We start from the raw sequence: 72,089 nt of genomic DNA on the forward strand, positions 1-72,089 counted from the left end.
AGATTATATGAGGAGTTGTTGTAATTAAGGGGCGGCAATCGTAAGATATTTACTCAAGTATTATAACTGTTAAACCGTGTTCCTAGTCGAAGGGTTACGCCACCAATGAGGATATCGGCATTTCCCATTAAGATATTAGCACTTAGTGTTTTTGTACTGCGTCTCATCAGTAAATGGCATGCATAACTGGGTGCTCGTAAGTTGACGAGTTCACTGAACTTCCTCATCCTAGAAATCTCCAAGTGGTTCTCAATAATTGAGTAAAGATCTCTATGATATTGTTGTACATCATTAGTCCTTAAGACCTAGACATCACCTTGACTTCACTAGAGGACCAACTGTATCGTGACATGTCCCTCAGTTCCACCGAGGACCGCCCCAAGGGCCAGTGTTCGTGCGGTCTGAAATCTAGTGGGAGGTATGTGCATTGTAGTCAGGGATTCGATCACTAGAATAGTCTTGGATGTCCTGTGTCTTATCATAGATTGTAATCTTTAAGTCTTTGGCTAGAGCTGACTAAGTGATGATTAGGGAATTCGATTCTCTAAGTCATCCACGTACCGATTACAACACTTTGAATGATCGCACAGTTATTGAACTACAAAGGAGGTCTCCACGAACCAATGCATCTAGTTCAATCAGAACATATGAATCGAAGGGATCATACTGTACGTTAACTATATCACATAGTTCTTGTAGGCACTTCATTTGTATCTAGGGAATCATGACGCGTAGTTGCTAGACGCCAATCTTGATTCGTTGGGTGATTAAGTTGAAACGAGCTTCATCTTAATTATAACTCTAGGGACGAGTTTAAACCACAAAAAGTTGTGGACCAACGGCTAGCTTACACCTGAACATCCTGTTGGGAATCGGACACGTGTATGCAGCGGAAAACACAAAAAATTATGCGATTTAAACGAATTTAAAACACATAAACACATCCCGATAATTGAAATCAATTAATTACGTACCTTTGTGCTTCCAGCGAAATTAAAAACAACATACATGCTTAATTACTTAATCGAAATTAAATCAATTAGCATGCTCGCATTTAAATCAAATAACATGCTCGTAGTAAATAAACAATTTCATGTAGTCACATAAAATCATACAATTATCTTACTTAAACGAACATGCATATAACAATTTAAACGTAACCGAATCTAATGACGATGGATTCGTAAGTTTACCTCTTGAAGCATGAGGTAGGTGCACTAAGCAAAGCTAGATTGCCACGGAAACCAATCCGTGCAAATCCGGGGCAACAACAGCGAAACGGCAGCAGTGGCTAGCCGAGCTACGGCGGCGCGTGTGGCTCACGCGCTGTCTTCGGGCGGCGCGTGGGATTGCGTGCGGCGTCGGCTCGTGTGATGCTCCTTGATTCTTCGATCTTCGATCTTCCTCATCTCGGATTTCACCTCGTATGCTTTGATCTACTAAATACCTGGCACTAGACACGTAATAGTTAGAAAAACGAAAGAATAGAAAGAAGGAAAGAATTACCAAAGGGATCGGCCAAGGGGTGGCCGATTCCAGCGAGTTTGCGGCGGCGACGGCGGTGGTGGCCGCGGAAGAAGATGGCCGAGAGAGAGAGGGAGAGGCTAGGGTTAAGTTCCTGTATTCTCTTTTGTTTAAGACCTATAAATCAAGTATTTATAGTGTCTTACATAAAACCCTAACGGGCTTAAGTTGGACCAGGCCCAACAACTTAAGTTCGTTAGTTCTTTTACTTGCTCGTCTCTCTCAATTCGATGATCGGAAAACCGTAAGAATTACATTTTCGGAATCATTATAATGTCCTCGTCATTACTAGTGCCAACTCTCGATTTCCAACTTTCCAAAAGTGGAAACCCTAATTCAGTGCACTTTCTAAATTTGGAAACTTCCCGATTTAGAAAGTCCACTAAGATGTTCGCCTATTATTTTCCTTTTCTTATTCTCATTCATAATTCCAAATTACGAATGTTGGACCCAATCATATTGACTTCCAATCATGCAAAGATAAACCATTTTTACCTTTGACCGTTTATTCAAAGATCTCATGTGCACGAGCAGTGTGACCCTCGATGGTTCTGGTGTAAGCTAGCCATGGGCCCACAACCCTTTGTGGTCAAAACTCGTCCCTTAGAGTTACGATTAAGATGAAGCTCGTTTCACCTTAATCACCCAACGAATCAAGATTGGCGTCTAGCAACTACGCGTCATGATTCCCTAGATACAAATGAAGTGCCTGCAAGAACCTTCAGATATAGTTAGCGTACACTACGATCCCTTTGATGCATATGTCCCGATTGAACTAGAGGCATTGGTTCATCCAGACCTCTTTATTTGCTCAATGACGGTGCGATCGTTCTAAGTGTTGTAACCGTTACGTGCATGACTTAGAGAATCGAATTCTCTAATCATCACTTAGTCAGCTCTGGCCAGAGACTTAGAGAGATTACAAACTATAAGAACACACAGGACATCCAAGACTATTCTAGCGATCGAATCCCCGACTACAATGCACAGACCTCCCACTAGATTTTGGACTGCACGAACACTGGCCCTTGGGGCGGTCCTCAGTGGAAGTGAGGGACACGTCACGATACAGCTGGTCCTCTAGTGAACTCACGGTGATGTCTAGGTCATAAGGACTGATGGTGTACAACTATACCATAGATATCTCTACTCAATTATTGGGAACCACTTAGAGATTTCTAGGGTGAGGGAGTTCAGTGAACTCGTCAACTAACGAGCACCCACTTATGCGTGCCGATATCACAATACCGTTTACTGATGAGATGCAGTACACATAGAGTAAGTGCTAGTCTCTTAATGGGAAAGGCCGATATCCTCATTGGTGGCGTAACCCTTCGACTAGGAACACGTTTAACAGTTATAATACTTAAGTAAATATCTCACGATCCTAACGATCAATTACTAGTACTTGTAATAACTGTAAGGACTATATCTATGTTTGTGACAAAGGGAAAAAGATATAGAATGCCAAGGTGTTTTATCATTAATACGAAAAAAGGTTCGTTTAGTACCATAATAAATACCAAAGACCACAGCCACATGTTGGCTTGTTGGTCACGTACTCTACACATCAAGGGTCACACTGCTCGTGCACTCAAGTTCTTTGAATAAACGATCAAAGATAAAGATATTTAATCTTTGCATAATTGGAAGTCAATATGATTGTGTCCAGCATTCGTAATTTTAAATTATGAATGAGAATGAGAAAAGGAAAGAACTAGGCAAACATCTTAGTGAACTTTCTAAATTGGGAAGTTTCAAATTTAGAAGGCCCACTGAATTAGGATTTCCACTTTTAGAAATTGAAAATCGAGAATTGGCATTCGTAATGACGAGGACGTTTCAATGATTCCAAAAATATAATTGTTATAATTTTCGAATCATTGAGTTGTGAGAAACGAGCGAAGAAAGACTAACGAACTTAAATTGTTGGTTCCGGTCAAACTTAAGCCCGTTAGAGCTTTTATACAAGACACTATAAATATCCCGTTAGGGCTTCTATATAAGACACTATAAATTTAAGATTATAGGTTTTGCACAGACACAAAAATACACAACCCTAACCCTAGCCGCTCAACTGACGTCCGCTGCCCATCTCCGCCGCGCCGTCGTCGCCGCCGTTGCCGGAATTCAGCGCCCACGCGCCGTCTAACCCTTCGGTGGTATTTTCTTTTAATTATTCTTCCGTATTATTCTTAATTTTGCGTATCTAGTGCCACGTATAAGTTGAACTCGGTATACAAGGTGAAATCCGAGAGGAGGAAGACAAATGAGTCAATCTGCCGAAACACCGCCGTGGCACGCGCCCTCACGCGCCGCCCGAAGACAGCGCGTGAATCTCACGCGTCGTCGCTGATCCGCGCGTCCGCCGCTGTCGCTCGCCGCTTCTCCCGACTGCAAGGATTGGTTTGCGTGGCAGTTTGCGTCAATCCGAAAGTTCGTCTCACGCTTCGAGAGATAATCTTTCGGATCCGTTATAATTAGATTTTAATTTAATTAGATTAAATTAAACGTTCATATTCGCAGTATGGATTTATTTGAATGATTTCGTGAAATTGCTTATGATGAATTCGTGATTTACTGCGAGCATGTTACGTGATTTAATTGTCGAACTAACTATATGCATGTTGTATCTTAATTTTTGCTGGAAGCATTAAGGTACGCAATTAATTGCTATTATCGAGTACGTGTTTATATGATTAAACTTGTTTTTCATATAAATTTTTTATCTTCCGCTGCATACACGTGTCTGATTCCCAACACTGTCAACAATAGTATAACTACATTAATGTACTGTTAGTGACAGTATAATTAGTGTTAATGACAGTCCAATTACGATCAACGTTTAGCGGCGGACGTAAAAAAATGGATAAATACTTTATGAGAAAAAAAATCACTAAAAAAAGTCAACCTAAAATAATAAAGATGATTGGTCTGGACTTATGCACAAAAACTATATATATCAATTTAACTTTTAATTGACTTTTTTTTTTTGAATTTTTGTTTTTTCTGAAAAACATTTCCGGTCGGTCAACCGCCAGTCTTCGACGTTGACTTTTTTTTCAATTTTTTTTTATATTTTATTTTAAAAATTTTGTTTTTTCTTAAAAACAATTATTTTAATTAATATTACTATCTTGGCTGCTAAATTACTGTCTAAGACAGTAATATTACTGTCAGTAATATTATGAATATTATTTTTCCGAACAGTAATATTACTAATATTACTGTCACAAACAATAATATTATTGCAAACGACAGTAATATTACGGTCAGAGAGAGTAATATTACAGTCGAAGACAGCAAAAATGCAGGCCAAGACAATAAAATTAATTAATACAGTAATATTACTGTCTCATGCAGTTAAATTACTGTTGGAGACAGTAATTTAGCAGTCAAGACAGTAATATTAATTAAAATAATTTTTTGTAAGAAAAAACAAAATTTCAAAAAAAAAAGTCAATTAAAAGTTAAATTACTGTCTCCGACAGTTAAATAACTGCTGGAGACAGTAATTTAGTAACGAAGACAGTAACATTAATAAAATATTTTTTTAAGAAAAAAAAAAGGTCAATTAACAGTTAAATTACTGTCTCCGACAACCGCTGGAGACAATAACTTAGCAGCCAAGACAATAATATTAATTAAAATATTATTTTAAGAAAAAAAAAAGTCAATTAACACCAGTGTTCTAAAAATAGGCAATGCGGCCGATTAATCGGTTTTTTGCTGGTGAGGCGGTTTTAGGCGGACTGAGGCGGTCCGAGGTGGTTAAACCTTTAATGCGAGTCAAATTCGGTGGCAAACATCGGCAAAAAACCGGTCAAAATCGATTTTCTTTTAATTCAAAATAAAAGTTGGAATTCTAATAAATGAGTTTATGCTTTATTTTGTTTATATTAAATGTTATTGTTAAAAGAATCAAAAAAATGTTATTGTTAAAGAAGTAATAATGTATGGCAGGAATGTTCAAGAATACATTTAAATTAAAAAAAATACATTTTTATTTATATTTTATAAGGATATTTATGTATTATGATAATCATATTATTTTTAAACTTTTATTATGTTAGTAGGATATATACATGATGGAGATATAACTATGTTTAAATATCTTTATATATATTTTGAGTATTTATAATATCTAGAAATATATTATATTAAATTTTAAAAACCGATTTATTTCCAATTTATCACCGCAGCACCGATTAATCGTGAGTGCGTAACCACCTCCGACCCAATTACCCTTTTTTATATCCTTGATCAAACTCAAGAGGAATTGTATTGGTTAAATCCTCCTAAAAATATTGATTACCAATTATTGTATGAAACACAAAAAGAAAGAAAGAAAAAAAAAAAAAAAAAAAAAAAAAAAAAAAAAACTATACATGGAATACAATTCCAAAATTTTCACAATACCTAGGAATAGCAACAACCATTTTGGCAAAATTTTCACAATAAAATTGAACACCTTACGCTCAACTTCTTGAAATATTTTAAGTATGATGCATACCACCATTTACTCTTAGAATCTATCTCTATCACCTTAGCAAGCAAAGCAACATTACCTTCCTGAAATATTTTACATTTAATATTATATATTTTATGAAATAAGCTAACAAAATTTAATGTATTTACACTCGTGCAATCCACTAAATCATTGATTGTCATTTGCTCTGTATGATATAAATCATTAGGAATTTTCACCGATCGCTAGACTGATATTTAACTGATAGATTGCGAACATGTGTCATCTTGCATCATCATTATGTATTAGTTTTATATAAAAAAAAATAATATTAAGTGTTTATAATTGAAAAAAGCAAAGAAAAATAATAAATAAATCTAACGAGTAGGATAATGAATTTAAAAAATATGGAATGATGTCCTGTCCCAAATTGTATTATTTAATCCACAAAAATTTCAAATTAATGCAAAAAATGTCCTATGTTTTTTCTATCTTATAATTATGTCAAAAAAAAAAATCATAATTTGTTTTTCGGGAACATTGCCCTCCAAAATTTAAGTACACCCCGTAATAATATCCTAGACTCCCATTCTTGAAATAATCATTGTTGCCATCATTTTTTTTATGTTGTTTTTTATTTAATGTTTTTAACGTGTATTCGGTCCTCCGAAAGAATGAAATCCTTGTTTCGCCACTGACTGAGCAAGCTATTTGGGACAAACTCAATTTGCAAAGTGTTAGTAGAGAAAATCAAACTCAAATATTTAGACGTCGTGCTCTCCTTACTTCTTGAGGGCATTTAAAATTCTTTTCTTGTTACATTTAAGTCAAATTAAAGAATATGTCAACCCACTCATAAAGTGTATAGCAATATATGTGGTAATTTCCATACCCCGTAAGAATTTGTGAAAATAAAACCAATATAAGCTAAGGTTCTATATCAATTTATTTTTCTAGTGTCCATTTTAAAGTCACATCAACATACACTAGTGTAAAAAATAAAGACCAATAGAATAAGCCAACACTCCAACAAATCATGACCACCGAATTTGATCGTGTCAATACGATCAAATATCTATTTAATTCTACAAAAGAAAATAATATAAAATGAGTTATTTGATAAAACTTCTTATTCAATTTTAATTTCAATAAAGTGATAAAGTTAATTCGCATATTACGCATAATCCCTTTAAATGTGACCAATATTGTCCTAGCGTACTTCTTTCTCTAAGTACGCTCACATTGCCTTATTGACTTTGATTGCACTATACATATATTATAAAGTGAATCGTGTAGGACATTTAATACAATTAAACCTCTATAAATTAATACAATCGGGATCAGGAATAAATTGATTTAGCGAATTATTAAATTACGTACTGAGTTAATAATTTAACACATTTTCACCAAGTCGGGACTAGGAGAAACTACTATTTAATCGAGGTTATTAATTATTAATTTATCGAGGTTCTACTGTATGTGGTTCCGACACAAAAATTCGGAATGGGTTCATGCATCCCACGCAATTCTTCTTTCCACACTAGCTTTCTTCTTAGGTACAACCTAACGTACTTCGGTCACGAACATCGCCAAATTGATGGTGGTGATGTAAGTTTTGTTGCCAGCGTTTGAAGTCGATTCATTTGAACTGCTTCGTTTTTTCTCCATGAGCGTCCAGGGGTGGATACGGTGTTGGAAAGAACGACAACTGAACAATAGGTGGCGGAATGGGTGGGGGGTAGAACTCCATTCGGTGGCGGAACAGGTGGAGGTAGCACTCTATTCAGCGGTGGAACATTGTTCGATGGTGGAATGACATTTGGCCGAAGAACAAAGTCCGGTGGCAGAATTTTGCCTGGTTTGGAAGCAGTGGTGGGTGGTAGCGGAACTCCGTTGATGTTATCTTCGGACATCTGCCAATTTCCGAAACAAAATTTTCGTCTTAAGAATGTTGTTCAAAATCTGTTGGAAATGAATTTGTCGAGGCAAGTTGTCTTTGTCCTTAAGATGAAATTTATCCGCTACGGTGTTTACGGTTTTAATGGAAAATGTCTCCCAAGATACAAATGCAAAACATGGAATATCTAAATTCCATGTACGACGAACAATACTTTGTGTAGGAACTTTTCGAGAGAATCTGAGAAAAGGTAGGCTAGAAATGTCGAATAAGAGACAAAGGTTTCTGATTGAAGTGAAGAATTATGGGAAAACAAGGGTCTATTAATTTATAAAAATTGAAAAGTAGTATTTCTTGGAGAAAAATGTGCAAAACCCACCGTTCGCCCAACTTTTAATCTGCAGTGATTTTGTAGTATGTGTTATTATATGTAGATCAATGGTTTAAAACTACATTATGTACTCCGCCAGGCGTAGGTTCTACAAAACCGTAGCATCTGACAGTTTGAGTTTTTAATTGTGGTGTTTGAGTTATCTTGAATGTATTCTATCAATATAATCGAACATACCCTGTGTAACTCCTACTATTTAATCAATTGATCGATGGGTTAATTATAACAATCGAACTAGTCTTAGTCTTAGCCTGCATGGGTGTAGTTCAACTGGTTCCGGAGGTGGTAAGTTGGTGCAAGGTCCTAGGATCGAATCCTGGTAGCCGCAGTGTGAGAATTTCAACTCCAATAGGGTTGGTTCCTTGTGGGCACCAGGTCCAGGTCCGCTACCTTAACGGGCCGTTGAGTTACCATCATTTACATTCCTCTATCAATCCTTGTCGGACCAAGGGATGGGGGCCCTGGGGGCGAGGGATTTCGCCTTTATTGGTGCAATGAAAGTTTTCATTTACAACGGTTCAAAAATCCTTAAAATAATACCGACATTCAAAACTAGTAAAGGACAGTAAATAAATATAGTTGGAAATATTTAAGAAATGCAATTTGCAATCTTTTATTACAATTATGTTCATAGTCTACCGATTATGGAAAAAGGGTAATATATATAACATTTAAGTATCGATCATTAGTTTTTGTGTAGATATTATTTTAATGACAATTTCTCAGTATGCACATATTAAATCCAGTAGCTATTAACCTTATGGTGCTATTTTAAAAACAAAAATCAAGAAAAGAAATACCCGGATCCTTTTCATGATGACGTGATCCACCCACATCTTCACTATAAATTACCATACTTCATCTTCTTTCTCTTCTCACATTACCAAAAAGAATAAATACAAAAAAAAATTAATTGAGCGCTAGAATATTATTAATATACATAATGGCGAACGCAGTTCCAGTAGTTCACAAAGCTTGCGCCGCATGCCAACACCAGAGCAGAAGATGCGATGCAAACTGCGAACTCGCCAAATATTTCCCGGCGGAAAAAGCCGAAGATTTTGAAGACGTGTACCACCTTTACGGCATGCAAAACACGTTGAAAATACTTAAATCTGTTGAAGAAGAAGAAAGAGATAAAACGATTGAGAGCCTTATTATGGAGGCGAAGATGCGATTGGAATATCCCGTGCACGGCCACTTTTCGGTCGTGAGAAAGCTTAGTATTGAGATTGACAAGGCAGAGAAAGAGCTAGAGTTTGTCCGCAGACAAATCCAGCTCTTTAGAGGATCGGATAACCGGGCCGGCCCGTCAACCCATTGTGATGGGCAGCCCGGTCAACCGTGAATGCCTTCGAAAATAAAATTTATATTAGATTTAGGTTGCTCGAACGAGTATTTATAGTGCATAGGACGATGATGTATTAATACATTTTTGTAATGCAAAATCTTCGGTCAGGATATTTACATTAATCGACTTATGTCACGTGTATAATTTAATTGAAGGGTTTTTTTCCTTTTTCATTGAATCCGATATGTTAATTGTTAATTGATTTTTCGTGGTTGACACGTGTTGTTTTATCTGTGACATATTCAATAATTTTCAATGAAATTCTTTTACAATTAGGTGTGTAGACACATGCATATGTAAATTATTGAAGAATAGCTCATAATCAAGCCCCCTGAATTTGTTTACGTTATTTTTTATTTAAAGTTTTTAGTGCAAATTCGACCTCATTAAATGATGAAATCCTGGTTTCGCCACTGACTGAGCAAGCTATTAGTTTGCGACAAATTATATTTACAAAGTGTTAGTAGAGAAAATCGAACTCAAATATTTAGACGCCGTGTTCTCCTTACTTCTTGAGGGCATTTGAAATTCTCTTCTTGTTACATTTAAGACAAATTAAAGAATATGGCAACGCACTCATAAAGACTATAGCAATATATGTGATAATATCCATTTCCCGTAACTATTTGTGAAAATAAAACCAATAAGCTAAGGCCCCTGTCAATTTCTTTTTTCTAGTGACCATTTTAAGTCCACATCTTTGAGGCATCTATCATTTGAAAGTCATATAAGCATAGACTAGAGTAAAAAAAAGACCAATAGAATAAGCCAACATTTAAACAAATCATGACTACCAAATTTGAACGTGTCAACACGACCAAATATCTATTTAATTTCAAATAGGAAAATAATATGAAAGGGGATATTTGATAAAATCTCTATTTGAATTTTCATTCAATAAAGTGGTAAATCCAAAGGTAAATCTCATATTAGGTATAACCCTTTTAAATGCAGAATATCAAAATCGTCATATTGTACTTTTTTCCAAGGACTCATACATTTTTTTAGCGGTCTTTATTGCACTATACATATTGTAAAGTGAATTATTGATACATGTGAAACCTATGTATGAATAACCGTAAGAATACAGTATCGCGTTTTGTAGAATAGTTAATTTCAGATATCGATCCATAGGGAATTAACTTCCTATATTTACCAGATATCGTAATTATAATATCCTAAATTTTATCTAGATGATAGAAAAATGATGGGAGAAATGAAGCTTAAAAGAAACAAAAAATAAAAACAACGATCCACCAGGAAAAACGATGACAAGTGATGGTTTCTAGGGTAAAATCCACCAATGCACTATCGATAAAGTTCTACAAATCCGAATCTAATGGCAATTTTATATTCGTTAACCCAAACACTAAAATACCCTAACCGCCATCTCCAGTGTAGTTAGCTGAATCTACCCACAGTTCCAAAATCTCCGTTGAGAACCCGATATTAAGAGAGCATTTATATATATTTTTAAATATCTTTTGATATATGTTTTGAGTATTTATAAATAATGTTTAGAAATATATTATATAAAATTTTAAGAACAGATTTATTTCTGATTAATCACCGCCGCACCGATTAATCGTGAGTCGATGCGTGACCGTGTAACACCCTCCATGAATTTTAGTTAAAGAAGAAATATTTTAGTGGACTTTAAAAATTTCGGATCAATTTGAACTTTGAGAAACCCAATTTAAAATTTTAAAGTATTTCCCTTTACTTAAAATACAACCCACAAATCAAAGTTACAATTTTCATAAAGAGTGCTACCTAAACGTCATCGGGGTTTGAAAAGAAAACTTGTAAGACTGCGGAAGGAAAATAAACTTGATTTAAATACCCCCGTTTAATAGACTGGATTCCTAAATCAGAGTAAAATAAAAATCTCCATTTTTACATAAGACCTTTTTATAGACGAAAGTGAAAACATGGATCTTTTACGAAATTCGGGTAGGACGTGCAAGGCCTCAAGGTTCGTGATTCCTCGAACTCCGCTCCGCTGCGCACTCTGATTACTTCGAGAACGTGAAAAGGGGAAATTCGCATAAAGCGTGAGCCCAACCACTGGCTCAGTAAGAACATTGGCCTGACGATACTCACGCCTCTCTCAACGTGTCACTCACGTCCTATAGGAGCCCTAAAGTCCTCGTCTCTATGTTCTTTCGTGTAGGGATAATCCTAAAGCTTCAACTATGTCCTCTATATTCAATTTATTCGTTTGGACCAAGACAGTCAATCACAAACGTGAAAGCACATAACATCACATACGAATACACTACTTCTATTCTTCGAAATTAAGAACCACGAAGCATGAATATTATCATAAAACATAGTTGAACATATATCTCTACATATAACATATAATACTGTTTACCTCAATCTTGGTATATTGGACACACAGTCCTCTTTTCATATTATACGGATATAAAATCCTCATGTTACTCGCGGACATAAAGTCTCTTTAGTATCAATTTAACACTTCACGCATATAAATGCAATGCAACAGGATCCTTATCGGAATCCCAACGTGACAATCTAAACATGAGATAATATACGACAACACACGAGTCACAAAAGCACATTATTACACATAAGTCATAAAAGCACACTATACCCACATAATTCACTTTATTATGCAAAATAACTAAAATGCACGTGAATGCAATGCTTGTTAAAAAATCATTTTTCATTTTGTCGGATCCGTGAAAGATTAATTTATATATTCGGATAATAAACCGTTTCGAGCCCGTCTATGGATCCAATATCACTCATATCACTCGTATCACTCCTCTCAACCCTAGTTCGATACCGGCCCACCGTATCCGATTTGTTTATTACCCAAACATTCCATTAATCTTCCAATTTTCAAAACACGTGTTATGCATGGACATGAACACTTAGACCAAAATGCTATTACCGTTTAATCACCACAAATAACACACAAATATGTCACAATAAAATAAAACAATGATTTACTAACCACATACTATCACATAGACTAATTAAATCACACATATGGCACAAATATATACACGGCTGTACACACACACACACACACACGGCAATGATATCCAATCAAGCGTAGCACAATAAATACGAATCACGTAAAGATTATTGTTCATCCACACACACACACATATAGCTGTACACACCCCCACATATATTTATAATAGTATATTTTATATTTACATAAACCATGGATCGGAGTTTTTACTCGACGACCACGTAGGTTGCTATAGAGATAGTATACATATATAAGCCATGGATCGGGAATTATTCCTACGACCACGCAGGCTAGGATATATAAATATATATATTCGTATATTTAACATATATATAAAGAATGACATATAATATATACTATATAGCATTAACGAATGTAATTAACCAATAAGTCCCCAATTAATCTCAATCGCTTCCAATACTTACACACATACGACACACACATAATGATTCTCAAACCAACATACCAAATCAATCGAAACACACATAATGACTTAAATGAATAATTCATGACCATAACTATAGTTAAATTCAACTTATTATATTTTATTATCTTAATATAATTTAAATTCTTCTATTAACTAAGGATCAAGAATTTAAAACCATACTTCTAAACATATTTTCTAGTTCACAATAGTTTATTTTAGAAAATCGGACAGTTTCGGTATTTGAACTTTGAAAATTCATATCTCTTAGAACCTATACCCAAAACACCTGAAAATTTCACACGATGTTTATCTATAAGTATATTCTACCTTGTTAAAACGGTTTAGTAAGAGACTTAACCGTTTAAGAGAAATAATTAATTTAGTGCAGTCACACAGTCAAATTTCTAGAACAGAGCAATCATCTTTAAAATTACCAAATAATTCATATCTTAAACCAAATACTGTGAAATTTTGCAGAGAAGACGTTTAACAAGTCTATAATGATATCCAAGTAAATCACGCAAGTCAAATTAGTATAAAGTCATGTTAAACACATAATTCATAAAGGACTCAGAAACTGTGCAGTTTCAGAAAATGGTTCATAGCTTACTCAATATAAATCCGATTTATGCATAATTTATATCAATATGAAGCTAACCGAAAGATCTAGACTACCATGAAATTTCATAATTTTATCTTAGGCATTACCCGATGAGACATGCAATACAAACAGAGGCTACGAACTGAAATTCAATTAGTGCTCATCAAGAACTTTATCTTCTAAAGCCCAAAATTAAAACCACAAACATATAATTCATTAAGACACATATAATTCATATTAATTAGGTTATTATTTCAGTAAAGACCAAGAGGTCCTTACCCATGAAAATCAAAGGCTAAGAAGGAGAAGAAACCAAAGATCCATGGAGTTTTAGCTTGGAAGTCTTTGGGCTTGACATGGGTGGTATTGGATTGCTTTGGAGATGAGTTTTGAGAGATTATATGGTTGTTTCTTTGAGTGTATTTGAGGAATCTCGAATTTAGGGAGAGAGAGGCATTTTGAGAGGATTTTAGAAGAGGAAAAGAGAGACTTTTATGAAGAATCTTGAAGGTTTGGAAGTGGAAGATGAATTCTTCCTTTTGGGGCTGTATTTGGACGAGAAAGAGAGGAGAGGAGTGATTTTTAGGCTGATGTATTTATGCTGAAAATAGTGAAGAGGAATGGTCAATTTATATGGGAGTAGAGGGACTTACTTGTAATATAGAAGACAAGAAGGTGTAGATTGCAATTAAGGGAATTAGGACACTTGGAAGCACACCACAAATCCAACACCCACAACACATACACACGGCTATTTTACAACACTCAAGCACATGCACACACAAAATCTATAGATATATATGTATCTATATATAATATTAAAATAATAGAAAGAAGAATTTGGGAGGAAATTACCATGTATTTACCGGGAGAGAGAGAGAGGGAGTTATGGGCATGTATGCCACATACATGTACATTAAATAAACATGCACATAGAACATACATACATGTATACACATAATTAAATCCTCACATATATACAAGCACATATAATATATGATAGTATACATATTCATATAATATGTCATATAAACACACCATACACATACACATGGCACATTCATATAATTCACACATATGCATAAGAAATTACACGGCTCATGCACGCACTTAAGCACATATAAATATTTAATTACAGAATAAAAGAGAAATTGAGTGGAACTATTAACCAAATTATAAAATCTATTATAAGTCATATAAACACTTAGATAAATGGGATTAACTAATTACTAATCATAAATCCATTAATTAAACTATGAAAATTCATGAATTAACTAATTCAATTAAGTTGCATAGTAAATTCTAATTCACAAAATTTGTAGGAGCAGACTTACAGAATCACAAGAATCACTTAATCATGGAATCGAAGTTACTAAATCATTTAATCAAACAAGTACACCTAATTCATAATTATCATAATTTATAAAATTCACTTAAACACTTAGAATGATTGAAATTACTAATTAATCCTTGAATGCATATTCATCATTTATTCAACATAATCTCATATAATGCATATAAGCAACTAAGGTGCATAGCATTTACTAATTAATTCATGAAAGGTAATGTATGTATAGAAATGTTCATATTGATAATTTATTCAATAAATTCCTATAATATGCTTACGAAAATGTGGGGTGTTACAATCTTCCCCCCTTAAAAAAAATTTGTCCTCAAAATTTGGAAAATCCTTTATCATGAAATCGAATTACTAATAATTTCATTACTCTCCATAATTGGATAAATAACAATTAGATCGAAGGTTGACAAGTAACTTGGAAAAAATATTTTCTTAAACTTTCGTTACCGAAAAACTCATTTTGTTTTTTTTTTTTTTTTTTTTTTTTGTGAACACAAAATATTTCTTGGAAATCCTTTAAACATTTTTCTTCCCCAACACTTTTATGAAAACAGAATTTTCTCTTGAAATTTTTCTAAATGAGTCTCATCGAGACCTCCAATTTCTGAAAAACGAAATTTGATTTTGAGATAATCTTTTCCCTTTTGTGGAAACGAAGGTTTTGCATGCATTTTCGAAAATATGCAAATGAGTACGCCTCGTATGTATTTCATGAATGCACCACCGATAATGCACAAAAGTTTCACACAAGATACATATCATCAAATAGCATCACATGCAATCACTTAGCCACTGATAATCACAAACCAATTCTAGATTAATGACATAAAATATCAAAAATATAGAGGTAGGTGTACCAAAATAAGCATACACAACATCACGTATTAAAATCACATAAACTATCTTCTCTTTATCGTCACATATGCACAATTAGGGAATTGTAAATCTTAATAGGATCCACACAAGATACTAACAATGAATCTAGTGGTAAGCCTACATAAAATTCTAAGTTCTCTAATTCGAACTTAGTCTAAATTAAATATAAATCATACCTCATGACTTAGGCAGGGAACTGGAGAAGAAATCACGAGTGCCTTGAACCATAAATAGGAATCCAGTGTATTAAACAGTGCTCTGATACCACCTTGTAACACCCTCCATGAATTTTAGTTAAAGAAGAAATATTTTAGTGGACTTTAAAAATTTCGGATCAATTTGAACTTTGAGAAACCCAATTTAAAATTTTAAAGTATTTCCCTTTACTTAAAATACAACCCACAAATTTTATGAGGAATCACGAACCTTGAGGCCTTGCACGTCCTACCCGAATTTCGTAAAAGATCCATGTTTTCACTTTCGTCTATAAAAAGGTCTTATGTAAAAATGGAGATTTTTATTTTACTCTGATTTAGGAATCCAGTCTATTAAACGGGGGTATTTAAATCAAGTTTATTTTCCTTCCGCTGTCTTACAAGTTTTCTTTTCAAACCCCGATGACGTTTAGGTAGCACTCTTTATGAAAATTGTAACTTTGATTTGTGGGTTGTATTTTAAGTAAAGGGAAATACTTTAAATTTTAAATTGGGTTTCTCAAAGTTCAAATTGATCCGAAATTTTTAAAGTCCACTAAAATATTTCTTCTTTAACTAAAATTCATGGAGGGTGTTACGAGGTGACCGCCTCCGACCCGATTACCGCTTTTTACAACCTTGATTAACAGTTAAATTACTATCTCCTACAGTTAACTAACTGCTAGAGACTGTGATTTAGTAGCCAAGACAGTAATATTAATTAAAAAAAAAATTTAACCAAAAAAGAAAAAAAAAGTCAACACCGAGGACCCGGCGGTTGACCTACCGGAAAAAAATTCATAAAAAAAGAAGTTTTAAAAAATAAAATAATATAAAAAGTCAACGCCGAATACCGGTTGTCTCCGGTGGTTTGGGGTCGAAATTGAAATTATGGTCAAAATTGCTTAATTGGTGAAATTGGACTAAATTGGAGTGTAAATCATGAAATATGAGTTGAATTCGGTTCGATGGATTGAGAGTAATTTTGGTATATATAAAAGAGTTTTCCTTATTTGCAAATAAGTTTGAATGAGCTGGAAATATTTGTAAGACAAGAAATTTGGATGTCCCTTTTTGAATTAAGTGCCTTTGTCATGGGCCTATTTGCCATTTGCCCAAAAGTGATTCTTTCGATTTTTCTTTTTCTTCTTTATTTCTTTCTGTAACATCTTTTTTTCGTTTAAACAGCAATATTATTGTGATTGACAATAATATTAACTATATTTCTGTTAAACACAGTAAAATTAACTATACTACAGTTTAACACAGTAATATTGCTATATTTATCTCTAGCACAGTGATATTAACACAACAAAACTCATTATTATTGTGTAATAGAGTAATATTACTATGTTGGCCGTTCAACAACTGTAAACATAATTAAAAGCCAAAAGAATTAATATTACTGTGACTGACACTAATATTACTATAACAACAGTAATATTACCGTCAACCACTGAAAAAATTTATGGTCCCGAATTCGTTTAATACAGAGGTGTTATCTTAAGTGTTATGACACTTGAACAAACATGCAGCGGAAATATAAAGATAAAAGAACAATACTCAGAGTTAAAAATGTTCACAAGTAAAGACTTGTGAACTTGCCCTTTACAGGACGGAAAAAATATATTAAAATCAGTATTCCAAGAATACAAACAGAAGAAGTGCGAAAACTTCTTCCTTATGAATGAATCATTCTCATGATCATTCTTACAATCAAATCTAGATACTAAAAGAAAAGTATTAAAAATTCTAGATTTCAAATAATGTACTCATAAAGAGTACGTACAAACAGATCCTAGAAACACACTAAAGTTCTCGAGATTAAAACTTCAGCACTCTTTTTTGTTTCTTCGAAATCAGTGCAATTCTTGAGTCTTGAGTTTGGTATTTATAGACTTGCCAAGCTTCCACTCCTCAGCCCATGATCTGCAAGAAAACCAACCACAAGAGCACTCAAGAAAGTGGGTTAGTGGGTTAGTTTGGAAGTTAAAATAAATTCCACAATTTAATCCACTAAGCACTACTTAACCCACTAACTAAAATTTAGTTTAGATAATAAGAAGGTTAAAAACACAATGTGGAAATAGTCCACGTGTTTCAAACTCCCCCTTTTTAACTTTCTGATCAAAACTAAATTTTAGCTAAAGCTCCCCCTGAGATATTGCTTGAACTCCCCCTGAATTTGATAATACCAAAAATAATATAGAAAAAACAATTGAAAACAAATTCAGCAAGATAGTCCAACAAAACTTAAAAAAAAATAACCAAAGTGCAGTCCTAACCAAAAGTTCAGGGGAAAATAAAAAACAGAACAAAATCAAAATATTGTTCATGAAAACAATTAAAGTAGAATATCCAAAGTCTCCTCAGTATCAGCTGCTGCTCCTCCATCACTAGCACTGGATCTACTGCTTTCCTCTGCTCCTTGAGCTTCGCCCTCATTCTTTGCTCCCTCTTCATTGACTCCTTGCTCCCTGCCTCTTGTATCCAAAGGGTGAGAAGTCCCTGCTTCACCTTCATGACCTTTTTCTCCCCCTTTTTGATCAGAAAGAACCTTTTGGAGCATGTCCACCATGGACTGGTGATACGTAATCTGAGCTAGAGAGTGAGTAAGCTGTTGTAACAGAAGAGCTCTAGGAACAGACACAAGAATGCTAGGAGTGTTGTCAACATTAGGAGCAACACCTTCAGTACTTAGATTATTTTGACCTGATTCAGTTGAGAGAAAATTATCTCCATTCCAGGGAAGATCTTGAACATGAGGAGCCTTCAGAAAATTTTGAGAAACAGTGATCATGCCTAGAGGAGTGTGAAGATATTCTGAGTCATCTTGGCCCAAGTTTTGAGAGAGTAAAATGGAATAGATGAGAGAAGGATAAGGAAGATGAGTGGAAGGGGAAATTTTCTGGGCAAGATGACCAATAGTATTAAAGAAAAGTTTGCCAAAATCAACTGGTAATCCCATCCCCAATTTGTACATGAGTACTGCATGGGGTTTAGTTACTACAGAGACATTTTTGGATGGAATCCAATTCATCACTGTGAGTCTAAACAAGACAGAATAAAAAGCAGTGAGTTGAGAAACCTTGAATTTTCTGGGGTGTGCAGGCCAACTTCTTAAACGGTTTCCAGAAATAACTTTACAAACCTCATTAAAATCACCATAATTATCCTCATCAATCACAGTAGGAGTTTGTAAATGAGAGTTGATAATTTTGGGAGAAAAGGAGAAGATGGAATTTCTCACAAAAACTTTGCCAAAGTTTGGAGAGTTCTTCTTTTAAAAAGAGGTTTGCAAATTGGCATAAAATTCCTTCACAACAGTGGGATCATAGGAGCAGGCAATCTCAACTAGGCTAAGAATTTTTCTTTGATGAAGAAAAGCAGTGATCCTATGCCTATCAAACTCTTCCTTGGAAATTTTCTTTTCCTCAATGAATTGACAATTCATGACTTGAGGACTCAAAATGGAATCAGATTCAAAATAAAAATTAGGACTGAAGGCATTGTTTACCTCAAAAGGGGTTGACAAATTCTTCCCATCCAAGTCTGGTTCTTCTTCTTCTGAATCTTCAAGCTCATCTGGAATGTATGCTGGTTCAGGTGATGCAACAGGTGGGGCAACATCTTCTTCCTGCTGAGAAGAATCTTCAGATGAGTCACTGTCTGACTCTGAGGAGGGCCAATTCTTGCGAAAGGAAGCCAAAGGAATCTCCCAGCTGTCATCACTGTTCTCTGGTTCTTCAACCTGAGGAGGGGAAGCATCCACATGAACTACTGCTTCTGCCTGAGTTTCCAGAGGGTCTGCATGTTGTGCAGATGGTGTTTCTTCAGTAGTGGTAAAATCCTGAGCATCAACAGTGGGAATGTCAACATGCTCTGCAGAGGACATCCCAGAAAAATCAGGCATTTCTTCATCCTGATAAGGAGCAGCATCCTCAGCAGCACTTCTCTGAGGCACAGTTTCTGAGACTGTGGGTGCAGCAGCATCTTCAGGAACATGGGCAGCAACACCTTCAGAAACAGGATGTTGAGAGGCTGCTGCTGCCATGCTAGGCTGAGATGTCTCCCCCTGAGTTGATGCTGAGGGAGGTGAGTTGTTGGATGATGACTCAGAGGAGCTGGAGGATAGAGCTTGGGCCTCTGGTACTGCAAAGCTAGGATCTTCTTCTTCATCATCAGTTTCTTCATCCACCAAATGAAGGCCTCTTGGTGGATTTGGCCTAACTGGAGTACGGCCACCTCTGCCTCCTCTTCTTCCACCTCTGCCTCCTCTTCTGGGAGAGTTTGCTCCACACCGGCGTTGTGACCCAGCAGTATTCAGATCTGGGAAGGGGTTCATGCGCTTGGACCGGCGAGTTGGAAATCTTCCGGCAGTGGAACAGGGACCCACGAACTCGAAATTGTCTAGGTCGATCGGATTCAGCTCATCTCCGGGCTCAATGTAGCTGATTAGAACAGCATCAAGGTTGACAGGATGAACGATGATTGCCAGATTTGGGTCTGCTGGTTCAGGTGCTGCAACATTGTTGTGGGCATCACCAACGGCGGCTGGAAGAGGATTTCTAGGAGAAGATGCCATGATACAGTAGATAAAAAGAGATTGCTTCTTTGTGCTTTTGATTTTTGAGTGTGAATTTTGAAAGGAAGAAGCACGAAATTTATAAGCCCTAATTTTTTGCAGAAAAATTGAAGTGGAGAAGGTGAAGAAGTGGTGTGCGTTTTTCTTGGAGAGAGTGTGATTAAGGAGAATAAAAGTTTATTTGGCAGTTTAAAACAAAACGTGACACATGGCATAATAAGGAGTGGACTTAGTGGAAAATCAAGGACTAACCCATGTACCCATGACCCATATAAATAGGGATAATTCAAAAAAAAAAAACCGCAGCACTCATGAAATATTCATACAAATAAAAAACATATTTATTGTTGATTAATAGTGAGAGAAAAATTGGCTAATCAGGCATAGATTTTATTTTATATATATATATATATATATATATATATATATATATATATATATATTTTTTATTTTTTTTTTTTTTTTTTTAAACTCTTACTTTCAAGTCAAACAATTCACATGGAACATGATCAAGTGTTCAGTTTGAAGGTTCCTCAGTTACTAAGATATGACTATCAAAATAGAGGAGTTTGACTTATGTGAGTGTAATTATTTCCTAAATGTTTACATGAAGCATGATCACGTTTCAAGGTGAAAGACTTCCAGTTACTTATTTAGAAAATAATCCATCATAGTGAAGTCATTATTTAAAGAAGCTAAGCTTCAGTAAATTATGTTGCAGCTTAAGATGTTTAATGAGATGTTGCAACATATTTCAGGACATGTTTATTGAGTACACATCCCGAGAGATTTTCTGAGTTTAGAAAACCTCTCATAATCTAATGCCTTTGTAAAGATGTCAGCCAGCTGATCTTCTGTAGGAATGTACTTTAAGCACACTATATTTTTCTCAACTATATCACGAATAAAATGATGTTTAATATCTATGTGTTTAGTTCGTGAGTGTTGAACAGGATTTTTTGAAATGTCAATAGCACTTGAATTATCACAATATATGGTCAGGGTATCACTGGTCAACCCATAATCTCCCAACATTTGTTTCATCCAAATTAGTTGACCACAACATCCTCCAGCAGCTACATATTTTGATTCAGCTGTTGAGAGAGATACACAATTTTGCTTTCTACTAAACCAAGAAACCAGATTATTCCCCAAAAAGAAACATGCACCTGAGGTGCTTTTTCTGTCACAAATATCCCCAGCCCAATCAGAATCACTAAAACCTATCAAATTTGTATTAGTGTCTTTGAAAAACTGAATCCCTAAGTCTACTGTACCTGCAACATACCTAATAATCCTCTTCACAGCTTTAAGATGAGTGACTTTGGGATTAGCTTGATACTTGGCACACACACAAACACTAAACATAATGTCAGGCCTGCTTGCTGTTAGATACAGAAGGCTTCCAATCATGCCTCTGTAGAGAGTGCTGTCAACATCTTCTGCAACATCATCCTTGGACAGTTTTTGGCTGGAACCCATTGGAATTTTCATGTGCTTGGCTGACTCCAACTCAAACATTTTGACCAGATTGAGAGCATATTTCTTTTGATTTACAAAAATTCCTTCACCTATCTGTTTGATTTGGAGTCCTATGAAGTAATTCAACTCCCCTACCATGCTCATTTCAAAAGTGTGAGACATAGAATCTACAAAAGACTGTAAAAGGTTAGCACAAGTAGAGCCAAAAACAATATCATCAACATATATCTGAACAATAATGATATGATTATTAGTTCTTCTAACAAATAGGGTTCTGTCTGCCTCTCCTCTGTTCAACTGTATTTCAAGTAAGAAGTCAGTGAGTCTTTGATACCAAGCTCTATGAGCTTGTTTAAGACCATACAGTGCCTTCTTAAGCTTGAATACATGATTAGGCTTGGCAGAATCTTCAAAACCCTTGGGCTGTTCTACATATGCTTCCTCATTTAAAACCCCATTCAGAAATGCACTTTTGATATCCATCTGATACAGTTTGATTTTAAGAAAGCAGGCTATATCAAGAAGTAACCTAATAGATTCAATTCTAGCTACTGGAGCAAAAGTTTCATCAAAGTCTATACCCTCAATTTGAGTATAACCTTGTGCTACTAACCTAGCCTTATTTCTAACCACTGTACCTTTTTCATCAGTTTTGTTTTTGAAAATCCACTTGGTACCTATTACATTTACATGGCTTGGTCTGGGAACTAAGTACCAAACATCATTTCTGATGAACTGATTTAACTCTTCACGCATTGCATTGATCCAGAATTCATCCTTCAGAGCTTCTGCAATATTCCTTGGTTCCACTGAAGACACAAAACAAGTAGTTCCAGTTAGTGCACATTCAGAAGATAAATTTGCAAATCTTACCATATCTCTGTAATTCACTCTCTCTTTTCTTCTGGTTCTTATTCCATCAAAGATATCTCCCACTACTTGAGTAGATGGGTGATTTTTCTGGATTCTACTTGATGGTTCCTTTCTGCAGACATCAAAGGTTGGATGCAATTTAGTCTCTATATTCTCTGTGGGATGTACTAAGTCAGATGTGGTGACACTTGTCTCAACACCTTCTTCTCTTGAAACTGGACTGTCTGTATCTGGGCCATCTGTGGCAGAAGTGTCTTCTTCGGTTGTTTCTCTTTCAACAATTAAGTCATCAACTTCATCTTCAGCTGTTTTACTGCGGAGATCAGCAAAGTCATCAAATACCACATTTACAGATTCAATAATGGTTCGAGTTCTTAGATTATATACTCTATAAGCATGATTGTTATTAGAGTATCCCATAAACAAACTCAAATCACTTTTTGAATCAAATTTAGCTAGATGATCTCTATCATTTAGAACATAGCAGACACATCCAAACACATGCATGTATTCTAGATTAGGCTTCTTACCATAAAGAATTTCATATGAAGTCATCATAGATCCTAATCTTAGATACACAAGATTTGAGATGTGACATGCTGTGTTGGCAGCCTCAGCCCAAAACCTTTTAGACAGATTTTTTGCACTCATCATCACCCTAGCCATTTCCTGGATGGTTCTGTTTTTTCTTTCAGCAATGCCATTTTGCTGAGGAGTTTTTGGAGCAGAAAATTCATGCTTTATACCCTTTTTATTACAAAAAGCAAGAAATAGAGCATTCTCAAATTCTCTTCCATGATCAGATCTTATTCTACGAACAGAAACTTGAAATTGAGTTCTAACAAACCTGTATAGATTTTTGAAAACTTCAAAAGTGTCTGATTTTTCTCTTAAAAAATACACCCAAGTATACCTTGAAAAATCATCAACACATACAAAGACATATTTTTTACCACCTAGACTTTCTACCTCTATAGGACCCATAAGATCCATATGTACAAGTTCAAAACAAATAGTGGTACCAACGTGTTGCAACACTTTGTGTGGTACTTTGGTTTGCTTTCCCTTCTGGCACATTCCACATATAGGAATATCCTTGATCTTGAGATCTGGTACTCCTCTTATGGCATTGTACTTGTTGAGCAGCTTCAGATTTTTTAAGTTTGTGTGTCCTAGTTTCTGGTGCCACAGCTCTACTTCACTTAATCTTGAGCTCTTGCATGAGATGGTGTCACCTGTTTGATAGCAATTATCCATTGATCTGGAACCTGTCAGTACACAATGGTTTTGATTATCAAATACAGAACAACAGTATTTATCAAATTCTACACGTAGATCATCATCACACAATTGACTGATACTGATGAGGTTTGACCCCAATCCTTCAACATGTAGGACATTTGAAAGTTTTGGAAGTCCCTCAATACTGAGTGTTCCACGTCCAACCACTTTGCCTTTAGCCCCTCCTCCATAGGTTACACGTCCTCCATTAAGTGTGTGGTAGTTTGATAGACATTCCTTTGTTCCAGTCATGTGCCTAGAGCATCCACTATCAAAGTACCATGAACCTGAAATGTTAGCATTTAAAGAGGTGTATACTGCCTTGCACAAAACTTTACCTTTGGGAGTCCATATTTTACACTCCTTTTTGGTAAATTCTACCTTTTTTCTTTGAGGTGTTCCTTGGAGTGATGTGGCTTATTTTATACAAAATTTTGTCACTACTGAGTTTTTCACAAAATGGACGAATGTGTCCTGGTGAGAAACAATAATGACAAACATAACCTCTTATTCTGGAATCTGGAGTGGTGACTGTGGAATTCCTGCATTCCTTTCTGTTTGCACCCTTTTCTTTTACAAAGACAATTTCTTTCTTCTTTACTGGCTTCATTTGTTTTTTGAACCCTAGCCCTTCATTTTTGTAGTGCTTTTCCATTGACACAATCTCTTCGAGTTTAGTTGTGCCAGTATTCATCCTCTTGATTGCTAGAGTTGCCTTTTTGAGTTCATCTTTCACCTTTGCCAGTTCAAGATCCTTCTTGGTGATTCCAACCTCCAAATGTGTGATTGTTTCTTTAAGGGAGGAGTTTTCCTTGTTGGCTGCATCTAGAGCTTGAGTCTTCTTCTCCAGGTCAAGAACCAATTTCTTACACATTTCTTCCTCATCACTAACTGCTTCAATACTGGATTCTGCTGCATTCAAAGAAATAGAGTTTAAACATGTATAATGATCAGTATTTAACTCAGAAATTTCAGTTACTGAAAGTGTTTCAGAAAGTGTTGCAGCATCTAGAGAAACTCCTTGTGATTCTGTTTCAGAAGCACTTCCAGTGATATATCTGACAGAAAGAGCTTGTTTAGTGGATTGCTGTTCCTCTGTCTGTTCTGGATGCTCTTCCTCCTCATCACTGACAGCACAAATCAAACTCATTCCTCTTCTTCTCAAGGTATTTGCACATTCATTTGCATAATGTCCAAATCCTGAACAGGCCCTGCATTTAATATGATCCAAGTTAGGTGGTTCAGAATTTGAACGAATAAATGAAGAATTTTTTAAAGTGTTTTGAGAAGATGTTTGAGGAAATGTTCTCTGTGGAATAGATCTGTTCCGGGGCTGAGTTTGTCGATTTTGTGGAGAGCCATCTGGAAATAACTGTCTGGGCTTGATTCCACTTCGCCTGTATGCCCTATTGAATTTCTGAATTTGGAATGCAACATTGTTGAGACATTCCTCTGCATCATCATCATATTCCGGGGCAACATCTTCCTTTTCTAATTCTGCCTGGAGTGCATTTGAAATAGCCTTTCCTTTCTCCTTTCTTTGATCTTCAAAGTTCATCTCTCTAGACTTTAGACTACCAATTAATTTGTTCAGCCGTAGAGATGATGTATCTTTGGCCTCTTCAATAGCAGTAACTGTCATGCTGAACCTTTCTGGAAGAGTTCTCAATACCTTATTCACCAGTGTCTCGTTGCTCAAAGGACCACCTAAGGATTGAAATTCATTAGCTAAATCAATCAATTTCTCATTGTACTGAGAAATTGTTTCAGTTTCTTCCATTCTCAGTCTCTTAAATTTGGAAGAGAGTAATCTGAGCTTAGTTCTTCTGACACTGTCTGATCCCTCACAATGTAGCTGAAGAACTTCCCAAGCATCCTTCGCAGAAGTGCACACTGAGATCAATTTAAACATTGTTAAATCTACTGAATTAAAAATTGCATTCAACGCCTTTGAGTTTTGATTAGCATTTGATAGATCTTCTGGTGTCCACCGTAATTCTGGTGTTGGAAACACATCCCCATCCGCATCTGTGACAGTTGGTGGCTTCCATCCAGTGAGAATAGATCTCCAGGCTCTCTCATCAATGGCTTTGATGTATGCCCTCATCTTGACTTTCCAGTAAGTGTAGTTTGTGCCGTCGAGTACAGGAGGTCGCATAGAAGCAGTCATCTGAGTATCCATCACGAATTCGTTTTTCTAAAAGAAATAGGAACAAACACTTAGTATACGTCAAGTGTTGGCTCTTGATGCTAATTGAAAAAATTTATGGTCCCGAATTCGTTTAATACAGAGGTGTTATCTTAAGTGTTATGACACTTGAACAAACATGCAGCGGAAATATAAAGATAAAAGAACAATACTCAGAGTTAAAAATGTTCACAAGTAAAGACTTGTGAACTTGCCCTTTACAGGACGGAAAAAATATATTAAAATCAGTATTCCAAGAATACAAACAGAAGAAGTGCGAAAACTTCTTCCTTATGAATGAATCATTCTCATGATCATTCTTACAATCAAATCTAGATACTAAAAGAAAAGTATTAAAAATTCTAGATTTCAAATAATGTACTCATAAAGAGTACGTACAAACAGATCCTAGAAACACACTAAAATTCTCGAGATTAAAACTTCAGCACTCTTTTTGTTTCTTCGAAATCTGTGCAATTCTTGAGTCTTGAGTTTGGTATTTATAGACTTGCCAAGCTTCCACTCCTCAGCCCATGATCTGCAAGAAAACCAACCACAAGAGCACTCAAGAAAGTGGGTTAGTGGGTTAGTTTGGAAGTTAAAATAAATTCTACAATTTAATCCACTAAGCACTACTTAACCCACTAACTAAAATTTAGTTTAGATAATAAGAAGGTTAAAAACACAATGTGGAAATACTCCACGTGTTTCAACCACAATAATATTACAATAATAGACAATAGTATTATCACGTTACTCCGTGAATAACTCAAACAAACAAAAAAACTCAAACTAAATAATAATATTGATGTAGTTGACAAAAATATTAATATAACAGCAGTAATATTACCGTCAACCACAATAATATTAGTGTGTTTACAGTAATATTACAATAATAGACAGTAATATTATTACCTTACTCCGTGAATAACTCAAACAAAACAAAAAACTCAAAAAATAATAATATTGGTGTGGTTGATAGTAATATTATTGTGTTTACAGTTATTTTACTGTCAACGACAGTAATATAATTACGTTGACTTGTCAACAAATCAAACAAAATAAGAAAAAAATAACAAAAAAATAATAATAATAATAATATTACGTTAATTTAATGTCAACGGCAGAACAATTACATAAATGTATTGTCAACGGCAGTACAATTACGTTAGTTTACTGTCAGTGACAGCACAATTACGGTCAACGTGTAGCGGCGGACGTAAAAAAAGTAATTAAAAGAAGAAAAAAAAGTCAACGCCAGAGACCGGCGAAAAATCCGGAAGAAAAAAAAAATCGAAAAGTCAACGCCGGAATCCGGCGGCAAAAAAAAATTAAAAATAAGTTTTTGAAAGAAAAATCAAAATCGGATTTTTTTGGACAAAATCGATTAAATTGGGGTTACAATTAAGAATTGGGTATAAAGGGTTGGAGGTAATATTGTCATATACATGAATGTTTCTTTACTTATAATAAATATTAAAATGATGGGCTTATTGGTGAAAGAGATATAACCCCTAAACCTAAAATAATAAAGATGCTTGGTTAGGGACATATGTACAAACACCCCATATATATATATATATATATATATTAGTGTTAAATACAAAAACACCCATGTACTATGAACCATGTATCATATACCTCCATGTACTAATAAATACAAAAACCCATCTGCTGTTATATTTTTTCCAAAACATCTGACGAAAATACCCCTACTAAGCATATAAATATAAGGGTTCGCTTGAGTTATTTTTCACTATATTTTTTAACATTTCCGGTCAATTTTACTTGGGAAATTTTGATATTTCTTTTTTCTTCAAAACATTTAACTACTTCGATTTTTTTTTTTTTTGAATAAAACCTTTTATTTTTGTCATCTTGAATTTCTTCATTTTTTCTTAAATGTTTTCCGGTAGTTCAAATTCTCAACAATAATTGGATTGTAAAGATGTTTGTAATCTTAGGATGTTTGAACTACCGGAAGACATTTAAGAAAACAAAATGAAGAAACTAAAAATGATAAAAATATAAGGTTTTATTCATAAAATAAAAAAAAATAAGCAATTAGAGGAGAAAAAAAATATAGATACCAAAATTTCCCACATAAAATTGAGTTATATTTTGGAAAAAATGTAATATGAGGCGAATTTTTGTATTTATGTGTAGTACAGAGGTAGATAATACAAAGTTCTTATATTATTGTAGATTATTGTATTTCTTCAATATATATATATATATATATATATATATATATATATATATATATATATATATATATATATATATATATATATATATATATATATGCAGTATAATTACGAACCAGGGACTGGGAAAAAAATTCAAATTGACAGTGGCAATTTGTAGATATCTGAAAGGGGAAGATTCTCCTGGTAGATCCCCAAGAAATCATAATCAAGTTGGTCTTTTTTTTTCTTTTCTTTTTTAAACATAATCATGTTGAGTTGGGATTTAATTTTATATGCCTTTTCTTTTTATTATCATTATTATTTTATTTTATTTTTATTTTTTCATTATACTGATATTGTTGTAGAATTCTGGGTATAGGAGACTGCATCTTTTATTCATTTCGTGGTACTTTCTATGACAATATGAAACAGATTTTATCAGGTTTTCTTTAGAAAAAAAAAAAGATTAAAATTACATAATTATGGGAGAGTAAAGATTTATGAAATTTAATACAGCATTTGTTATCTGTTAATTCAATTAATTTCGGTTAATTTAATGCTCGATATTGTATGTACATCTCCCCACTATGTCCTGCTTAATTTATTTTCCCTTTTTCTTTTGCCACTCCAGGCCTAGAACACGAATACAATTTATTTTATGCTTTTCTTTTCTCTCCTCTTTAATCCTCCTTACGTGCCCTCTCTTCTTTTCCAGAGAATTTCGACAAGAACTCCAAATTAAAATGCTGTGCTTTTACCTTAGAAAAGTTTCAGTCCTTTTAAAATTACCATCTCATTTTTTACCGTTTGCAAGGCTATTCGGATTTCAAACAATAACAAATTTCCCCCTATATCCGCTGCCGCCAACGCGTTTGGGCTCCGCGCAGCTGCTTCTTCCGGCCTCGCAGGCGTTGTTTATCTCTTTGGTGCCCCTTTTCTGCTCTCGGAAAAGGTCGGGCTCCCACGTATTTTTACGGGTTCATTGTTAAATCCAAAAATTTCACTCCTTTCATGTATGTACTACCTGAGAAGTGCCTCTATAAAGGGCGTCAAGTTACATAATTAATATATGCTGTCAAAATAGATAATCTGAAACTTGTGTGTGCATCTCTATGGTAGCTATTGGGATTGCGTGATTTTATTTTTCGCTTTCAGAAATCCACTCTTATTTGATGATAAACATTTTCATCAAGTTTTTCTCTGCGAGAATTTATAGAAAAACGTCATAATATTGTTATTATTTCTCTACGATTTGATTGTATTCTTTGTTTGTGAATTTGCCAAATTATATATTAGAGTACCGATGTTGCTGTAGAGAATGAAGGTCTAAGAAAGTTTTCATTGTCCTCTTATTTTTGCACCATGCTTTCTGCCAATCTATTCTTATTTTTCAATTGTTATATTGTTCACAGTTGGGAATGGCAAGTGTTATTATTATGATTAGGTTGTGGAGTTTTACGCAGGCAAGGGATATGTGTATGTATGTCAACTGATTTTGAGGTTGGAGGGGCTCTGCATCCGTTTCCATCATTTTCAATACCATGTCTGCTAACCTTTTTGTTTTCCTTCCTCTTTTTGTTTATTTATTTACGATATTACTATGGACCTTAGCCTTAGCCTTACCATATATATATATATCAGTCACGTAGGTGTACCATTTAGACAACGATTTTTTTTGTTAAAAAATATTTTTCCAGATGACCAAAAAAGTTGCCTTAGTAAAGCAATTTATATGAAAGTAGAATCTCTAAATTTGTCTCTGATTTGTGGGTATGATTTTAGGTTGCAGTCATTCACTTATTGTAAGTTATATCAATATGCGTCACTGCATTGCGCGGTCTTCTTGGTGTTCATGTTCTATATTATGTCCTGTCCTCACAGATGTTCCTGATTCCGTACGTACAAATGGCGAGCTCGTTATGCCTCCAAAAAACGTGCTCGCCCCTTTGTTTCTTTCTCCTCTTGCTTCTTCTTCGTCTGCTTTTGGCAATGGTGCGTTGTATTTTTCTCATGTTCCCTGCAACCATCAGGTATGTTCTTCGTCTGCTTTACCTTTTTTTGTTTCTTCATCTGGTGTGTGTGTATATATATATATATATATATATATATATATATATATATATATATATATATATATATATATATATATGAGCTAATTGCAAATACCACTCCTGTGAAATCTTTTATTGTCAAATACCCCCTTGTCAAAAAATAATTCACCCATACCCTCTGTGTAACAAAAGTCAAGGCATCGAGACCCCCGGAACAAATCGTGTCCCTCACGCGCTGCTAGTGTGATTTTTTCTCCCTTTTTGCGTATGAAATGTCGGAAACACCCCCAAGCCTCTTTTTTCTTTTTTTTTTTTTTCTTTTTTTTCTTTTTTTTTTCCCTTCTTTTTTCTTTCCTCTCCTTCCTTCTTCATCTTCTTCAAACCCAGCCCCGTCAAACCTGTAGAATAATCTTCCTGTAGAAGCCATAGCCCGAAAAATCTGTAGAAACCACTGACATAAGTGCTTTCTAGACTCTGGAACTCCAAGGATGAACGTTGCTGCCGCACCGGTCTCACAACCCACCGCCGCGGTATGGCCGCGACCTCAATTGTGAGAAGATTGTCCAATCCTCTATATTTGGTAGATTTATAGGAAGAAATCGAAAGAAAATAATGTTAATATACCCTAATTTTAGGTCCAATTTTATCTTTTCATCAGGCGATTAAAATGAGTGAATTAAATGTATTTAAAATGTTGAAATTTTTTGCCTGGTGTTTGTGCGGTGGATCTGAAGAAAATATGGTGGTGGTGGTGGAGGTGATGGTGGTGGTGGTGGTGAGCCTGGTGGTGACGCATGAGGGTGGGGTAGTGCGTGGGGGTGGGATGCTGTGGGAACAAGATGAACAAAGACTTTTTCTCATTTTTTTAATATTTTTTAAAATTTATTATTATTATTATTATTATTATTATTATTATTATTATTATTATTATTATTATTATTATTATTATTATTATTATTATTATTATTATTATTATTATTATTTGAATTTTTTGTTTAAATTGAAAAACTATTAAAAAAATGTTGAAAAACTATTAAAGAAATGTTAAAACACTAATATGATTTACTAATTGCAATAAAGCCCAGGGGCATTCTTGTCTTTTTATGCTTGGTCAAAGATTAAAATGATAATAGGCAATGTTATAAGAACCGGACCGGACCGGCCGGTCGGACCGGTTCGACCGCGACCCGGCGACAAGGCGGTCCGGTTTGAGCTCCAAAACCGGAAAAATCAAAAACCGGGGTCAAATGACCGAAACCCGGTTCAACCGGGCGAAACCCGGAAACCGGCGAACCGGTTGATGACCCCGGTTTTTGTCAAAACAAGTAAATGGTGAACGGATCTCGCCCGTAAGAGGCTGTTACGTGGGCGGACCTGCGCGGTGGCGGCTGAATCCGGTGGTCGGAGGCCCGCCGTGGACGGATCTGAGCTGTGAAGACTGATAGGTGGGCAGATCTGGGCGGCCGTGGGCTGAATTCGGTGGTCGAATGCTGGAAATAGAGAAAGAAATGGGAAAATATAGAGAGAAAAAGAAAAAGAAAAGAAAATAAGGAAGAAGGATGTTTTGGATTCAAGGACAGAGAGGGAGAGGAGAGAGAGAGAGGGGGCTGCCAACGTGAAGGAGAAAGAAAAAGGAAGTGGGAAGAGAGAGAAAGTCAAAGATGAGAGATAAAAGAAATGTGAATAAAAAAATAAAATAAAATAAAATGAGATGAGGTATATGGTATTAATATGGAAAAATGTGGAAAAAGATATATAGAAATATAGTATTTTTGAAGTTTAAAATTAATAAAATAATTAAAAAAATTAAAAATAAAAAACCCGGGTCGAACCCGGTTGAACCGGTCCAACCGTGACCCGAATGCCTGTCCGGTTTTACGTCCGGTTCGGTTCTGATAACATTGATAATAGGTGCACACTATGTTACACAAGGGGGTATGAATGATTTTTTTTTTATACAGGGGCATTTGATAATTAGAGGTTTCATAGGGGTGGTATTTGCAATTAACCCATATATATATATATATATATATATATATATATATATATATATATATATATATATATATATATATATATATATATATATATATATATATACTGTTTGTGTAACTATAGGTCATAAGGTCATATATATGTGTGTGTGCATATAAATTATGCTAAACTTGTATTTTTCTACGGTGATGATTTTATGTATATAGTATGGAATAATTTGGATTTGAGGGGAAGGATCTCAAATGACTTTAAACCTAATCAGTATGTACACAAGCCATGCATATATATATTTAAACATCTATAAATTAATATACTAGGGACTAGGTAAATTCTATTAATTTAGCGAATTATTAACTTATCGAATTAATAGTTTAACATGTTTGTATCGAGCCGGGATCGAGAGAAACTATTATTTAAACGAGTTTATTAATTTATTGAGTATTAGATAATTTATCGAGTATGATCAATTAATTTATCGAGGTTTTACTGTATAGTGTAACTACTTCATCATCGGAACAACAACCCAATTAAGAAACCTGCTAATCTTGATTAATGAAATCTACTAGAGATTAGAGACCATACCGCATTAAACAAAAAAAAAAATACAAACATAAATACTATAACAAAATTTTCACATTAGATAGGAAAATAAAGTAGCAGTAGAGTCATGCAGTGTCATCATCATCATCCTCTTGTGGATACCATTCCAATAGTTCTTCTGAAAGTTGAGGAGCAGTTGGTGGGGGAATATGCCAAATTGCAAAATCAAATCTTTTAAGCCCGTAAGATTTTTTGCTCGAAAAATCACCCTTGAAAGTATGAAACTTTCGTGTTTTCAAAGAGTAGAAGACAAGATCATCACCATGGAATCTAGGGAAGTAGATTTTGTTTGCCATGTTTTCTGCATTCCCGCTAAACGCAAAACACGACGTATTGCTCACAAAAAATACCATATCCCCTAAATCTTCTACCGGTTCCCACAAAAAGCCCTCCGGCTTCTCCACGAGCCTGTACACTCTGACCTCTCTTTCGTCATGCGTACCAAATACGGCAAAAATTACGTCCTCGCCCTTTGGTTTGACCAAGAAGTGCTCTGTAATATGAAATCGAAGCCGACGTGTCTTGATGCATCTCGTGAAGATTTTCAAACTAGGGTTTGTGATATCAAAGGTAGGATTCGTGATATCAAAGGTAGCAATGTTCCCTTCCATACCCAGAAAGTATACGAGTCCACGATGCAGAACTGGGGGGGCAAGGGACTCACGAAATATATAACGTTTGGTTCTTTGCTCATAAGTCTTCCACTCGTCTTCTCCATGTTTAAGAGACCCTATTACCACATAATAAAGGCCACTGTGAATTCCGACAACGAAACAGTCTGCGGAAGTTGGCGGGTGGAAAAAGGTTATTGTTGAGTAGGATACACCGATTGGACTGGGAATTTCAATCGTGCGATTGTCGGAAGGATTGAAGAAGAAGAGATCTTCATAATCGTCGGACATTAGCCACCACCCGTGCTTGGAGCAATGTATCACTGCATTGTTGTCCAGTTCGGGGTAGTCCTTGTAGAAAAATTTTTGGTGTTGGTAGACTTTCCAAGTGTGCTTGCTCCTCTGGTTGATCATTAAACATGGTGCCTGGCGATAAGAAGATGCAACAATTGCGTTCCAAGATCGACATACCAGGCCAAAGCTTTGTTTGTCTTTCGTAATTAGATTCGGCGGTATCAAATCAAGAAGCTCTTCAAGCATATCACTCCAACCCATTGCTCCTTTTAATCAATCTATATATCACAAAAAATCATTCATTATCTGAATAAAACACTAATTACTAAAATAAAACAACTTAATTTCTTTTAGTTTTTATTTTTTTTTTTGAAATAATTGGAATAACTTAATTTTGATGAATAGTTAAATAACAAAAGCAATCACACCAACTAATTATTCAAAACAATCACAGTCGGAAGAAAAAATTGCAGAAAATTAGCCTCTAAACAAGTTAGAGGAAACAAACATATAAGAAAAATTAACTTAGAGAAAAATACATACCTCCAAGAAAGAATACCAGGGTAAAAATATTTAAGCCGATATTGAGATTTGTTCGTATAAATAATCAAATTCTTTCTTCTTCAATCTTAGATGGAATAAGGTGTTCTGATCGTGTATGGTGTTTTCTCTAATATATATATATATAAACAATCCACGTACTAACCTAATTAAAATATATTTTCACAGCAGATTAATAATTTATATATGGAATAAAATACAACAATTAAAAATCGTATATATAAAGAACTACACCCTTGGAAATCTTTTTTTTCTTATTTTCATGAATCATGACAATCTCAGAATTAGAGTTGCACTCTATATCTAATTCCTTGCTTTTTTTTAATTATTTTCCCTTTTTTATTAAAGATTGTCTAGGACCGTATTTCCATGATATATATATATATATATATATATATATATATATATATATATATATATATATATATATATATATATATATATATATATATATATATATATATATATATATATATATTATATGGCGACGATTATATGCAACCCCATTTTTTTATTACTTCAAAATCACATAAAGGAGTTTATTAGTTCAAGCCCGTAAATTAATCTAATTTTATTTCATCAAGACCAAAGATGACAAATATACCCTTATCACAAATAATACTCAAATACAAATAAATCCTATTTTTAATTTGTTCAAAACCAAAAATAAAAAAAAATCAAAAAACAAAAAAAAATATCACGACTGCCGCCGCCAGACCGCCGCGACGCCGACTGGCGTGTCCTTTTTACTAAACTTTTGTTTGTAAATTCGAAAACATTAATCGAGCATCGATGTCCTTTTTACTAATTTTTTTTTTTTTGTAAATTCGAAAACATTAATCGAACATCGATTCTTGATAAATATGTATGAATGAACATTAATCTATGCTTATTTCTTGTTGGGTTGCAATGATTTGGCCGATTTTGGAAAAAAAATTGAGATTGAAATTGGGTTTTTTTTTCGTTGGTTTCCCAAATCGGTTTACCCAGACCGATTTTGTACACGAAAATCGGCGTCATAATACCGATTTTTGTTAACCAAATCGGCGACACAACGTCGACTTTACAAGTCAAAATCGGCGTTCTAATATCGATTATTGAGTACAAAATCGGTTTTCGGATACCGATATTTTTCGGATTTTTTTTAAATAATACATTATATATTTGGTTAATTGATATTTTTTAAATATTTGAAACGAAAATGTTTATCACCATTCGGTGGCGTCTACCAACTCCTTTAACCCAACCGAGTAGAGCTTTCCGTGTCTCAAATATTTATTCGTTGGATAATTCATTAAATAGTCCTCTATCAATCCCCTAGGTTGTTGCACGAAAGTATGATAAAACGGTCTAAAAAAAACACAAATAATAAAATCGGTACTTAAAAACCGATTTTTGTAGTACAAGTCGGCATGACAATACCGATAATACAAACATAAATCGGTGTTGTCATGCCGATTTTTACTACAAAAATCGGTTTTTAAGTACCGATTTTTATTAAAATAATCGGAATGTGGTTACCGACTTTAGTAACAAAAATCGGTATTTGCAGACCGATTTTTGGTATCGTCGAATTTTTTTCCCAACAAAAAAAAAAACGACCCAAAAGCAAAAATAAACGGTTCAAACATACTTCATTGTGTTCTCCACCCTCGTAAACTACCATATCATTGTTTCTGGTTCCATCGTGAATGTTTGGTATGTATTTGATAATTTTGGTGTGTAGGATTTCTTGGTGGGTTTGTGAAGAAGAGGGAGAAGAAGGAGGAGGAGATTTTTAAGTCGTGAAATAAGGAAGAGGGGTTTCTGGATTTATGTATTTTATTTGGTCTTGCACAAAGGAAATGATTTTTTTTTAATGTTTTGTGTTTTTTATTTGATTTTAAATTTCATTAAGGGTAAATTAGTATTTTTATGTTGGAGGTCTTGAACTAATAAAAAAATGGGCTTGCATATAACCGCCGCCTTTGTGTTTTTTATTTGATTTTAAATTTCATTAAGGGTAAATTAGTATTTTTATGTTGAAAGTTTTGAACTAATAAAAAAATGGGCTTGCATATAACCGCCGCCATATTATATATATATATATATATATATATATATATATATATATATATATATATATATATATATATATATATATATATATATATAGAGAGAGAGAGAGAGAGAGACATACGAGTATCATACACTGTGCATTGCAATAGGAATTGGTGAACAACGTAGTATGTAAGGAGCCTTTTTTTTTTTTTTTTTTTTTTTCTTTCTTTCTGCTTTTTGTTTCTTATACTCTTTTCATTAAAAAACTCATGGATCTTGTGCAATTGTCTTGTTGATGCAGAAAGCAGAAAATTCATTACTATATGGAAACTAAGCAGGGAAACAACGAGGGTGAAGCTCCGTTGCTTTTGATATCTCAGGGTGATAAGTTTCAGAAACATATAATCTACAGTTTATTGCATAGTGAATTTCGCAACTTAAGTACTATGACAACGAGGAAAATATTGAGCGACAAGAAGGTACTAGGTTCCAGTTCCAGTTATGGATGGTTGGGTTTAGTGCAACCGCTCGGTCATGATTGCGACTGTTGTCTTTTCAATCCAGTATCCAAGGATAAAATCGACCTCCCGAAGAAACTAGACAACGGGTACTTTTACAACAAATTAATCATGACCAAGCCTCCCACTGAACCTGATTGTTACATCATCTTCAGCAGCGAACGCGATGGACTGTCTTTCTGTCGGATTGGAGATGAAGAATATGTGACAGTAGAGGAACATGAAATTGGTTTCGATGAAGAAGATGGCTTCATGGGTTATTTAATGGCGATTGTATGTTTCCGAGGTAAGATTTACGGCTTTATAGAACCTGACAAATTCGTCACGATTAATTTTGTGGACAAAAGTCTCGAGTATGAAAGGCCGGTGACTTTGATGAATGAAGACGGCACTCAGCCTTGGTTTATTCCTCGTGCTTTTAGAGGGCGAATTAATAGCATATGGTTGATCGCATCATGCAGTACTGATGAGCTCTTGCTTGTTCTGAAAACATACCCGTGCCTAACTGTCAAAGACAGTTCGGAGTTTAGGGTTTTTAGTGTAGATACGAATGCAATGACGTGCATGGAGGTAGAAAATATAGGCAATCGGACAATTTTTGTGACTCTCGATGATGGTGGATATTGTTGCCCTACTCCTATAGGAATTAAACCTAACTCCATTTATTATACAAATATTAGAGACCGGAATTACAATGTTTTTGATTTGGAAGATAGGAGCAAAACTTCGATGCCGATACTCGGTGGTGTTGCAGTGTGGTCAAAAGCCGTTTGGGTCCAACCCCAAATGTTGAAGAATTTTATGCACCAAATCGAAATATATGAATTGTTTTCTTTTTTACTTAATGATAGAAATCTATGACACTTGGTAATTTTTGTCATGTTATTACTCAATTTTGTTCTTGGTGTTTTAATTTGTTTTCCAATCATTCCTTCAATTATGAAAATCGTCTTTGTGTTAATGGAAACTCACTTTCCCACCTAACTCGAGTTCGTGTTGCCACTCGCGGTTTGTGCAAGTGATGATGAAATATTTGATTGTTAAAAGTCGGGATTGCCCCTCAATGTAATACAATTTGACTTAATACATAATTCAAAAGGTTTAGGACCAAATTGCAATTTTAAGAAATCAGGCTGTATCTAGATTATCCAGCCACCAATCTCCCAGATGTAAAACAATTTAACTGACTTATAAGAATTCAAAAGGTTTAGGACTAAATTGCAATTTTCAATTGATTAATGGTAATAATAATGAAATTAGTTGCAGGAAAATTGACACATAATTGATACTACAGTAGTAGAAAATTGAAAATGAAAGTTGGGTAATTGACACAAAACTAATAACCCCGATGGATGAGGATTGATTAATGGACCAAATTTTGCTATAGAAACTTTGCCCTAAATGGGACTTTCCGACGTATTTTTCAACCAATTTTTTTCGTATCTTCCTCAACCTGAAGGGCATTTTTGTCCTTTCACCAAGCTCACCCAAATATTAATATCGTTGAAGGTGTGGATTAATTCTTCAATGACGATGACACCTTTCGCAGGAGGCGTTGCGGCAGCTCCGTCAATACATTACATTTTTCGATAGCCAAATGTGTGAGGCAAGGCATTATCGGATATTCTTCTTCTTCTTCGGCAGTAATGTCCTCCCACTCCTTCCACTTTGAACAGTACTGAAATGTCAGTTTTTTTTAACTTGGGAAAGCCGCCATTAATAATAATATTACTAGTACCGACCACCGATGTTGTCGTTGTCGTTGATATTCCCAGGAATTCCGGTCCAACATATTCCAATTCATATAAACCTACAATCCAAACAGTCTCCAGTAGCGGTAGTTTACCCAGCGGCGGCAGCGAGGCAAGGCATTCACACTGGTAAAGCTCAATAAATGTGAGCTGGTTGAGGGGGGATACAATCCATCCCGGAAGTCGGGATCCTTTATACTGACTAATAATCAGCTGTTGGAGGTTTGGATGTGGGTAAAGAGCATCTAGTACGTCATTCCAAACCGACGACGATGCTGATGCTGATGCTGAAGCTGTCGAAGAAATGTGCGTCTTTTTCCCCAACTCCGCTTCACGAGCATCCTCCACCACCACCTCTATTGAATCACAACAACTGCTTATTTCAATCCACAACTCCACTTCCTGGCTAAGTCGGTTAAAATTCTTCAACCACCCCACCAGGCTCCCATCACAAGGAATGACTTTATTCAATGTGACTAGACTCGTTAATTCGGCTATTTCTTTAGGATATTGCACCAGAGAATGAGTACCTTTACTATACAAATGCTTGAGCTTCATCAGCCTGTGGATCCCTTGTGGAAGTCCACAAAGACTATCACACCAATTAACATTCAGGCTTTCTAATTTACTCAAATTGCATAGGCTCTCAGGCAACTCTCTCACTTGTCTATTCGACCTCAAATTCAAGTGTATCAACCGACTCAAATTTCCAATTTCCGAGGAAATCTCTTTTAGCTCACATTGGTCCACCCTAAGAAATTCCAAGTTATACAACTTACCGATGGCTTTAAGATCTTCGCTGCAAAATTTATTCTGGCTCAAATCCAAGTGTATCAACTGACTCAAATTCCCAATCTCCAACGGAATTTCTTGTAGCCCGCAACTGTCCACCCAAAGAAATTGCAAGTTATACGACTTACAAATGGACTTCAGATCATCACCAGCAAATTTGTTAGAACCCAAATCCAACCACCTCAAGTGAATCAACTTTTCTATTTCTTCAGGAATGCCTTGCAAGCCACAACGTCTTAAACTGAGCAACCTCACACTTGTAAGGCAATCACAAACATGCCGATCAAGAACTTCTTTGCACCGAAATAAGCTACGATATTTTTCGACCCGGGAAACTAGCAAAGGGCTACAGTCTCGGCAAGTTGTTTTCTTTATTCTTGATCCCACATTCTTCCTCAGGAATTGAGCAAAATCATGTACGATGTCATGCATCATAAAAGATTCTATCTTATCGCCATCTTTCTCAAAGTCTTGAAACAGAGAACGCATTGCTAAATTATCAAAGTACCCTCTCCCTCTAACTTTCCAGTCATCGGCTTTTGATCCTAGGTAACCCATTGCCATCCATTTTATTATTATTTCATCCACATAAATTCTAGTATCTTTAGGAAAGACGGCACAATACGAGAAGCAACGCTTCAATGTTGGGGACAACTCGTTGTAACTCAGAAACAAATGGCGGAAGAGGTCATCTTCTACCTCCTCCAACTTCCATATTTCACTACTCAACACGCTCTCCCACTCTTCCAATGTAGTCTTGAAACGTAAGAGACTTCCCAAAGTCTTTGCTGCAAGCGGCAATCCATTGCACTTCTTGGTTATCTCCTTACCCATGTTCTCAAATTCTTCACATTGATCTTTGTTCTTACCACAAAGGGCAATCCGACCTAACAATGACCAACAATCTTCGTCATCGAGAACTCCTAAACGATGGATCTGATCATTCTTAATATACTCTCCCATCATCATTTTTGCAACCCTTTCGTTTCTAGTTGTCACCAAAACTTTGCTACCCGGTCCACCACTTTTGAGAGCGTTTTTCAGGGGTTCCCACTTACTATCGTCTTCTGTCCAAACATCATCCAGAACAACAAGAAATTTCTTCCCTGAGATAGACTTTGTTAGAAAATCCAACAACATATCTAACTGCTTGGTATCTCGTGGTTTACTCCCACCCGCTTTCTCAATTATCCCATTGGCGATTCCAATCACATCAAAAGGATCTGAAACACATATCCAAATTCTTAACTCGAAACAATTTTCAACTAGACTACTGTTATAAGCTAGTTGAGCAAGAGTTGTCTTCCCAAGGCCACCCACACCCACTATAGATATAACGCGGATGCCTCCTAATCCTTCTTCGCTACTAGCACCATCACCGACAAGTTTTCTCACCAGAGCTTCTCTCTCTAACTTTCGGCCATGAACTTCCTCTAAGTCGATGAAAGAAGTAGATTGACCTCGCCAAGACTCACGATCAGATGGATGTGACGTGATCGCAAAATCGAACCGATCTTTCTCCGCCAAAACCAGATCAAGCCGAGCTTTCACTTGTTTTATTTTCAAGGCAATTTCACGATGTGCATAAACTTTCTTGAAACATAAACACGAGCAAGGGATGCAAAAGCGTACCGTGCACTTATTTGGAGGAACAACATCAGCAGACGGTTGTTCGATCTGAAATTTGAGAATGGAGTAGTTCCATTCGTCCAACACGTCGTCCATTTCATAGGTCGTGTTTTCGAGACTGGTCAGCCAATCTTTGATGCTCTTTTCCTTATACGCCCGCGTCTCCGCATCATCCAACACGTTTCTGACTGTGTTCAGATCAGCGGAAAGTTTGAGAATCTCCTCCTTAACTCCTCTCACCAAATTTACTTCGTCTCGGATCTTCTCTTCCACGAGAGCTGCAATACGCTCCAACACGACGGAAACGATAGCATCCGCCATTATCGCTCACTAGCTAACACTACTACTTGTGTCACTGATTGATAGTATAAGATTGAGTGGAGATGTATGCCTGTCGATTATATTACATTTTCTGCTGGTGCTTTAGCATAAGTAAGTGAAAGTTCCACAGCTGTACGTCCGACAATTGGTATCACTTTTTATCTTATAATCAAACTTTTAACGTCCACTAGTCTTGATATTTATTTATTTTTATTTTATATTCTATATACTTCATTAACTACAAATAATATACGGTCCCAAAATTAATTTATAACTTTTAACGTCCAAAGTGTTCTGAGAAGATGTTTGAGGAAATGTTCTCTGTGGAGTAGATCTGTTCCGGGGCTGAGTTTGTCGATTTTCTGGAGAGCCATCTGGAAATAACTGTCTGGGCTTGATTCCACTTCGCCTGTATGCCCTATTGAATTTCTGAATTTGGAATGCAACATTGTTGAGACATTCCTCTGCATCATCATCATATTCCGGAGCAACATCTTCCTTCTCTAATTCTACCTGTTGTATTTGAGATAGCCTTTCCTTTCTCCTTTCTTTGGTCTTCAAAGTTCATCTCTCTAGACTTTAGACTACCAATTAATTCGTCCAGCCGTAGAGATGATGTATCATTAGCCTCCTCATTAGCAGTAACCGTCATGCTGAACCTTTCTGGAAGAGTTCTCAATACCTTATTCACCAGTGTCTCGTTGCTCAAAGGACCACCTAAGGATTAAATTCATTAGCTAAATCAATCAATTTCTCATTGTACTGAGAAATTGTTTCAGTTTCCTCCATTCTCAGTCTCTCAAATTTGGAAGAGAGTAATCTGAGCTTGGTTCTTCTGACACTGTCTGATCCCTCACAATGTAGCTGAAGAACTTCCCAAGCATCCTTTGCAGAAGTGCATACTAAGATCAATTTAAACATAGTTAAATCTACTGAGTTAAAAATTGTATTCAACGCCTTTGAGTTTTGGTTAGCATTTGATAGATCGTCTGGTTTCCATCGTAATTCTGGTGTTGGAAACACATCCCCATCCGCATCTGTGATAGTTGGTGGCTTCCATCCAGTGAGAATAGATCTCCAGGCTCTCTCATCAATGGCTTTGATGTATGCCCTCATCTTGACTTTCCAGTAGGTGTAGTTTGTGCCGTCGAGTACAGGAGGTCTCATAGAAGCAGTCATCTGAGTATCCATCACGAATTCGTTTATGAAAAAGAAAATAGGATCAAACACTTAGTATGCGTCAAGTGTTGGCTCTTGATGCCAATTGAAAGAATTTATGGTCCCGAATTCGTTTAATGCAGAGATGTTATCTGAAGTGTTATGACACTTGATAAAACATGCAGCGGAAATATAAAGATAAAAAGACAATGCAGCGGAATCAAACTCTGACTCAATGGTGGAAGGTTTATCCCTTGCTACCGTGTCATATTTCCACCAAATTGGGTTCTTCCACCCCTGGAACTCGCCGTCGCCGCCATCCGTTGATTGATTGCGGCAAAGAAAGACACCAGCCGGCGGTCAAATTTTGAGACCGGAGCACCCGCGAAAAAGAAAAACCCCAATTTATTTGCCTTGTGATGGTGAAGGGGGAATGGATTGAAATTGGTAAGGTGGTGGTGGTGCCGCGGCGCATCAGAGGTTGTGGTGGCCGGTGGGTGGTGTTTGATTTGTAGAGGTTATGGTTGTCTGATTTGTGTGTGGAGGTGGACGAAGATGACGGGTGTGCACTGGTGCAACAATATTTTTTATTTTATTTTTCTTTTTCTTTTTTCTTCTTTCTTTCATTTTTCTTTTTAGTTTTTTCATTTTATTTATATTTATTAAAAAGAAAATGAAGAAAATGGGAGTAAAACGAATAGACTAATTTACCCAACTATATTCACATGTGAGGCACGTGATTTGAATTTCGGTAAATTTGGGCTGCCGATGCTAAGAAAAGTGAAGTTCAGGTATGCTCGTGCAACTTTTTTCCGTTCAAGGGTAAATCGCAAAAACGTCCAAAGTTTAGGGGATTTTTTGTAGTTAACCCTAATAATATTGTCGCTGACTCTAATTTTATTGCCAACGACAGTACAATTATATAAATGTATTGTCAACGACAGTACAATTATATAAATGTATTGTCAACGATAGTATTACGGTCAACGTTTAGTGGCGGGCGTACTAAATAATTAAATAAGTAAAACCACTAAAAAAATTCAACGCCGGAGATTGACGACGGAAAAAAAGCATACTAGAAAAAAAATTTCGAAAAAGTTAACGCCGGAAACCTATGGCAGAAAAACCAGACCAGAAGAAAAAAAAAATATCAAAAAGTCAACGCCGGAGACCGGTGTTGACTGCCGGTCAACGCCAGAAACTGCCGGCAAAAAAATAATTTCTTAAAAAAAAAGAATCAAAATTGAATTTTTGTGGTCAAAATTGATTAAATTGAGGTTACAAGTAAGAATTGGGTGTAAAGGATTGGGGATAATTTTGTTATATACATTATTTTTTCCTTTATTTATAGGGGCTTTAAGATATAGGTCCCTAGTGACAAAACTAATTTGAACTAAATGACAAGTCTAACTAAACATTTGCTTCACATCCTTTATAAATTTCATTCCAAAAATGCCCCCACATACAAAAAATGAAATATGCACCAAGTAATATTTAAACTGTATTTATCATTTTTTCATTCTGCATTAAACATTTTTATTTTCGCATCTAGCATTTTTGTTATTATTTTTTTTGGTAGAACAATTTTTTTTTTTTTTGCATTTTCGTATTTTTTCCAATTGTTTTCTATATTATATTGAAAATTATGATTTTTTTTATTTTTTGTCGGTCGTAGTCTTCTATAGAAATCCGTAGGAAACCATAGTAGTTTGTAGAAAACTGTAGTAATCCGTAGTCATGTATTCTTAAAACCCTAATTCTTCGCACCATAGACACCCATAGATACTCATAGACATCTATAGACATGAAATCGAAAATTTTCAGATTCGCTCCACCAAACCGTAGATCTCCTCCACCAAACCCTAGATCTGCGACGCTAACATCACCACGTTGCTAAAGATGCCCCAAACCCCACCCACGTTGTCATTACCTCCACACCCCACCCCCAAAGTCGAGCACCACTGACACTATCCCAGCCCTGAGTGCCGCCACAACCAACAATTAGAACCACCGCCGTCGCCACCAGCATCCGGAACCACCGCCGCCGCCGCCACCAGCATCTAGAACCATCGCCGACGCCACCAGCAACCAGAACCACCGCTGCCCGCATCAAGATCCGAACTGAAAAACGCCTCGGTGACTAGTCAATTAACAATATAGTCTCCATAAGCATCCCACCATAATTGAGAGAGAGAGAGATAAAAGAGAGAGGAAGCAGCGAGAGAAAAGTAGAGAAGCGAGAGAAAGAGAGAGAGAATTGAAAAAGAGAAACAGATCTGGTTTGAAGAACCGTAAAATAGAGATTATATTTAGGGTATAAGGGCAAATTAGGAATTAAAAAAAACAAAAGGATGTGTGTCATATTATATTTTAAAATAGGGGTGTATTTAAAAAAATTAGTTTGAGGTTGTAATTTAGTTCTAATTAAGTTTGGTATGAGGGACCTAAACATATTAACCCCTTATTTATAATACATATTGAAGGAAGGGCTTATTAGCGAAAGAGATATAGCCCATAAACCTAAAATAATACAGATGGTTGGTGAGAAACTTATTATTTCAATAAAACCCAATAAATATCAAATACGAGAATAATAGTAATAAGAAAGAATAAACATGCCCAAAACTAGCTCCTTCGACCCTACATCCTGTAGTAAACACTGGTTGGATTTTATGCGGCCACGTGTCACTTTTCGTATTTTTCTAAAGCCCCTAAAGGTTAACTCAAGTGGGTGAATATTTTATACAAAAATGCACTTTACAAATAAACCCATCGGGTGCTTATTCATAAAGGAATCCAGACAAAAAACTCATTTACAAAAAAATCTACACATGGTCCAGATGTTTGTGAAAGACTAAAATAGCCCCTCACATTTTAATATGCTCCAATTTCATCATTTAATTTAATCTAACCTCACTTTGACCCTAAATTTCACAAATTATTCAATTTTGATCCAAATCACAATCTTATGGATAATTTCGTTCCCCGCGGCCGTTAACCGCCGGTCAACCGCCGGTTTCCAGCGTTGACTTTTTCAAAAAAAAAATCTTTAACATACATTTGCCCCCTTTTTAAACATCAATATTGCTGTGATTGACAGTAATATTAACAATATTACTGTTAAACACAGTAAAATTAACTATACTACAGTCTAACAAAATAATATTACTATATTAGTCTCTAGCACAATAATATTAACGCAACAAAAGTCATGATTATTGTGTAATAGAGTTACATTAATACGTTGAACGTTCAATAAAGGCAAATATAATAAAAAGCAAAAAAAATTAATATTTTTGTGGTTGACAGTAATACTACTATAACAACAATAATATTACTGTTAACCACATTAATATTATTGTGTTTTTAGTAATAGACAGTATATTATTACGTTACTCCGTCAATAACTCAAACAAAACAAAAAACAAAAAAAAAATTTTGATGTGGTTGACAGTAATATTATTGTGTTTACAGTTATTTTACTGGCAACGACAGTAATATAATTACATTGACTTGTCAACAAATCAAACAAAATGAAAAAAAAAATAACCAAAAAATAATAAAAATATTGTCGGTGAGTCTAATTGTACTGTCAACGACAGTAAAATTACATAAATGTACTGTCAACGATAGTGAAATTACATTAATGTACTGTCAACGACAGTATAATTACTGTTGATAACAGCACAATCACAGTCAACGTTTAGCGGCGGACGTAAAAAAGAAGAAGAAAAAAAAAGAAAAGAAAAAAAAAACCACTAAAAAAAGTCAATGCTGGAGACCGGCAATCAACGCCGGAAACAGGCGCGGAAAAAACAGAAGAAAAAAAATCGAAAAGTCAACGCCGGAAACCAGTGGCAAAAAAATATTTTATGTAAGAAAAAGTTTAAAATAAAAAGTGTAAATTGAATTTTTGTGGTCAAAATTGAGTTAATTGGGGTTACAATTAAGAATTGGATGCAAGGGGTTGAGGGTAATTTTGTCATATACATTAGTTTTTCCTTTATGTATAATATATATTAAAGGGAATGGTTTATTGGCGAAAGAGATATAGCCCCTAAACCTAGAATAATGAAAATGGTTGGTTAGAAACTTCTACGCAAAAACTCTGATACGAAAAAAAATCCACATAGTAGTAGAAGACCCATCTGATGTTTAACACTGGGTGTAGGGTCGAAAAAGTCCCCAAAACCCACAATTTAAATGGATGTTAAATTATTTTATTCAGATTTAAATTTGATCGATATTTTAGACTAAATGTAAGAAAAAAAAACAAAAAAAAAAAAAACACATAAGAAAAACAAAAAAAAAAAAAAGAAAATCACTTAACAAAAGTAACTTACCGTATGAAAAGAAGGGTTTGTTATTTTCTAAATAATCTCAAAAAATAAATTAATTAAGAGTAGGATTAAACCCCTGAGTTGGTAAGATTAAGGGTTAAATTAATTTCTTGCAGTTAGTAGTTAAATCTCCATGGTCATGCACTAAATGGAATCTGCTTTATCTCCATCCAAAAGCAGCGGATTCGTTCAGAATTTAATCCGATCCCATCGGTAATTACAAATATTTTTGTAGACATCTTTGTACTAAAATTGATATTTTAATAGTAGTTTTTGTGCATAAGACCAACCATCTTTATTATTCGGTTTAAGGGTTATATTTTTTCGCTATTATACCCATTTCTTTAATATGTATTATAAATAAAGGAAAAATCATTGTATACGACAAAATTACTCCAACCATTTACACTTAATTCTTAATTGTAATCCCAATTTAATCAATTTTGACCACAAAAATTCAATTTTAACTATTTTTTTAACTTTTTTTTCTGAAATTATTTTTTTGCCGCCGATTTCCGGCGATGACTTTTCAAAAAAAAAAATTCTGGACTGTTTTTTCCGCCGCTGGTTTCCGGTGTTGATTTTTTTTTAATGATTGTTTTTCCGAAATTTTTTATCCGTTTTTACTCCCACCGCTAAACATTGACCGTAATTGTACTGTCATTAACAGTAATTATACTGTCACTAACAATACAATAACGTAATTATACTGTCGTTGACAATACATTAACATAATTGTACTATTGTTGGCAGTACATTTATGTAATTGTACTGTCGTTGACAATACAATTAAAGTCAGCAAGAATATTATTATTTTTTTGACTTTCTTATTTTGTTTGATTTGTTGACAAGTCAACGTAATTATATTACTGTTGTTGACAGTAAAATAACTGTAAACTCAATAATATTACTGTCAACCACATCAATATTATTATTTTTTTGAGTTTTGTATTTTGTTTGAGTTGTCAAAGGAGTAACGTAATAATATTACTGTCTACTATTACAATAGGGCACTTTACAAATAAGTTCAGCAATGGCTATTTATTCATAAAGGGTCCAGGCAAAAAATTTTTTTACAAAAAAGTCCACACATTGTCTAGAGCTTTGTAAAACCCTAAAATAGCCCCTCACATTTTAATATGCATCAATTTCATCCTTTAATTTAATTTAACCTCAATTTGATCCCAAATTTCACAAATTATTCGATGTTAACTCAAAGCACAATTTTGTCCATCGTCGCCGTTGACCGACGGTCAACCGTCTTTGACCGCCGATCTTCGGCTTGACTTTGTTTTTTCCTTTTTTTTCTTCCGGATTTTTCTGCCAGTCTCTGTCGTTGACTTTGTCGATATTTTTTTTTCTTTAATATCTTTTTGCCCCCGTTTAAACAAAAATATTACTGTGGTTGATAGTAATATTTACTATATTAATGTTAAACATAATAATATTAACTATACTATAGTTTAATACAGTAATATTGCTATATTAATCTCTAGCACAATAATATTAACACAAAAAAGAGTCATTATTATTGTGTAATAGAGTAATATTAATATGTTGACCGCTCAACAAAGATAAACATAATAAAAAGTCAAGTGAATTAATATTTGACAGAAATATTACCGTCAATCTTGCTAAATCTTAATCAATATACCCTATAAGTTTTTATATATAGGATTGTATATCTAATTCATATATTCATAATTCATAGGAATATATGTAATATCCTTGATTGAAGTACAATTTCAAAATTTTCACAAAATAACATCATTGATTTAAATTAACCGGAATATATATATAGTTATAGTTCATGATATCTAGGAGCAAATTAATATCTTTTTTCCACAATTAGAGAAATTATATATATTGTAATTTCTATTAATTGGTAAGATAATATGGAATTGTTCTCCATCAAATTAATACACAAAATATGAATATCTTATACTAAGTTAGTAAGTTGTTAATTAATGTGTGTTATTGTGAGTAAGTGCATTCAATAATTAATTTATGTGGATCTATTAATATGATGAAAAAAACGGAACAAAAAATGCCACGTTGGATATGAGGTGGATGTCACATAGATATACCACATGTCAGTTTTTTAAGCTATGAGGGTTTCAATTTATATATTATATAGATTATTTTATTTTATTTATATTATTTTTTTGGGTCTAATGACCTATGCCTATATTCATCTAACAATGAAAATAATATTACAAAAAGAAAAAGAATACTTGCAATGCCCTAGTCAAGGTTCAAACTCTGCACCTTCCAAAGAGATACTTATATATTCTACCATTGAAGCCAGAACATTACAACCAGGACACACATCAAAGACCATAGTGGATCCACCACTAGTTATGCGGCCATGGGTAAAAAAGGTTGCCAATTTCCACCGTGTTTGATTGGTTGCTCACCGACGCCGAAGAGGCCGCTGCTTTCAAAGGTTATCGAAATGAATCCGCACAACACGTTTTCAAACGGAGATTTTTCGTGTATAGAAGAAACACACGAACCAAAAGCTCCATAATTAAAAAAAAAAAACACCAAAATGTTCAACAAATACAAATTACTTCAGTATATATAGGAGTAGAGAAGAAAACACACAACACAAATATTGCAAACCTTAAATAGCAAGCTAGAGTAGAACTTATTTGAAAAATAAAACCCAATTAAAAAAAAAAAAAAAAAAAAAAAAGAAAAAAAAAAAAAAAAAAAACTAGAGTAGTAGTAACTATTTGACAAATAACAAACCCCACAGTGTTATAAAATAGGAAGAGCGTGAAGGGAAATAACCTCCCGGAACACAGTGCTGGCTGATCTGGGTGAGAAGTTGCAGAGAAGTTGAAGGTATACAAATTTCCATAGGCTCGGTCGTCGTCATCGTCCAATTACGACAATCTACTTCTCTTGAAGAAGTAACGTAGCTAGTTACGTTACCAACTTCCATTACCATAGCAGCCTCATCTTTATTTTTATTAAGATCCTCCACACTAACCTTTTTCACACCCTTTCTCATGCCAATGTCCGCACGACACCGCCTAACGCAGTAAAACACAACCCCACCGGCCACAATGGCAAAAGCAGCCGGTACAGCTAATTGAGCGGCTGCAAAGGCAGAAAAGGCCGCTGCCGGGTTGGCCGCCTCAATGGCACCCATAATAATAACGGGCACAGCAAATGCGGTAATAACAACAGCCTTGCACTTGACGGACGCCACCTGTGCACTCAGCCCTGCCATACCCTCCTCGTCGTCGTCCTTCACAACAAGCAACCCCGTCTTGCAGTAAGTAGCGAAATTCTCGCAGTTTTTCTTGAGCAAATTGTAGCGCCCAAATCCGTTTTCGAGGAGGTAATTGGCTCTGTAGATCACGGTAGCTTCATCATCGGAGACGGCGGTTGTACAAGTGCCTCTTAGTTTTATGATTACAGATTCGGGTTTTGAATCGTATCTGTATAGGCGCAGTTTGGTGCCGTCCAGAAAGTCTTCCAAACTTGACGAGAGCACACCATCTCTTGTGAAATGTACGACTCTATCCCCGCCCGTGAAGATGCCTATACATAGTCTCATCCAAACAACACATCAACAAACATGCCTATATGAGGTCATGATTTTACTGATAATATATAAGTACAAATAATTATTTTCACAAAACAATGATATTATCGTGTTGACCGGTCAATACAACAACATTATGTTTTGTTTTCTTCCAAATACCATGAGGAATTACGCACGCAGTACTCTAAAGATTGTATACATAACATCTGTATGTATACAATTATCATGCACAATATATATAATATATCGTTCAAACAAGCCTAACATTATGTACCAAAATACGAGATCGAATATCGAAAAAAACTGACCATGGTGAGAATAACTATAAGCAGCACGCCATGAATAGATGTGATCCCCTGCTTTGAGACTGCTCCTTTCAATTCTGCAAACAGAGACACGGACAAATACAATTTCATCCAAAACCATATTACTAAATTAATCTATAATTTATTTAGTCTAGTAGCTATAGTGTTAGAAAACTACAATAAATAAGACCTAATTACTAAATTAATCATAATTTATCTTACCAATTATATTAAATTAGAAGTGGAAATTGGACGGATCATATTGGAATTAACACTTTCTATAAACAAATCAATAGTACAAAACTAATTCCATTTAAAAAAAAAAAAATCGGAAAAAAGTTGGAAACGGGGAATTTAGAAATTGGAAAAAAAAAACTTGTTCCAAATCCGAAAATTATCTAATTGAAATCTGCGGAATTCAGAAATTTCAATTTTGTATTCACCTATATTATAAAGCAAAATATTAATATTGATATTACAAATGAAATTTTCAAAAACGAAATTTCATAATATATATTATTAGAAATTTAAAAAATGGTCAAAAATTGATATCTCGTATGTATTCCAATTCCTATTATAAAAATAAAATAATAAAAAAAGACAAAAGACAAGAAAAAGTCGGAAATAATCGGAATTGGTGGAATTCGAGAGTAATGTTTCGATTTTACCCCTGGCTAGAATAATATACCTCAAGAGTATATATAATATATATTGTTTTCTTCTGTAATTTATTTAGTTTCTTGTGATTTAGCTGGAACTTTGAGCAACCAAATCATTGGCGCTGCATTTTTCTTACAACTTCTTAGGTTGAATTAGAATTTAGAACACGTAATAATGGAGACAATGATAAGAAATACGATACAGATTGTAACTATATATGAAAAAAAATGTAATAAGAAAATATACCTATGAGAGAGGTGCTCCATCTTTCTTCCTTTGTTTCTCTGTGCTAAATTAGGGAAGAAAATGTGGTAGTTGTATATATGCAAAAGATATTAACACTCTGGCATCCAATTTATAACAAGTCAATTGTAAATAGGGGTGTAAATGGGGCCGCTGAGCCTGGCTAGTTTAACGTGCTCGAGCCCCAACTCATTTTGTTTAGGAAATAAATAATAAATTGTAATTCTTTTAATTATTTATATGTGTTTATTATTATATTTTATATTTTTCATATTGATAAATAAAATAAGCAATAAATTAAAATTAAAAAAAAAGTGACTGAGCTCATGAACAACATAAAAAAAATAACTAGAGTTTGAGCTGGTGGTTGAGCTTTTCTCGAGATGCTCATTTACAATTGCCCAACTGAAAATTAGTGAAATATAATAGAATGATAAAATTAGTAAGGAATAATTATTTCAACATTAAACTTCATTTGTTACTATTATGATTCCTTTTATCTTATTTTGCAACTTTATTCGGATTCCGCTCTTCGGCTGCAATGGTTGTTCTTTTTACGCGTTGGACTGTAAAATTGTAAAATATGTAAATTATATATTGCTCAATGTAAGCCTGATAAAAACTCGAAGATTGTGTCAACGATCGAGTTTCAAAGACGTGTGGCCGCGTGGGGCTTTTCTTAGGAGTTTTAAACGAAAGAAACAGTCGTCATACAATTGATATTCATTAAAGATGCATACTTGACTCTTGACTACGACTCCTACAACTCGGGGTAGACTTCACTCTTGACTCAACAACAGTTATTATGGGAGCAGCTAAAATAAATACCCTTTTTTCTCACTTTAATACCACTAATATACAAAATAAAAAATAAGTAGATAATAAATAGGTAATGGCATTATTACTCTTAAAGAAAATCAATACCACACACAAAATTTGTGTGGCATTGATTTTATTAAGGGTATTAATGCCATTACCTATTTATTTTCTATATTTTATGTTGGTGGTATTGAAGTGAGAAAAAAATGGTTTTCTTTTAGCCGTCCCCAGTTATTATACATGTGTCACGTAAAAGTTAAAACAAAAATAATTTTTACATATATGTATTTGTAACGTTTTTTTTCATTCACGAGGGGCTCATAATAATATTTTTTAATAATTAAAATTGAGCAAATTACGGCCACCCTGATGTAGGGTGTATTTACGAAAAGTCCCCTCTTGTTTGCATAAATACATCCACTCCTCAACTATGTATTGTCTTATACGTCCACCCTTACAATGTGAAATTTACCTAGGGATGTTCATTCGGTCGGTAAATTGATCAAATCGAATCGAACGAAAATTCGTACATGCCGATTACCGAACTGTTAATTTTGTGTGGTATTTAGTTTTATTTTATTATATATATATATATATATATATATATATATATATATATATATATATATATATATATATATATATATATATATATATATATATATATATATATGTGTGTGTGTGTGTGTGTGTGTGTGTGTGTGTGTGTGTGTGTGTGTGTGTGTGTGTGTGTGTGTGTGTGTGTAATATTAGTATTTACTAAAATTAATTTAAAAAAATAAAAATCTAAAATATTTTTAATATAATTTTGGTAATTCGGTTATTTATCGAACCAAAAGCTAAAGGGTATGAAAATTTGGCGTACAATTTATGTATAATTTTACCGAATGAACGCCCCTAAATTATTTATTTGCTGGAGGGATTTTTTGGTAAGATAATAATACATAGTTGAGAGGGGTGCTTGTAAATACGCAAAAATAAGTGTTTTTCACGTAATTTAACATTACCTCAATAGTGGTCGTAATTTGTCTACATTCTTGGTTGACTTGATCCTCTCATGGGGGCTCCGCTGATTACGCACGTCACATAAGGTAGAAAGTGAAGAAAAAAATCATAAATATTATAACTTGATTCTGGTAAGTTTTTTTCGTGTGCATTGCCGAGTTAATCGCACAGAACCATCTGTGCAATCTCGAATTGCTAAAAGCACTCGTGTTGAAAAAAAAAAAAAAAAAAAAAAAAGAGGGATTTTTGTGCATAAGTCCCTAACCAACCATCTTTATTATTATAGGTTTATGGGCTATATCTCTTTCACCTGTAAGCCCATCCATTTAATATTTATTATAAATAAAGGAAAAAATCATGTGTACGACAAAATTACCCCCAACCATTTACACCAAATTCTTAATTGTAACCCCAATTTAATCAAATTTGAAAAATAAATCCAATTTTGACTTTTTTTTTTCAAAACCTTTTTTTTTTCAAAAAATATTTTTTTGCTGCCGGTTTCTTGCGTTGACTTTTCGATATTTTTTTAATTTTTTTTAGTCTTGTTTTTCCGTCGCCGGATTCCGGCAACCGGCGTTGACCGGGCGTTGACCGCCGGTCAACACCGGAAACCGGTGGTGGAAAAATCAGGAAGAAAAAAAAAAGTTAATGCCAGAGACCGGCGGAAAAATCAGGAAAAAAAAAGTCAACGCCGGAGACCGGCGGTCAACGGCGGTGACGGACGAAATTGTCCATAAAAATGTGTTTTGGGTCAAAATGAGTTGTGAAATTTGGGGTGAAATTAAGGTTAAATTAAATTAAGTGATGAAATTGGAGCATATTAAAGTATGAGGGGCTATTTTAGTCTTTTACAAACCTCTGGACCATGTGTGGACTTTTTTGTAAAAGAGTTAATTGTCTGGACCTCTTTATGAATAAATACTCATTGATGGACTTATTTGCAAAGTGCCCATAAAAAAAAGCACGAAACCTCATGTGTTATATTTGACGAATATACTGCCCCTTATTTTAAAATGGGTAAATTACAACCACACCCCTAAGGTATGGTCAAATTACGAAAAACCCCCTCTTGTTTGGATAATTACAACCATCCCTCAACTCCTCAAATTTAGTGGAATCTTCGAGATTATATGGAATATTATCACTTTTGTACCCATTTTATCCCATTACATTTTGAAGCAAGATGATCATAATATGTGTTTTTTGACTTGTATATATCAGATTGTGGTACATTAAAAACTGTATTTTTACACAAAATGAGTACAAACTAGAGCATATTCCACGAAATCTAGATGATTATGTTGAATTTGACACCATAAGGGTGGAGGTGTAAGAAAAAAACATAGTTGAGGGATAGATGTAATTATCCAAACAATAGGGGTTTTTTTGTAAATTGACCGTACCTCGGGGGGTATTTGTAATTTACCCTTTTCAAATAAGACGATGACTCATGTGAAATCACTAAACATCCCCTAATTTGAATTCTTGTTTCCGATCATCTTCTTTGGCAAGAAATTTATTTTTTCTTGTGCTTTTTTCTCCATCTCCTTCCTCCGCCCTCCTTTTGTTGTTGTACCTCCTTCTGCCTCCATTAGGGATGTGAATCAGACGGATCGGATCAGAATTAGCACTTCGAAATAAATACGATTTTTTTTGATGTGAAAAACTAGTTCTAGTTCTGTACAGAAAAAAACCAAAAATCGGAATTTCGGAAATTAGAATAAAATTTTGTGTTCCAAAATTGGAAAATTTCGAATAGGAATCGGCGATTTTTTTCAATTTTTGCTCACCTTAAATATAAAATACATAATAATATTGGTATTTTAATTGTAATATTCGGAAACAAAAAATCGAAATTATTTTCAGAACTTTAATCGAATATATATATATTGAAGAAAACCCAAAACCACAAACCCAAAAGTAGGGCTTTTAGAATTGACTTCGGTTTGAGTGAAGATCCCGATGAAATTATGGTATCGAAGGAGATGGTGGGGAGAATGGGTGGCAAAATTGGAAGGTTGGTTTGATGATGACGACGAAGTGGTGCGAGGAAGTGTAAGAAATTTTTATAATTGCAATTTGCTCCAAAAAGTTTGATTATTTATTTTTACATCCAAATAAATTTATGTTTAGTTATGAAAGAATTTTAGAGGGCATTTGGGACTTTCCATGTCAAAAATACAACAAAGAGTCGCACAATCCGCTCGTGTAACACACAAATAGCCCGTAAGGGCCTTTATGGCTTGATTAATTTTCATAAGAGGGTGCTTGCTAATTTTTTTTTTCACGGAGACTTTTTAGCAATTTGAGATTGCAAAAAAACCTGTGGATTGCCTAAAGTGTGTCGCGGAAAGGAAAATATGATTAACTCTGTGATCGAAGTATAATTTATGCTTAATATGGAGTTTATCCTAAAAAAACATGTGGATTGCCCAAAGTCCCTATATTTTTTTTTGCCACGATTTTAGTCCTCAAACTAACATATTTTTACAATTTTGGTAAGCGGTTTGATTTGGGTGTTATTTTGGACAGAAAAGTCGTGTGTTTTGCACGTGAGAATGCTGAAATAACCCCCCTCTTAACTACATATTCTATTTAGCCCCAATTTGATTTTATTCTTCAATTTCACCCTAAAAAAACTTGTATAGTATTAAAAGACTATATCTCAATCCTCGATCACGTCGTCGTCTTCTTCTTCTTCTATTTTCCTTCTCCTCCATCAAATCCAAGTACAATAAACTAAGGGCAAGAATCAGCGCCGCTACAGTTCCGGCGATGGATACTTGAGATAAGGAAGACTAGTATAACGACCGTTTTTAATAGAAGAAGACCCGGATTGGGTCGGAGGCAATTGGGGTTGAAAACCGGCCGAAACGTTCTCGACTAACACTAATTGGATTTAGAGAGAGAAAGAATAAAAACTAACATCAAATGGTAAAAAAAAAATGACTTCTCATTTATACATATTAATTCCTAAAGTGCTACTAGAAATAAAGTGTCTATTAGAGTCTACATCTAGACTCAACATATTTTCTCACATTCCCACATTTGTTCTTATGATTGATCTTCTTTATATTGGTGTGAGTCGTGATCTTGTGTTTCTTAACACCCCACAGACAGAGCCGAAGATGGTTGTTGCAGATTTGGAGATATGGGCTATCTTGGAGATATGGGCTATCTTGTGGATTAGTTTTAGTTGGTAATTCTTTGCATTCTTCATAAGACGGTCAAGCCAAAGGTATTAATGGCGGAACTGTAGAAATTGTGTTTTTATTGTGATTAATATTTGTTGGGATTTATATTTTTAGCACAAAACTATAAAATTAAAGTGAAATATGGGGTTATTTCAGCATGCTCACATGCTCGACACGTGACTTATTCCGTCCAAATTAACACCGATATCAAACGGCACTCCAAAATTGTAAAAATATGGTAAGTTTGAGGACTAAAATCGCGACATAGAAAATATAGGGACTAAAATCGATTTCCATGTATAGATGAAAACTATAGTTACCCCATGTTTATACAATAAAATCGATTTTGCCTAATTTTATAAGTATTTCGGTATTTTTTATTTCATATTACAAAATTTGTATTTTTTAAAATAAATTTTAATAAAGGCCCTCTTCTTCCTTACGTGAGGACTGAGTTGCAACTTTCCCACAAATACACTGAAAGTAGCTGAGTTGCGGCTCAGCCTCCCCCTCAACCATATCTCCAGCACCCTTCCGTATGACCGCTCCCAATTGTTCCAGTTCGGAAATCTATATCTTCTGCCAACCATTTCGCTGCCCCCACCCCCAGAATCTCACCTCCAACAATTTCTCCGACGAACTTTCGCTTTCCCAAACCCTTTTCCGCCCATATTTTGGAGCTTCTTCATCGCACAAAATTGAGATAATCGCAGACGTGTGTTGAAGTTGAGGTTTGCCGCGGACGGGGATGTAGAATTGGGTTTGAGGGTTTGGGGTCGGGGGAGAAGGGCAGGCTATCAAGATGATTTTTTTAAGGCCAAATTACGAAACACCCCCCATATTTGGGTAATGACAGCCACCTCCCTTAACTATGTATTATCTTACGAAAAAATCTCTCAAGAGGTAAATTTAGGGATGTTAATTCGGTAAAATCGAACTGAAATTTCGGTACGCCAACATTTCATACCATTTACCGAATTGAATATACGATTTGGTTTGGTAAATAACCGAATTACATAAATTTTATTGAAAATATTTAAAAGGAGGGGGTGGCTGTAATTCCCCAAAATAAGAGGGTTTTTTTCTTCGTAATTTGGACATGCCTCAGGTGTGGGAATTTGCCCTTTTTTTAATTTAATATTTAATTTGTTTTTCCTTTGTTAAAAGAAAATTGGAAATTAACATGTTTTATTGTACGAAATTGTAGGAATAAATTGAAATTGGGGCCAAATCATAAATACATTTAAGAATGGGGTTGAAATAGCATGATCACGTGCTTTTTCCGCCCATACGGAAAAATTACATTTTTCGCCCTCATACTTTATCCACTTTTTGAAAACTCTCCCTAAACATTTTGGAGTTACAATATTAGTCCTTAATCATGCCAATTTTTGACACAATTGGTCCGCCGTTAATCTTTGCATTTAAGTTGGATGGAAAATGGCATGTGCCTCTCACGTGCCTGCAATTTACAACACTATATGAAAATGAACTTTTAACATCAAGCGTTACGTCTTGTTAAAACAGGTTTTTCATAATTATTATTTTTTAATTATAATTTAATACAAAATCGAAATTACGTAAATTCCAAAAAATCAAGTCGATAAAATGTTTCAAGATATTTTCTGAAATATTGTTTAAAAAATCACAATGTAGTCTAAAAATTTCAAATATTGTTTCAATCGGCATTTTTGGAATTCGATTAAATAATATCATTTCAACCCAAAATAAAAAACCCCATAGGAATTGGGGAATTAGAAATCTCCATAACAATTTTCACCTCTAGTCAATTAAAAAAATCCCAATTTTGAGATGGTATATCGAGTTTTAAATCATTCAATATGGGTGAAAATTGGAATGGAGTTTTCTTATTCCGCCTAGTTTGATCGGATTTTTATTTTATTTTAAAATAATATTTTCATTCAATTTCCGAAAATGCCAATTTTAAAACACTATATCAATTTTTTAGACAATATTATGACTTTTTAAACAATATTTCTGAATTAGTTTGAAAAAAAATATCGAGTTTTAGATAATTAAATAAGGGTGAAAAAATTGGAACGGAGTTTTCTTACACCGCCTATTACAATCTGATTTTTATTTTATTTAAAACAATAATTGTCATTCGGATTCAAGAAATTCCAGTTTTATAACATTATATTAATTTTTTAGACAATACTTCTAAAAATATTTTGAAACAATTTATCGAGTTTTACATTATTAAATAAGGGTGAAGATTGGAATGGATGTTTCTTATCCCGCCTGTTGGGAAAATTACAGTTTATGTCCCTAAACTTTACCACTAAAATGATTTATGTCCTCAAACATTTCAATCCACGAAATATGTCCTTAAACATGCCACTTTTGATCACTTTATGTTCTGCCGTTAACGTCGGCAGCTAATTTCGACGGAAATAACACGCGTGGCTCAGGTGACGTCTATGTGGCCGTTAAATGTCGAGCTGTACAATACCCAATGCCTACTTGGTCGACGAAACGTGATGTGGAGCGACACGTAATTTTGTTTTTCCGGAATTGGTTCAGACATTTTGTCGAACACCTTCTGGGCAGGTTCTGAATCCGCTGAGTTGGGTAGAATTTGTGCCATCTTCACCATCCTTGTGCTCGCTTCATCGAGACCACAAAGGGCACAAGAATCAGCAGGCGAAGAATCACACGAGCCCAACGTTCTAGAGACGGAGTTGGGAGAAGAATGAAAGCTTCCTCTTAAATATTTTTCAGAACCAGAAGAGGAGTCGCGTTTACCTTCTTCCTCTCGATTGCAGGCATGTGTTTGCACGTGAATCTGCTGTTCTTTGAGAAGGGAAAAACTCTTCAAATGTGAGAATGTTTGGATTTTTTTATGGGTTTATGACTTCGATTTTAGTATGGGTTCGAGCAAGAATGCAGATTGGATTGAAAATTTGGGAATGGGTTGAGGTGATTGAAATTGTGAAGTGTGGGAAAATTAGGGTGTATGGGAATGAAACGTAATTTGGGATTTGGGATTTGGGAGAGTGAGTTAGAGAAAATTAGTATATTCTTGTGCCACGTCAACATTTAATATTCAATATATTATTCCACGTCAAATTTAACGGCCACATAGACGTCACGTGAGCCACGCGTGCTATTTCCGTCGAAGTTAGATGCCGACGTTAACGGCAGAACATAAAGTGATCAAAAGTGGCAAGTTTAAGGACATATTTCGTGGATTGAAATGTTTGAGGACATAAATCGTTTTAGTGGTAAAGTTTAGGGACATAAACTGTAATTTTCCCCCGGCCCGCCTGTTCTGATTGAATTTTTATTTTATTTTGAAACATTGTTTTTATTCGAATTCCGAAAATCTTGATTTTGAAAGCAATATTTCCTTTTTTTTAAAACAATATTTCAATTGTTTAACGAATATTTCTCAAAATATTTAAAACATACATATATATATATATATATATATATATATATATATATATATATATATATATATATATATATATATATATATATATATATATATATATATATAATTAAAATATATTTTTCATAATTAAATTTTGATTGAAATTCGAATATATATATATATATATATATATATATATATATATATATATATATATTCGAATTTCAATCAAAATTTAATTATGAAAAATATATTTTAACAAGACGGAATGCGTGTTGTTAAAAGTCCATTTTCATGTAGTGTTGGAAATTGAAGCATGTGAGGGGCACATGCCATTTTCTATCCAACTTAACTGCAAAATAAATGGCGGACCAATTTTGTCAAAAAATGACATGATTAAGGACTAATATTGTAACTCCAAAATGTTTAGGGGCTGTTTTGAAAAAGTGAGTAAAGTATGAGATTGGGAGCCCGGAAACTCATACATAGCTCAATCAATGAAATGAGATTAGGAACCAGAAGATTCATCTCATAGCTCAAATGAGATTGTGAACCAGAAGATTCATTCCATAGCTTAAACAAGATTAGGAGCCAGAAGACTCATCTCATAGCTCGAACGAGATTTGGAGCCAGAAGACTGATCTCATAGTACAATGATTTGTGGGTAAATGAGATTGGGAGCCTGAAGACTCATCTCATAATTCAAGGATCTCCTCAGCAACCTGAGATTGATTTAAAAAAGGTATACTCTTTCATGGTGATCATGTTATTAAAATCGTGGTCACAAAGTATCTTACGGGGATCTAAATACAAATATTTATATGAAAGTCCCCGAAGGACTATGTTTCCCCGAAACAATTAGTTCCAGACCACGGAACATAAACTCAATTGGGCTGAGACGTTCACTTAAATTGAGGCTTGAAATATTCCGGAAGAATATGATAATATTCCAAGTGAGTAATTTCTCTGGAAGAGAATATGTGAACAACAATTAGTTTTGATTGTTCTCATTACTACAATTTATGTTAAGGACATGAACTTGATTTGGAATCCTGAAGAAATCAAGTAACATAAACTCAATTGTTGAAAATTTGAGTTCAAGATCAAAGATCTAAATGAGACTAATTTGTTGTCTCAACCAACTTAAAATTTATCATGTCAATTGGATTTTTGTCCATCTATCGAATTACATCTAGAAGATGTTATGGATAAAGATAAATTATCGAGTAACAACTATGGGATTTTGACAGTGATATAGGTCCAATAATTCATTCCGTCCCATGGAGGAGGACGAGGAAGTGTTACCACCAGAAATGCCATATGTAAATGCAATATATGCATTATTAACCTTCACTCCATCTCCTCGATATGATTTAGTGTTTTCGGTAATTTATTAGGTAGACTTATCTCACCTTACGGACGCGCCCTATACATCAATGAATGATGCAAAACTTGTGGTTTATATTGGCATTGACTAGAAGTCATATCCAAACAAAGCTCGTTCCCAATCTATGGTTTAGTATTGGGAAAACAACTATGTCTTAGGGTTTTATGAAATGTACCTTAGTTGTCACTAGGTCAAATCATGCATGATGTTTGCTTCACGAGATAGTGGGCGAATGCACATGGCCTGAAGCCATGATTAGGCATGTTCGAGATTTATGTGAATTGGCTACCAGAAAAGATCCTAAGAGATTGTATTTAACTGCATTGAGCAAATAAAGACGAGCTTCATTAAATGTGACAACTCTAAGAACATAGTTATGAGGTTTTCTTCAATCAACAATAATAAGAGCTCAAACAAGAATGATCCAGTAGATCATGAAACATGATAACTACGCTGACTTATTTACTAAGTCTTCGCCTAAAGTCACTTTGGAAAAGTATGTTAAGGATGCTGACTTGCGTAGATTATACAAGCTCGCTCCCTTGTAGACAACACGGGGAGTTAACGTGAGGGGGAATACCCTGTAGGTACTTCGTATCCAAAAGATACCCTGATGCCCTATTGTACTTTTTTTCCTCCGTGCGATGTGTATTTTTCCTTAATGGTTTTCATTAATCGCCAAGGTTTTAACGAGGCAACATATGTTGATTGAAAAGATTGTATGTTGTACTTTTTTTCCTAACCGAGGTTGTTTTTTTTCTCATTCGATTTTATTACTCGGATGGTTTTAATGAGGCAACAAGAAAAGCACAATAGTGGTTCAATAGGAATCCCAAGGGGGAGTGTTGTAAATAATATATAATGTAGTTATTCCTATCTTAAGCCACTCGGAGTTTATAACTCCCCACTATGCCACTAGAGATTCTCAACTTACCAACTATCCCATAACTCACTCCATGATGTATGTAGGGTATAACTTCCATGTAACTCCCATGTAACTTCTGGTGGTTTGCACCTATATAAATTAGAATCTTCCCTCCCCTAAGGAACCCACAATTTTCTCTCTAAGGATTGTTGTTCTTTGCATTCTCTCTTTCTCTCTTTGTCTTGTTATTTACATTCTTATGTATTTTCACAAACATAAACCAAAGAGCTAGATAAATAGACCATTTTACAACAATTTGAACATTAAGTTATTATTTTAACTCTTTTAATATTTCCTCTTTAAAAGTAATTCTTTTAATTTATTTATCCATCAAGTATTTCAAAATCTAAAATATTTGAACATTAATTATTTAATACATCAAATAAAAACATATTTTAAACATTAAAGTATTTAGAAATCTAAAATATGTGAATATTAATTTCACTCTTATTATTCAAAAAATATATTACGTCTTTTTAACTTGTCTTTTCACATATAAAAAATTAAAATAAATACAGCAAGTATTTACAAATTTAAAATATTTGAAAATTAAGTGTTTAAATACTTCAAAATTCAAATAAAAATATTATTTGTATGCTACGTATTTAAATACATCAAAAAGTATTTTTTGAAAAAAAAAATAATTTAACTTTCTTTTAATAAAAAAATCATTAAGGTTTTAAACTATTTAAGCATAAAGAATTTAAATACTTCAAGAAAATTACAGTCTCTAAAAAATAATAGGATGAACATTAAGAATTTAAGAATATTAAACATACGATAAACATTAAGAATTTAAATACTTCATTTATTTCCTTTTTTCCCATTTAAAAATAATTCCTTGAATTATTTATTAGAAACTCTGGTAGTCCTAGTTTTGATAAAATGGTTTCTTCAAACGCGACTAGAACATTAGTGTTTGGACACAAAAGATGATTGGGTAGGCGATATAATGTGTTATCAAGAAAAGGCTTTAATCGATTGCAGATAACTTTGTCCCAATTTTGTAAACCACGTTACAAAGACTCAAGGCCGCCTGTGATCTGCCATATTTTCTGGTTTAAAAATTTTGGGGATAAGAACAGTGAATACAAAATTAAGCGCATAAGGGATTGATTTTTTATTGAGAAAATCCAACACACAGTCAATAACACTAGACCCAATAATATTCCAGAGGGAAAGAGCAAGGACTGGATTAGCTCTCGCACCGTGCTGTTTCATCTCTGGGCTCCAAAAAGTCTAAAACCCCATCTATCTTCTCCTCATGATTTGGGAAAGTAGTCTGAAAGATGTGCTTGAAGAGTAACTCCCAATGATTGCTTCTATATCCGCCTCATTGCTCTTCCATTCGCCATTTTCGTTTTTTTATTTTTCTCCGAGCCGAGGCCTTAGAATGAAATATTTCCGTATCCACTAGATTTTACTCCATTGTTGCCAGCAAGCATCATTGTCGATATACAGTTCTTCAAGCTTGAAAACCGGCTATTCGAGCTGAGGAATTAAGAGAGCCGCTTTTGAAGTGTATCAATTTGCCTGTGTCTGGATAAGTGTTGTGCAAGAGGTTCATTGTCGGTTCTACGCCATTCGCTTCCTGTCAACTGCTCCGGATTAACTCTTCACACAATTGGACCTGGTGAATTGGAAGCTTTCAAAACCCACATCTCAAACTTGACAGTACGATTAGCAACTAATTATTCATTTGCTCTAGTTATAGTTTATGTTTTCATTTTTTTTTCTTTTTTTCTTTTTCATTCATGTATCTTGAAAAAAAAAATTATTTTAACTTCTTTTTGGATTTAAATTGAAATAGATTTGAGTTTTATTATTTTCAATAATTCAAATTTTATATTTATTTCACTGTTGTGGAATGAATTTTAAATTAGTTTTTATTATTTTTTTTATTTGATTTTAATTTTCAAAAATGTTGATGTCAATCAATTTATATTTTATCCAATTTACACTTTTATTGTCACGTGGACTTGTAATATAAAATACAATTAGATTGATAAATTATTATTATATTCTTTATCAACTTAGTGCAATACTTGCAACACTTATCCCTCAAACATCAATAATTTTGTTAATTATTGATCATGTTAATTAATCACGAAAATTTAGATTGGCTTGATTTGCGTTATTATGTAATTAAGTTGTTTGATGAGTGCATGCATGATTTGGACTACATCTCGTTATTTTCTGACATGGATTGTTGTTTTTTCTTAGTCTTTTTTATTCTTTTTATGTGTTTTTAGTGTTTTTATAGGTAAACATGTATAAAAAAATTAATAATGGGTTTCGAAGGTAAAATAAACATTTGGTGAATAAATTAAAATTACGGTTTTGGCATTGTTTACAATATTCATCATAACTCACTCATATAAACTCCAAATGATTTGATTCTAAAGGTATTGGAAAGCTATCTAGCTAGCAAGAATAAAAGTCTTATTTCAAGACTATTTAAGCTAAGAATCGAGTAATTGTGCAGTGTTTGTGTCTAATTAATCGATACTACATCCGTTGAAACATAGATTTTTCATTACCCTATTTTATTATGTTTTTTATTTGTATTCGACAAACATATTCTATTGATTTCTTAAGAAACATGAGTATCTAATTTTTTTTTAAATTACAATTTGGTTGAAATCCTGTAAAAGTAAATTTCAATAATTATTCAAGTTCAATGAAATATTTATTTCTTCTAACCTTGAACTTATAAGCCCCATTTAGCATATCTCGACTGGTTCTTTAGATCCAGATAATATGAAGTCATGAGTTGGTTTTGATACTACGGAGTTGGTCTTTTTTTAAACTCATTTTTTCCTAGAAACTCACTCACAACAATCGTTTAAAGCAGAACAAAAAACCAAAATAAAAACGTATTTCTATTTCTCTATTTCTAAGGGGGTCGACTTGATCCTTTTAATAAACAAACCAACCTTTCGTCATTAATCTTCGGAGGGAAATTTCATATGAATTTGAATTTTCCTTGTCCAAATCTTGTCCACAATCAGGGGTTAAGTTAGTGATACTCCTTTTCTTTGGTATACCCAACATTAATGAATTTAAGAAGTCAAACTCATGCCTTCTACTACTACTCGATACGAGAACATTCCACGAACTTTTGGGGATTGGCTTGTAATAGGCATGTTGTGGACCCGATGCCGAGTGGGCCAGTGGATTATGCGTGCCAGGATTACGATTCATTATGATGGCTGATTTGATTAACTGAACGTCCCAAACTAGTATATTATTCATCGGTTTGCATATATAGGGGAACATGAGATCATGCATAGTTCATTGGGACAGCTGGTTTTGATTAACTTAGATACAAGCATTATTTACAACCAAACTAAACTCATTTTGTTTGCTTGGATAAACATAAGTTGTGACAATTTTCATACTTGGAAGTAGAGAATAAAATTTTCTTTCTGTGGATACGATATCTCGACTTTAGCTTAGGAGTCTACTATTACTCTATAGCGATGCGTGCACTTGCATGTGCATTTTCCAACAATAGCTATTATATATTTGAAAAGTCTTTGGAAATATGTTATATATATTTTCTCCTTAAAATAAAACCTTGCATATTATTGGACAATATAATTTAATATTATAATATTAGGGTTGAGCTTGTTTCTGACAGATTCTTTAAGTGTGGATGTCCTGCCTGCAATTCCCACAAAAGTTGCCAAATGTAGTGTTTCAAGAATCTCAATTTCTTTTTTCTAATATATTCCCTTCATTTGTTTATGCTGAAATTGACTCAGCCAGCCGGTTTATTTGATATTATTTGTTAATACATACTATTATGGAGTAAACTGCAAAAAATACCCATGTGTAATCTCTAAATAACAAAAATTCCCTGTAATAAATAAACTAGCAAAAACCTCGCTGTGAAATTTAGTCAAAGGCAGAAACCCCTGGTTGACTTTCGTGTGGCTCACTCGGGGGATGCACGACTGGTAGTTGGTTTTTCGACGTCAAGTAACGAAATTGACCCTCAAAATGCATTTATATGTATATATATGTTGTTTTTAATTTGATTGTTTAGATATTAAAATATTATTTAAAAAATAGTAAACAGTTAAATTGAAAAATTATTAAAACTTTGGTAATCAAATTAAGTTTATGTTTTTTAAATACAAACTAAAGAAATACATAATAATGGAATTTAAGTTTTCTTTTGATGTAGGGATGATTCAAAATATATACATAAATTATCAGATAATAAAAATAGAATAATAACTAATCTAATTAAGATATAAATAAAATAAAATAATTAAAATGTTTAAAAATATAAGAATTTATTAATTGTAAAACCGCGAGGGTATTTGTGTCTTTTTATATCAAGTCACACTTAAATGATATGGGCTGAGTGTGCTATATAAATAATATCATAGGGGGATTTTTGCTAAATTATTTATTATATGGGGGTTTTTGCTATTTGGAAATTACAAAGGGATACTTTTGCAGTTTACTCTACTATTATGTCACTATCCCCTCTATATAAGATCATGAATTTAATTATTTATAGCATCCTTAATACCTACAAGGGAAATCAAGAAACATAGGATTGTCCGAAACATCATAAGATTAAATAAATAAATAAAATTTTAATCACGGTGAGAAAGAAGAACAACACAAGATGCATAGAAGAGACGTAAGTGAAGGTTTTCGAGCTCGTGGAATGATCTCAAATTGCTTAAAGGACAACGATGAAGAGCTATCGTTCTTCCGGAATATCCAAAAACGCGAGAAAGAGCAAGTTGCTAGCCTTCTTCAGCCCGTCTCCGAAGAGTTTGAAGCTAATGGTGAGTCCTATTTGCTAGTTCACTTGTCGAATGCACGCACACGCACCCACAAGTATGTGTGCGTTAATTAGGAACTTTTTTTTTTTTAACAATTAAGTGCCGTGAAGTGGAGGGAACTATGGGCTCTATAGAATGGAATCGGGAGGAAGAAAAGCTGCAGGATTTGATAGCGGAAAAAATGACTATAATTGGTAAATCTATGCTATACTTGTTGAAATTTATCGGATGATCTGATAGCTAATTGCATACGTCCATTATATAAGCAATATTTGAATTAATGTTTGGTTAAATATTTATTTTCATTTTTCACATTTTCGAAGGCTAAAAACACCGCCGGCAACGCCTCTGTTTCCGTCACTTGAGATGGAAACAAATGGCCAAGAATTAGTCATTCAGAGGGAAATACCAATCCTCCAGCCTCTTTCAAGGGTATGTTTTCGAATCATTATGTATAATCAATCATAAACATTTTTTAAATAAGAAAATTATTTTTTTCTGACTTTTGATCGAGTAAATTTCATGGTAATCATCGTGCTATAAATATTGGCAAACACCATATAGTTCAATTTTTTTAAGCAAAGTACTACTAAAACCTCATCGTTTAGGTTTGTGCATGTTAAAAACTGCGTCATAACTCATAAGATTTTTTTTTTATTAATATTAATAACACGAATAATCTTTTAAAATTTTGATAAAAATACATGAGTATTGAATGCAATATATTCGGTGATATTTATCCTTCATCCAATGCAATTGATGTGTGGAAACGAACGAATAAATATTATATGTTGTACACCTCACCAGGTGTAACGTCTAATCAACATTTAATCGCCATTCATGAAAAATAAAAAAAATAAAAAAAAAAATACCAGCATCTAAAACAATTATATGTACTACATGCAGTTTGCAGGAAATTCACAAGGCACAAAAACAAGTAGCATACCAATATCTCCAAAACCTAAGCCAAAACTTCCGCAACGACACATGACACCGAACGCTAGGCCAAGTATATCACCGTCATTCGAAAACAAGAACATGAAAAGCCCACCAATTATAAATCAAAAAAAGTTAACCCCAAACGAAAAAATCCACCCGAACTTCCCATCATCATCAAACCTTACAAAAAACACGACGGCCATCGAACCAAATTCAAGCACCAACAACCTCAAAAACAGAGGATTATCGGACAACACACCGCCTAATAATCTAAGAACAACGACCAATCATAGGCCAGCATCAACAACTCGTGGAAGATCAACGAATCAGTTTCTTCCGGTGGGCCCGCAAAAAAAGGACACGAATTCGAACATGAGAAGACAATCGTGCTCTCCTAATGTAACAAGAGGTAGAAAAGTAGTTGACTCGGATAATAAAACTCAACAACAAGGTGGAAATCGAGGAGGAGGACAAGTGTTGGGGAGTACAATGGTGGATAGGTTTATGAAATCAAGAATTAATTCGAGTGGCGAAGAAAGACAAAATGCAAATATTAAGGTAAATGAGAGCTCTGGTTTCGGAAGATTGATGTCGAAAACTTCATTGGAGATGGCTATCAAACACATGGTACATATATATATATATATATATACATATATACATTTTTTGGTGGTTTTTATTACATTCGAAACCATATATATATATATATATATATATATATATATATATATATATATATATATATATATATATATATATATATATATATATATATATATATATATATATATATATATATATATATATATATATATATATAAGGGGTCATTTTTAATTTATTAATAAAAAATAAAAATAAAAACTCTCTTCAATCTTCATCATATGATTAACAATTGGAAAACGTGTGTCAACTCATTTGTTATATACAAAAGAGGTGCATGCATGCTCTTTAAATTTTCTTGTACAAGTTTTTCATTCTTTAATTATTTAAAATTTTATTAGGGTAAATTACACCTACACCATGAGGTATGCTAAAATCACTTTCAGGTCCCTGTGGTATCAGTAATTACAATCACCCCCTGACACATTGTTAGAAACCCTAACGAAATAATGCATTGGATAAGCTATATTCCGTTAGGGTTCTACGAGACTACTAGTTTCAAGTAATGACAGAGACAACATAGAGTTAAGAGGTGACATGGTTCCTCCAACATATCTTAAATCATTATTATTTTATATAAGATTTATAAATTTGGGTCTATGGCAACATTAACAGCCCCGCTGAAAACAAATATAGTGCATATTGGTCCCTAGGACATGAAATCTTGGCTCGGGTAATTGTTTCAGGGGTGTGGCTGTAATTACCAATACCATACGGACCCTCAAAATTATTTTAGCATACATTGGGGGTGTAAGTGTAATTTATCCCTTTTATTACTATTATTATTATTATTATTATTATTATTATTATTATTATTATTATTATTATTATTATTATTATTATTATTATTATTATTATTATTATTATTATTATTATTATTATTATTATTATTATTATTATTATTATTATTATTATTATCATTATTATTATTATTATCATTATTATTATTATTATTATTATTATTATTATTATTATTATTATTATTATTATTATTATTATTATTATTATTATTATTATTATTATTATTATTATTATTATTATTATTATTATTATTATTATTATTATTATTATTATTATTATTATTATTATTATTATTATTATTATTATTATCATTATTATCATTATTATCATTATTATTATTATTATTATTATTATTATTATTATTATTATTATTATTATTATTATTATTATTATTATTATTATTATTATTATTATTATTATTATTATTATTATTATTATTATTATTATTATTATTATTATTATTATTATTATTATTATTATTATTATTATTATTATTATTATTATTATTATTATTATTATTATTATTATTATTATTATTATTATTATTATTATTATTATTATTATTATTATTATTATTATTATTATTATTATTATTATTATTATTATTATTATTATTATTATTATTATTATTATTATTATTATTATTATTATTATTATTATTATTATTATTATTATTATTATTATTATTATTATTATTATTATTATTATTATTATTATTATTATTATTATTATTATTATTATTATTATTATTATTATTATTATTATTATTATTATTATTATTATTATTATTATTATTATTATTATTATTCTTCTTCTTCTTCTTCCATCAAATGACATACTCAATTCATTTAAGTTTATATATGTTCGTACGTACAAGTTTGACGTATAAATAACATTTGAAAAAAAAAAAAAAAAAAAAAAAAAAAAAAACACTCTAGCTCCATTTATGCTCATAATTCAGCTTCTAACACATGGATTCCTTGTGCGAACTGCAGGAGTTTCAAAAAGACTCGAGTATTAGTACTCGTAAGCATGGTATTGTACAAGGACGAAAATCGTAACATTTCAAGGAATATTGTGGGAATGCTTTGCTAAAATTAATCTGAAGCACTTCATTCTAAATGAAGAAAATTGTTTTATGTATGTATTAGTTGAAGATATGAAATATAATGTAATTTTGTTGGATGTAAATTGTGCAACTTGGGATTTTAAAATAGAATACATAAATGATTATTTGGTCCACCAAGATACCGTTGCAGGTTACCTTAACTTGCTAGATCGAAATATCAAAAGTGTGTATACATTTCAGGGTAAATTGCTATAAATTAAGGGGTAATCACAAAAAAACCCATGACAAGGGCACTTAATTAAAAGAGGGACATCCAACTTTTTTGTCTTTCAAATAAATCCACCCCATTCAAACTTATTTGCAAATAAGGAAAATCCTTTTATACATACCAAAATTACCCCCAATTCATTGAAACCCAATTTAACTCCAATTTCATGATTTACACCCCAATTTAGCCCAATTTCATCAATTAACCAATTTTAACCCTAATTTCAATTTTGACCCCAATTTTAACCCTAATTTTTATCAATTCCACCCATTATGCTCTTACTTCTTAAATATTACACATTGACCCCGGATTTAAACAAATATATCACATTAACCCCCAACACTTTTTTTTTTCAAAAAATAAATGTTTTCTCTGAAATATTTTTTTTCCGGCCAGATTCCGGCGTTGACCGCCGGAGACCGCCGGTCTCCGGCGTTGACTTTTTTTTTTCTTTTTTTTTTTTTATTTTTTTTTGAATTTTTGTTTTCCTGAAATTTTTTTCCGACCGGTCAACGGCCGTTGACCGCCGGGTCTCCGGCGTTGAATTTTTTTTTTTTTTTTTTTTTTTTTTTTTTTTTTGTTTCTTAAAAAAAATATTTTAATTAATTTTACTGTCTTGGCTGCTAAATTACTGTCTCCGGCAGCTATTTAACTGTCGGAGACAGTAATTTAACTTTTAATTGACTGTTTT

The 72,089-nt window shown here is 33.8% G+C and overlaps 6 protein-coding genes across 6 annotated transcripts in view; 2 read left to right on the plus strand and 4 right to left on the minus strand.

The window, feature by feature from the left end:
• The first annotated feature begins 9,223 nt into the window (after positions 1-9,223).
• On the plus strand, positions 9,224-9,628 carry LOC105950360 (LOB domain-containing protein 27). Its single transcript, XM_012973708.2, has one exon. The coding sequence runs from the start codon at positions 9,224-9,226 to the stop codon at positions 9,626-9,628; it is 405 nt and encodes a 134-aa protein (XP_012829162.2).
• An 8,812-nt stretch (positions 9,629-18,440) lies between these two features.
• LOC105962633 (uncharacterized) lies at positions 18,441-26,499 on the minus strand. The gene is made up of 5 exons (XM_088820250.1): positions 25,822-26,499; positions 24,822-25,782; positions 24,172-24,733; positions 19,614-20,664; positions 18,441-18,713 (listed from the first exon to the last, which is right to left on the minus strand). Exons 1-5 carry the CDS (start codon positions 26,497-26,499, stop codon positions 18,441-18,443), a joined length of 3,525 nt encoding a protein of 1,174 aa, XP_088676376.1.
• A 6,906-nt stretch (positions 26,500-33,405) lies between these two features.
• On the minus strand, positions 33,406-34,506 carry LOC105972680 (F-box/kelch-repeat protein At3g18720). Its single transcript, XM_088820251.1, has one exon. It carries the CDS (start codon positions 34,504-34,506, stop codon positions 33,406-33,408), a length of 1,101 nt encoding a protein of 366 aa, XP_088676377.1.
• A 4,435-nt stretch (positions 34,507-38,941) lies between these two features.
• Positions 38,942-41,998, minus strand: LOC105975449 (putative disease resistance protein RGA3). Its single transcript, XM_088820252.1, has 2 exons — positions 41,140-41,998; positions 38,942-40,971 (listed from the first exon to the last, which is right to left on the minus strand). The coding sequence occupies exons 1-2, from the start codon at positions 41,855-41,857 to the stop codon at positions 38,942-38,944; spliced, it is 2,748 nt and encodes a 915-aa protein (XP_088676378.1). The 5' UTR covers positions 41,858-41,998.
• Positions 41,999-49,897: 7,899 nt separating this feature from the next.
• LOC105972721 (protein LEAD-SENSITIVE 1) lies at positions 49,898-52,264 on the minus strand. Its single transcript, XM_012997700.2, has 3 exons — positions 52,126-52,264; positions 51,223-51,296; positions 49,898-50,910 (listed from the first exon to the last, which is right to left on the minus strand). Exons 1-3 carry the CDS (start codon positions 52,143-52,145, stop codon positions 50,090-50,092), a joined length of 915 nt encoding a protein of 304 aa, XP_012853154.2. The 5' UTR covers positions 52,146-52,264; the 3' UTR covers positions 49,898-50,089.
• A 15,233-nt stretch (positions 52,265-67,497) lies between these two features.
• Positions 67,498-72,089, plus strand: part of LOC105953942 (uncharacterized) — a 7,137-nt gene continuing 2,545 nt past the window's right edge. Inside the window, exons 1-4 of the mRNA XM_088820253.1 lie at positions 67,498-67,663; positions 67,776-67,854; positions 67,984-68,092; positions 68,567-69,226. Coding sequence (XP_088676379.1) covers positions 67,498-67,663; positions 67,776-67,854; positions 67,984-68,092; positions 68,567-69,226 — 1,014 coding nt within the window. The remainder of the gene's footprint in view (positions 67,664-67,775; positions 67,855-67,983; positions 68,093-68,566; positions 69,227-72,089) is intronic.

The sequence above is a fragment of the Erythranthe guttata genome, chromosome 7, assembly GCF_056151865.1.
Source record: "Erythranthe guttata isolate IM_541 chromosome 7, IM_541, whole genome shotgun sequence".
In the NCBI taxonomy this organism is placed as follows: domain Eukaryota; kingdom Viridiplantae; phylum Streptophyta; class Magnoliopsida; order Lamiales; family Phrymaceae; genus Erythranthe; species Erythranthe guttata.

Bases quoted from the DNA above. Each gene is read 5' to 3' on its own strand.
- LOC105950360 (XM_012973708.2), top strand. From the start codon at position 9,224: ATGGCGAACGCAGTTCCAGTAGTTCACAAAGCTTGCGCCGCATGCCAA.
- LOC105962633 (XM_088820250.1), bottom strand. From the start codon at position 26,499: ATGGATACTCAGATGACTGCTTCTATGCGACCTCCTGTACTCGACGGC. The intron at 25,783-25,821 runs CAGGCAGAATTA...GCCCCGGAATAT, and splicing joins AGGCTATTTCAAATGCACTC to GATGATGATGCAGAGGAATG. The intron at 24,734-24,821 runs GTTATGTTTGTC...GTATAAAATAAG, and splicing joins TCCAGATTCCAGAATAAGAG to CCACATCACTCCAAGGAACA.
- LOC105972680 (XM_088820251.1), bottom strand. From the start codon at position 34,506: ATGGGTTGGAGTGATATGCTTGAAGAGCTTCTTGATTTGATACCGCCG.
- LOC105975449 (XM_088820252.1), bottom strand. From the start codon at position 41,857: ATGGCGGATGCTATCGTTTCCGTCGTGTTGGAGCGTATTGCAGCTCTC. The intron at 40,972-41,139 runs GTGTTTCAGATC...TTTGGACAGAAG, and splicing joins CGAGTTAAGAATTTGGATAT to ACGATAGTAAGTGGGAACCC.
- LOC105972721 (XM_012997700.2), bottom strand. From the start codon at position 52,145: ATGGAGCACCTCTCTCATAG. The intron at 51,297-52,125 runs GTATATTTTCTT...CTCTGTTTGCAG, and splicing joins ATGGAGCACCTCTCTCATAG to AATTGAAAGGAGCAGTCTCA. The intron at 50,911-51,222 runs GTCAGTTTTTTT...GACTATGTATAG, and splicing joins TTATAGTTATTCTCACCATG to GCATCTTCACGGGCGGGGAT.